This window comes from Adiantum capillus-veneris, chromosome 7 (genome assembly GCF_014529385.1).
Source record: "Adiantum capillus-veneris isolate H3 chromosome 7, ASM1452938v2, whole genome shotgun sequence".
NCBI classification, from domain to species: Eukaryota; Viridiplantae; Streptophyta; class Polypodiopsida; order Polypodiales; family Pteridaceae; genus Adiantum; species Adiantum capillus-veneris.
Genome location: NC_140937.1, coordinates 16,670,101 through 16,742,189, shown reverse-complemented (window position 1 = coordinate 16,742,189; position 72,089 = coordinate 16,670,101). Strand labels below are relative to the sequence as shown.

General features: G+C 42.9%; 3 protein-coding genes and 1 pseudogene across 4 annotated transcripts; 2 read left to right on the top strand and 2 right to left on the bottom strand.

Moving 5' to 3' along the window:
* Positions 1-50,410: 50,410 nt before the first annotated feature.
* LOC147453490 (uncharacterized) lies at positions 50,411-51,719 on the bottom strand. Its single transcript, XM_086517147.1, has 2 exons — positions 51,386-51,719; positions 50,411-51,309 (listed from the first exon to the last, which is right to left on the bottom strand). Exons 1-2 carry the CDS (start codon positions 51,717-51,719, stop codon positions 50,411-50,413), a joined length of 1,233 nt encoding a protein of 410 aa, XP_086373273.1.
* Positions 51,720-52,688: 969 nt separating this feature from the next.
* LOC147453489 (uncharacterized) lies at positions 52,689-53,606 on the bottom strand. The gene is made up of 2 exons (XM_086517145.1): positions 52,943-53,606; positions 52,689-52,852 (listed from the first exon to the last, which is right to left on the bottom strand). The coding sequence occupies exons 1-2, from the start codon at positions 53,172-53,174 to the stop codon at positions 52,812-52,814; spliced, it is 273 nt and encodes a 90-aa protein (XP_086373271.1). The 5' UTR covers positions 53,175-53,606; the 3' UTR covers positions 52,689-52,811.
* An 863-nt stretch (positions 53,607-54,469) lies between these two features.
* LOC147453488 (uncharacterized) lies at positions 54,470-55,858 on the top strand (annotated as a pseudogene). The gene is made up of 4 exons (XR_015188540.1): positions 54,470-54,694; positions 54,807-55,256; positions 55,384-55,570; positions 55,656-55,858. The product of XR_015188540.1 is annotated as an uncharacterized LOC147453488 (transcript).
* Positions 55,859-55,876: 18 nt separating this feature from the next.
* LOC147453487 (uncharacterized) lies at positions 55,877-58,762 on the top strand. The gene has a single exon (XM_086515665.1). It carries the CDS (start codon positions 55,993-55,995, stop codon positions 57,262-57,264), a length of 1,272 nt encoding a protein of 423 aa, XP_086371791.1. The 5' UTR covers positions 55,877-55,992; the 3' UTR covers positions 57,265-58,762.
* Positions 58,763-72,089: the final 13,327 nt, after the last annotated feature.

The window sequence follows — 72,089 nt, the reverse complement described above, 5'->3', positions numbered from 1 at the left end:
GTACGCTCACCTTTCAAGCTGCTACCAATATACATGCATTCTAAACCATTGTGACAAGGGCTTCTCTTGCATTGGAATAGATACCTCCACTAACAACACATTTCCCTTGGCCAATATATCGATCATGCGATATTTTTTGTAATTTATCACTGCATAACATTCTTAATAAATTAAGTAGAACAAATAGTGTTTTCAAAAGCAGATAGTACTTACTCTGAAGGAAGAATCCGTGCCCGTTAAACCTTGGAGACTCTGAAGGGGGTCATTTTGCAACCCTTCTCTCTCCCAACCCACAAAAGAGATGCATTTTTTGAAAAAAAAAACTGTTTTCCGAGATTGGCTATGACTGCTATCTCTAGTTCCTTTCACACAAAAAAGTTCTTAGTCTCTTTCACAACCAAATCATAGCTTGCCTTCTAATCATCTTCATGCATGTTGTACTCTCTACTCCCCTTCACTGTTAAATTTTGTGTTTCCAGTCGATACATTACATTTTGTGTTTCCAGTCGATACATTGCATCATATTCTTCCTGCAATACAAATCGCCAAATCAATCTGATTTCCAAGAAAAACCCCATGTGCTTACCTAATGCATGTGTATTATAAATTTACAATTACCTTCCACAGTAGTTGCGCTAGCAAAGACATAGGTAGTTTAAGCCATTTTGAATGGTTCATTGCTGTCCCACGAAGTGCCCTAGAAGCTTTCGCCCTATCTTCTTCATTGCAAGAGGTGATTGTATGGCACAACCTGTGCATCAATGCAACCCAATGACATGTGTCTATCAACCACGAATCCAAAGAAATCGGTAAGAGGATCATTACTCATGTTTTTCGTAAGGATGTTCGTCAATGCCTCTGCACCTGTCGAAGGAGAAACTTGCATCGTCATCAAAACTGACACTCCAACCACGAAACCTCTCTCTTGAGTGGTATGCAAAGTGATTTCTTCTTGGGTGATTTGAATCGTCATTTCTTCTTGGTGGTCCACGTCTTTGGATAGTTTTCTTGTTTAAAATGGCATCTTGTTTGTTAATTAGGGTACTTATGGCTTCCAAAGAAATGATGAAAGGTGAAAGTAAGAAAAAAGGTTTTAAGGTGAAGGAAGAAGGTTTAAGATAAAAGAGGGTGGGAGGAGAAGGTTTGGAAAGGTATGAGGCAATGGAAAAAAAGATCTACTTTTCAGAGATCAATAAGGCTTAAGAAAGAGTAGAAGTGTGAAGAAAAAAGAAGAAGATAGAGTAAGCTTTAATAGGCCCAAAAAAAAGGGGGGGGGGGGGGGGGGGGGGGGGGGGGGGTGGGGGGGGGGTGGGGGGGTGTCAAGGGCAATCGCGGGTGCGGACGAGGGGCAGGTGGCGGCGATAGGGGGTCAGGTGGTGGTGCAGTGGCAAGGTCAAGGACAGGAGGTCAAGGGGGGATGGGTGCGCCACGGTGGCGTGATGGCACGGGCAAGCAAGGGACGGGGTAGGGGGCATGCAAAGGGGGGCGTAGCACGCCACAGTGGGGCAGGTAGGCAGCGTCAGGGTGCGAGAGGCAGGTGCAGTCAAGGGGGAGAGGGGTAGGTGCAGGCAAGGGGTGATGTAGGGAGGCACGAGCAAGGACGCAGGCATGCGGGGTAGGGGCAGAGACATACAAGGGGCGATGAAGGGGGCGTAGGGCATGGGCACACGGGGGTGAAGCATCGCGCAATGGCGAGGGCAGTTAAGGCGTATCGTGGCACTATCGTGCCGCTTTGCGGACACCGGGTGAAAGATAAGAATCTACCTACATTTTCAAGGTTTTGGCAAACTCATGATTTAGGCCAGATTTTGTTACGATCTTAGGAGATGATTAGAATGTATATATATGTGCGTTTTGTAGACCAAACTGAACCAATTGGGTTGACATGTGATGAAGGGAAGAAGGGATAGTTTTTTGCTTAAAAATATAGAGCTTGAAGTGCTAAATGAGCAGGTCTAGACAGCTCATCAAACCGAGCTACGAAGCCCAAGATATTTGAGTTTGAAGGTGCAATGGGTTGCAGATCCTCGTTGGGCAGGGCAAATGGGAATAGGTGGTCAAAGGTGATTTGAAGTGGTAGATGCATAACTCTTGTATTGCGGAGCTCCCCTTCTCAGATCGACAATCTGAGTTCCGGATGTCATGTTATTAGCAGTCAAGGTTTTGTGGGGGGCTAGGTTTGTACCAATTTGTTCGCTTTGGGAAGTGTGCCAATAGAGGTTTTTAGAACTTGGTGTAGTTTGGAGTGGTGGTGAACAGCATATGAAGCTAGTGGGAAGAAACGGCATGCCAATCAGAGCCTGAAGCTCCCAATTATGGCTTGTCAAAGTTTGGGAAGTTACCTGAAGGAAGGTTGCAGATGGTTTTCCCAATTTTTGATCAGCTTGGTTGGAGGGCCCGACAAAGTCTGGAGCGGCAGTGGGGTTTACACTGATCGAGGTCTATGTTGAAGGTTTTTAGGTGGGTTTTACGACCCGACAATCGGCCTTGTGAGCAGTCAATGGCAGAGGCTCAAAGTGGAGGAAAAATCAGCGTTTTTAGTTTTTTTTAATGAGGCTTTAGAGCCTTTGGGAGGTCAAGTGCTTGGTGTAACTGCCACGTGCGAGCACACAAACCCACATGCGCAAAAACAAGCCGGAGTTACAGCCTATATGGCTAGGACCGTGGCCCTTATTGAGTATGCAAGCGAGAGAGAGAGAGAGGGAGCTTACTCTCAAGGTGGGCTATGGCAGAAGAGCACTGTCTCTATTGGCAGTGCTCACGGCCCTACACGGGGCGCGGTGCTGGTGTTTTGGATGGTCAAGGCGGGCAGCGCTCCTTTGCACATAGTGATGATGTGGCATGGCTAAGGGCGGTGCCCTGCGCCCGACCCCTTTTTGAATACAAAGTTAAAGCCCCCCCCCCCCCCCCCCCCCCCCCCCCCCCCCCCCCCCCCTCGCCCCTGCCCCACTAGCGACCTCACTAGTGCTAGGGGTAAGGGGTGGGTCTTGTGGCAGAGGGAGGTAACATGCAAAGGCAAAGAGAGAAAGTTCAAAGACCGGGAAAAGCTAGGGGAAGGAGACTCGGGCCCGGCAATGGCAACTCAAGCCGGTGGGCGTACAAATAAAAGGACTCAAGCCGGGAAGGGCAAAAGCTAAAGGCAAGGGATAAGGCCAGGCAAAGCAAAGAGGCAATGCCGGTAAAAGGAGAGGAGACATGTGCAGTTAAGAGAGAGAGAGAGAGAGAGAGAGAGAGAGAGAGAGAGAGAGAGATATTAGAAGCCTATCTGATGTGGCGACCATGCAAGGAAATACCAAATTTGATGTACCAAGTGTATGTAAGGCATAGAAAATTCTAAAAAAGGAGCCAAGGAGATGCACTGGTAGGAGGAGGTTAATTTTTCTTTCTTTTGGAACTTAGACCTCTATAAAAGGGACATTCTCCACTTAACAAGGGTTCGTTCTTTTTTTAGTTTCCTTTCTTTGGGAAGAGTTAATTTTCGAGCATTCTTGAGAGGGTCTTTTGGGGAACCGACGGAAGCGGTGGGAAGTTCTTTTACTGGAGAGCTTGGAGAAGGGAAGGAAAAGGCAAGAAGAGCGTCAAGAGCACAAGTAAACTGGATGGTAGGACAGCTCGGGGAAGAATTCTGAGGTGAGGGCTGCAATTCAAAAGGCATACCAAAGCGGGCATATGCAACAAGATTTTAAAAAAGCAGTCAAAAATCTTACAATGTATCTGTTGTCAGTTGTCAGCATCTCTTGAGTTTGGAAGCTTTGTTTCTTCTTCGTATCAATAAATATTGTTCTTATTTGCAGCCTTCTCTCTCAAACTCTCTTGAATCATTAGTATTATGTGTATTAAATAAACTATTAATTACATCTATCTGCACTCTGTTATCCTAGTTTGAGCGCCTGCTAAGCTCCTGTCTATAGCCAGAGGCTCGATGCTTTCCGGATCAACCCTGGAGAACTACGCTCTATGAAAATTTGGTGAACCCACGTGAAATTGACTAGGGTAGACGAAGCCTGACATGGTGACAAGCTAAGTAAAGATATGCAACCAATTATAGGGCTAACGGCTGCTGTTTTGTAGCAGCAGTATACAAATCAAGTGCAGTTTATGCACCAAAATTTTGGTACCGGTTCGAAAATTGAGAACTGGGAATTGCAACAGTCTGCAAAAGGTGAACTAGGTGAATTTCAAGAGCAAAGCAACCCATAAATTTTTCAAGAATCAAAATCGGTAATAGCAGAAAGGGAATTTAAAAAGGTAGAAAGCTGGAAGCGGGAGATGGTGAAGCAATTGGCACTGGAAATGCCAAATGCTCGTTTTTTTATCAGCAAGGGAGTTTTGATGGCTATGATCCTCACTACAACAAAAGAAGGTGTTATCAACGCATACATCAACGCTGCCCGTCGCTATGAGCGTCGTTATACGCGTCGCTGTGAAACCAGTCGCTATTAGCGAACGCGCATAGCGACGTGCATAGCGACGACCATAGCAGAAAAAAAAAATCTTGGGCAGAGGGCAGGTAGCCTGGCGTGTGCCCGGTTAAAAGATGGACATAGCCACAACCAGACTTCCTGCCCTCTGCCCAAGAAAGCGAGCAGCACCAAAATATCAACCATGCTCCCGCTCGCAGAAATTTCGACAGAGTTCCCTTTGTTTTTACATAAACTTTTCAAAAAAAACCATATCATGTATACGCCTCCTACATGCTATCCATGTAGGATCTCACATGAGATTTAAGGCCAATGAAATACAACCGTACCAACTGAAAAGCATAGCCATAACTTAAAAGCATAACCATAACGAACCATAACCATAACTTAAAAGCATAACCATAACGAACCATAACCATAACTTAAAACCATAACCGGCTATAATCACTTTGATCAAAACCATAATGCAGATAACCATAACCATAAACAAAATTAACAATAACCATAAGCATAACCAGAAAGAGAAACAATAACTGTCTATACAATGACAATGACAATAATCATAACCATAAGGGAAACAATAACTGTCTGAACACTAACTGTTTGTACAAAAAAGAGACACAGAAGCGTGTCTGTGTCTCACAAAGCATATAGCTGAAATCTGGTCCACTAATGACTAGGCGTCGCAACCTGCACATAGGACAACTCACAAAATTAGTATTGATATTACTTCACATATACTGACTTAATTAAATCAACTCACACATATTAACGTCTCACCTCAAGCGATCAGCGAGACTGTAAGGCCTCCCAGTCTACAGGCTCTCCTGAAGCTTCAAGATCATTCAGTACTTCATAGATACCTCTTCGATATCCATCTGACTCCTCCTCGCGTGATGGAGCTCGATGCATCGCAAGATTCTGCATTTATACAAAAATCAAAGTAATAAGAATACATGATTCATCGCGTTTTAAAAAACTCCATAGTTAAGATTGGATTAGAAACTCACAAACTCATAGCGAAAGGTGTCGAAGCCTCCGCTGCCAAGATGAGATGTCCCCCTAGTCATCGGTCGTACCTGTGTGGCCTCACGCTGCTGTCTGAACCGCGTGGCCGCTGTCCGCTCATCCTCCCTGATCTGTAGCCACGTCTCGTGTGGGATGCCCGAAGGCTTCGGCGAGCCGGTCCTGAAAGCCTTCCGAGCTGCATCTCGTCGATGTTTGATGGTGTCCCGTGCAACACCCTTGATCCACCGCACCGAAACAACGGAAGAACCCGGAGCAGGCTGGTACTCTCTCAGGATGGTCTCCACTATGTAAGTGACTTTTTCCTTTTCTTGCTGATCCCAAGACGTCAGAATGCTGGTCGAAAAATGCAGCTCCATGAGCTGGCGAATCCGCTGTCGCATCTCAGTCCCGAATCTATCCATGTCAACAGAACCATCTCCCCGTACAGTATAGAGCTTGGAGGCACTAGGATCGTGTGCCCCCCAAGGTGTCCGAGGTGTGCCAAGAGGTGTGTCGAGAGGTGTGCCTGGGTAAGACGGGGGTTGTCAGCGACGAGGGGTCGAAGCATCTGTGGACCCTCCTCCACAGCAACCACCACCTCCATCTAACCATCGCCGAGATCGGCGAGTGCACCTGTGCTACGGAGATGAGGACGTACATGCCTCTGTCCCACCCCTAGGTGTCGAAGCGGCCGTGATGGGAGAAGAAGGCGTCATACCCATAGGCGTCCTGAACCCCGTAGGCGTCCCCCCCCCCTCCCTAGGCGTCGGTCCCTCGGGTGTGAAGCCCGGAAGCATAGTACCCGTGCCTCTGGCTACCCAGTACTGAGAAGCCTCGGCCATCTGAGTAGGCGTCATCTGTGTAACGAAGCCCATGAATGCATCTGCACTCATGGAAGCGGGATCTGGAATCTCGTCTGCCATACTAAAGTCCTGCACAAAGAAAGTAAAATAAAGCGTCAGACTATAGTTGTTTAAATTAACTTTAAGCTTAATTTTAAATCAAAGTCTTCACACAAACACTTACAGGCCTAGGCCTCGATGAGTGAGGCATCATCGATAAGATCTTGCACCGTATCATCGTCTATCTCTAATTGCAAACATAACTCTGCCCCAACTCGTTCTGGCAGATTGTCTTCATCCATTGCATCTTCATCTACAAGTGTCAATTCTGGCTCGTCTGCATCATCCCTCGTATATCTATCAGCTTCCTCTGCCATACCTTCGTCCATCTCATCTAATGTCACAGTAGTATGGACGTCGTCTGACTGACTTTCCTCCAGGAGATCTTGCCCTTCAAATACTTGTTTATTTCTTGGAGCAACCTGAACCACAAACCACCATTGTCACTCTCGAGGGTCCGGTACAAAGACCACTTGCTCGCAATGTTCGGGGAGAGAAAATGTGTTGCTCGCATTTGTCCAAGTCTTTGTAGAATCTATTTGCACAAGTTTGTTTCCATCTCTACGTACCGTTGCATTGCGACCAGAAGTAATCACCTTGAACCACTTCACATCCAACAAAAACATCTCAAACCACCTGAAGCTTACTTTCAGGATATCTGACACCAGACCACAGTAATCCAGGTTGCTAGTGCTCTCATTCATGTCTCTAGCACTAGCCTTGCTCTTTTGCATGAAACTAACCATTACCCCACTGTCAAACGTGTTTCTTCTGCTGTCAATTTGTTGTGTTCTGAAATGCTTTGCATGCGACCACAGTGCCATGTATGTATGATACTTCCAGTCACATCCAATAGCCAGCTCTTCCTCTTCTAGAGATATGGGTTCTCCGATCTGTCGAGATGCTCTCACTGTCTTGTCCAACCATGCCACTGTAGGGAATTCAGGTAGAGGAGCGAGATAGTCTGGCAAGGGTAAGCCTCTAGTCATTCGACTTCACCTGAAATCCTGTCGCTCTAGATTGCGTCTCTCTTTCTCTTCTTCGTACCTTTCAAGCCATTTTTGCATCGGCGTTGAATTTAGTATACAGAACTTCATGATCTTTTCTCGCATGGCCAGGTTCATTTTCTTCGGCACCCCTTGCCCTTGCGGCTCCTCTCCCACCAGTCTTGCATCCTCCTCATCGCTCCACAGTCGAAGCATTTCTGGGTCAGAAATGGATAGAAATTCGGTCGTCAATACAAGAGACTCTTGCACCAGCCATCCTTCTGCCATGCTCCCCTCTGGACGCTCTTTTTGGCAAACAAAACCCTTAAGTGTTTTCATGAACCGCTCTAGAAAGAACATCCAACGGCTGTGGACTGTACCTGCCGCTACAACCTCATCTACTACATGGACGAGCAAGTGCATTTGGATAGTTAGGCAGCTCGTGGGTAGATACTTCTCAATCATGCAAACTGCCTCAATGGAGTTAGCCCTTGCGACTGCAATAGATTCCTCCCGTATCTCCTTGGAAGAGATCCACCGCACTAGCTCTGAAATCTTGTATATGCAGGTCCGCACTTCCTCCATTAAACACCCCTTGATCGCAATTGGAAGAATGAATTGCAAGAACTTATGCCAGTCGTGCGATTTCAACCCTGACAGTTGATCGTCACGGGTGAATGCTATCTTGAGACATCGCATATATCCTGTTGGCGTCCTGAACTCTGAAATCACCCTTTTCACTTGTCGCTCTTCATTTTTTAGCAATACCCATGGCGCTCTTGGAAGTTTTGTTTGACCAGCTGCATTGGTGAAAGGCCACAGCTCTGGCATCTTTCCAACCGACTGCAAATCATCTCGTGAAGCTCGATTGTCTTTCATTCCCATGATTTTCTTCCAGAGGAGCTCTCCCACATTCTTGAATATATGCATTGGATCCAGCAAATGGTTAATTAGTAGATCACCCCAGTACGGCAACGTATGGAGAATGGACAAACGTTTCATTCCTAGAACAGGTTGCCCCTCATGTTTCTCCCATCAGCAACGCCACTCTTGTACATGCATAGGACGACATTCGACGCGACCAAGCTGGCCTTCGCGCAAGTGATGGCCATCTGGAAGATAACGGTGGTGGCCTTGATAAATTGTCTTTCGAAGAGAGGTAGAATAGCGCACATCCAAAGACTGCCCGCAAATTGGACATGCATTGTATCCCGAAGTTGTTAGTCCTGCATATATCAAAGCATGAATCAGGCCAAGGCAAAGGGCTTGCGAATAGCGAGAATTTTGTAAATCAATAACCATTACCAGAAGCTTCTCCGTATCCTGGCCAATCATACATAGTCCACATAAGAAGTCCATGGATCCTTGCATGATGTTGTCCTACTGGTTCAACCGCATCTGCTATGTCGATCCCATGCCATAACTCCTGGAGCTCGTCAACTAGTGGAGCTAGATAAACATCCATGTTTTTTGCCTTCAACTTACCAGGTACAATCAAGCTTAAAATCAAATGACCCTTCTTGATAGCAAGCCACGGCGGGAGGTTGTAATTGATAAGGCACACAGGCCAAGTGCTCCATGACGAGCTTCTCAAGCCAAATGGATTGACTCCATCCATTGCCATGCCCAAACGCAAATTGTGTGGTTCACTCTTAAAATGTGGCCAGGTATCTTCAATGTGACTCCAAGCCTTCGAATCAGAGGGCACCCTAAATGTTGCATCAGTGGATCTATTCGTAGAATGCCACCGCATCAACTTTGCAATGGAACCACAACGAAACATGCTTTTTATCCTAGGAGTAATAGGGAAATGCCGCAACACTTTAGCTGGCACTGTCTCGCCAACTGCATCTTGTTTGTAGCGCATTGCTCCACACTTAGGACACGACAGACAATCTGCGAATTCATTGCGAAAAAGAATGCAATCATTTGGACATGCATGAATCTTGTTGTAGTCCAAGCCAACTAAGGTCAGAAGTTGCTTTGCGTTTGGCCTGGAGGGGGGCATTTCATTGCCAGCCGGGAGAAGTTGCTCCCGCAATAACCTGTTTAAGCCACATTAAATTAAAAATCTCTCCGAGCACATCACCGTTGCAATCGGAAAATCTCTTTTGTAAATTATGTACCTAAACAAAGCAGTGACGCTTGCATCTGACCACCCGTACACTGACTGAAGATTCAAAAATGCCAGACAAGTACGAAGTACAGATATTTTGGTGCCTTCATAGATTGGTTGACGTGCCAACTTCCTCAACATGTCTTCAGGAGATAGGCGCACGGCTTCTAGTGCTGCTTTGTTCGCGTTCTCCTCGCTTGTCTGGAAGAAGGCATCCAGCATCTCCTCCATGCCGTCGTCTTCTCTCTGTAAGCCCTTTTCTGCTTCCATCTGTGGCTCTATATTGGTCGGACCTTCACGCATAATCTTTTTTCTCTCTCTCTCTCAGATGTAGGTGCTATGTCGCGGAAATCAATGCCCGTTCCGTAGGAGTCGTATCGCAGATTCTGTACGGTTTCTCTAGCAAACTCTCCGTACTTGTGCACATGCTCATTACATATCCTACGCTTGCGCAGGATTTGATACTTGCAGAGCGTGCACGAGCATGCAATCTTTTCCTCCATGTTAGTTGATGACGTTGCCATCTACAATGATTATGAATGTTGTTTTAATATATATATATATATATATATATATATACTCCTCACAATGTAAACTACCTCGCATTCTCTAGTCTTGCCCAATCTCCGTACACCTCGGTCCAGAGGTGTACGGAGATCAGGACCACCGGGTCAAAATCTCGTCTTCATTGGTCAAATCCTATATGGGTAGACACATATGTGCACTCCCAGGTGTACATGGCAATGCATGTAGCAGGCAAAACCCCTTTGCCTCTTTTAGTTCCATAGTTTCTTCTCTGTCTACGAACCCACCTGCCTCCATTCCGAGGTAGCCTATCAGAGAAAGCTTTCCAATGCCGCACTTGATGAATCATATATTAAAGCATGACCATTTTTGTCATTTTTGTAATGTTCCGTCTGTTTGCAATTTTTTGCACAGGTTTTTCCAAGGATATTATGCCCATCCTGGTGTTTTTTTCACCACATGCACAAGCCATGGAAGTTCTCAGCCCAATGAAATTTTTCTACCTGATTGTAAACCGGACGGGGCCTCCATGTCCAAGCCAGAAGATAATGTGGAGATGGATGAGCAACTTGAGAAAGATTAAGAAGCGTTGCATGGTTCTTGCTCAAAAAAGCGATCTCGATCTCTCTTTCTCTCTCGATCTCACTATCGCTATCTCTCTTTCTCTCTCTCTCTTGATCTCGCTCTCGCTATCTCTCTTTCTCTCTCTATTTCCTTATTTTTCTATCTCTCTCTCTGTCTCGCTCTTCACTTCCCTACCTCTCTCTCTCTCTCTCTCTCTCTATATATATATATATATATATAACTCTCTTTCTCTATCTCTCTAGCTATTTCCTATCTCTCTCTCTCTCTCTCTCTCTCTCTCTCTCTCTCTCTCTCTCTCTCTCTCTCTCTCTCTCTCTCTCTACTTCCCTATCTCTCTACTGATCGAACGAGCGACTGAGCTAGGAAGATCTAGACGTCCACGACTGCGGAGGACTACACAACATCGACAGAGGCTGCATCAAAGGATCTAGCTAGGTCACTTTGGCTCGACATGCATAACGCCCGGTCAGACTACTGACCATGGAGGAGATTGATGAGATCCGCCAGCGACAGCTGCTGGATCTCCTATGATCTACCTATCCCAGCTAGCTGGTTTAGCCGTTTAGTCCATACCCAGCAGTTTAGGATTCCATAATATTTTATTTTGTCATCTTCTTACTCTGACTTTGTATCAGATCCATCACATTGTAACTTTCTTGTCTCATGTCTCATAGGTCACTTTGGCCTTTCGAAGACGTTAATAAAACATTTCATTTCATTTCTCTCTGTAATTATTTTTCTTTAATTTTAATTTCCTAAGCATACATTAATTCTCTCTCTCTCTCTCTCTCTCTCTCTCTCTCTCTCTCTCTCTCTCTCTTTCCTACACACACACACACTCTCTCTCTCTCTCTCTCTCTCTCTCTCTCTCTCTCTCTCTTTCCTACACACACACACCGCTCTCTCTCTCTCTCTCCTACACACACACACACGCTCTCTCTCTCTCTCTCTCTCTCTCTCTCTCTCTCTCTCTCTCTCTCTCTCTCTCTCTCTCTCTCTCTCTCTCTCTCTCTCTTTCCTACACACACACACACACACACCATGTAGAGAGAGAGAGAGAGAGGGGTTGGGGGGGGGGGGGGGGGGGGGGGGGGGGGGGGCATAATACCTGCACAGCAAGTGGAGGCCAAGATTTGAGCAGAGCGCAGACGAAAATGGCCCCTGCTGCTCGCAAGTTTCGCTTTTTTCCCCCAAAATTTTTTGCGTCGATATACGCGTGGGAAATAAAGCCTTTCCACGTGTATATCGACGCACATTGCGATGCGTATATCGACGCCCGCTAATTTCGTCGATATACGCGCGTCGATATCTCCATGTAGTGTTGTAGTGCCTGCAGGTTATTTGCAATGCTGTGAAGAGGAACTAGAGCTGCATGGGGTGCCAAAAGAGAATCGAATTCTAAAGTTTGATAGGTTTGTGATTCCAGATTTTATTGAGCGCGTCCAGGAGCTTTAACAACAACATCTGCATAACTGGAGCAAGTTTAAAGCTGCTATTATCTGTATACGATGGGATCCAAGCATGTATGAAGATGAAGAGGATTGTGGTAATGTGCCTATTTATGCAGAGTTTTGCAATCAGATTCATGCTAAGCTTGACACTCCAGTCTGCTATTGATGAGTGTTTGCTTGAGGATGGAAAGTTATTACAAGTTAAAGATAATGAGAAGTTGTTCGAGCAGTCTATGCAAAGCTGGGGATTGTAGATTTCATGATGGAAGTTGAAGCTGAAGACGCAGCGGGTCGAGAAAGGCATGATAAATCACAGGGTTTGACTACACAGGAGGGATAACAGGTCGTACTTGTGCATGAGCATCTACAGGGTTTGGATACACTAGATTTTGAGGGCCTGAATGCTCAAGCAAATGTGTTTGAAAATCCGCAAGGTGATGATTTAGAGGGGGTACATAAACCTTATTTATCAATCTTTGGTGATGCAGGGGACACAATGTGGCAGATTGATCCCCAATATTATGGTGCTTATTCAGAGGGGGTGCACGATCAAGTGCAATCTCTTGGTGTTGCCTATGATTGGGATCATTGTATTGATCATATGGGTCGGGCAGTGGATGCTATTTTCCATGAGCATGTTGAGCTTTGTGCTATAGAAGTTCAAAAATACTTGAATGAGGAAGAGAAGATTCAAGATCAGTTTGTAGAAGGTATGGCTAATGTTGTGCATGCCATATGTGAAAATCCTAGTTTGCTACTTGAGATGTGCAGGGTAGAGAAGTCTTCTGAAGCGGTGGACCCAGAGCTTATGTGTTTATTTGATGAAGCTTTCGAAGGATTCTCAATTATGGATCCTAAGGGGACTGAGCAATCTGATTTTGTGCATAAGCAAGTGTATCCAGATGCAGCTGATGAGGACCTTATGGAATTGCTAGATGAGGTTCTACTAGATTTTGGGTATGTCCCAAAAAGGGAATCTTTTCTTGATGATTCTTGGGAACCACATGAAGAGATTTTTTCCAGGGCACTCCCGGACTCAGATGAGCAGCACCAAAGTTTTACTTCTCAAGGGGATGAAGCTACATTACCAATGCTCTTACCCGTGATTGATGATCAACAATTGGCGGAGCAGATTGCACAATTGACTGTATATAATAATGCCTAATGCTTTATGGGATTTGATATTACCCTATAATATAGGGGAATTTCTGCTAGCTTTTGATCTAGGCGGGGAGGTTTGTATGCATGGTCCAAGCCAATTGATGGATATTCCATTTGATCCGGGTGGAGCTAGAGATGTTTGTGATCGAGAGCGGTTGACTTCTATGTCATATGATCCAGGTGGTGGTCATTATGGTTTATGGGCCAATTTATACTTATGTTCTAATATGGGGAAATTCTTATATTTTCCCTATGATCTTGGAGGAGGGCATATTCTACTAAAGCCACAGGTTGGAAATTTTTTCAAAACATGCACGCGGTGGGGTAGTAGTTAAGAGTTTACAAGTTTATGCTTCAAAGTTGAATAAAGATTGGCACATACCAAAGGATGTGTAGGTTTAGAGGGGATGGATGTCATGCGGCTTTGTGGGAATGGGGTGAAAGACAAGAATCTGCCTACATTTTCAAGGTTTTGCCAACTAATGATTTAGGCCAGATTTTGTCACGATCTCAAGAGATGATTAGAATGTATGCATATGTGGGTTTTGTAGACCAAAGTGAACCAATTGGGCTGACTTGTGATGAAGGGTTGTTTCTCTCTTAAAAATGTAGAGCTTGAAGTGTTGAATGAGCAAGTCCAGACAGCTCATCAAACCGAGCTACGGAGACCAAGATATTTGAGTTTGAAGGTGTAGTGTGTTGCAGATGCTTGCCGGGTAGGGCAGATGGGAACAGGTGGTCAAAGGTGATTTGAAGTGGGAAAATGGTTTTTCTAGTTTTCAATCATCTTGGTTGGAGGGCCCGACAAAGTCTGAGGGGTAGTGGGGTTTGCACTGATCGAGGTCTAGGTTGAAGGTTTTTAGGTGGGTTTTACGGCCCGACAATCGGCCTTGTGAGCAGTCAATGGCAGAGCCTCAAAGTGGAGGAAAAATCAGCCTTTTTAGCTAAAAGTTTTTTTTAATAAGGCCTTGGAGCCTTTGGGAGGTCAAGTGCTTGGTGTAGCTGCCATGTGGCAAGCACACAAACCCACATGCACAAAATTAAGCCGGAGTTACAGCCTATATGGCTAGGACCGTGGCCCTTATTGAGTAAGTAAGTAAGAGAGAGAGCTTACTCTAAAGGTGGGCTATGGCGGAAGAGCGATGGATCTATTGGCGTTGCTCGTGGCCCTGCAAGGGGCACGACGCTGGTGTTTTGGATGGTCAAGGCAGCGGCGGTGGCACTTGGCGGCGCCCGCTAGGCGGCGCTCCTTCACACGCAATGTTGATGTGGCATGGATAAGGGCGGTGCCCCACGCCTGACCCCTTTTTGAATACAAAGTAAAAGTCCCCCCCCCCCCCCCCCCCCCCCCACTAGCGGCCTCGCTAGTGCTAGGGGTGAGAGGTGGGTCTTGTGGTAAAGCGAGGTGACACGCGAAGGCAGAGAGATAAAGTTCAAAGGCCAGGCAAAGGTAGAGGATGGAGAGTCGGACCGGGCAATGGCAATTCAACCCGGGTGGCCAAATAAAAGGACTCAAGCCTGGACGGGAAAAAGCTAAAGGCAAGGGAAAAGGCTAGGCAAAGCAAAGAGGGCCGGTAAAAGGAGAGGAGACATGTGCACTTGAGAGAGAGAGAGAGAGAGAGAGAGGGAGAGAGATTACAAGCTTAACTAATGTGGAGACCATGCAAGGAAATACCAAATTTTGATGTACCAAGCGTATGTATGGCATAGAAAATTCTAAAAAAGGAGCCAAGGAGATGCAAGGGTAGGAGGAGGTTCATTTTACTTTTTTTTTTGGAACTTAGACCTCTATAAAAGTGGAATTTTCCACTTAACAAGAGTTGGTTCTTTCTTCGGTTTCCTTTCTTTGGGAAGAGTCAATTTTTGAGCATTCTTGAGAGGGCCTTTTGGGGGACAGACGAAAGCAGTGGGAAGTTCTTCTAGTTGGAGAAGGGAAGGAAAAGGGGAGAAGAGCGTCAAGAGCACAAGTAAACTGTATGGTGGGACAACTTGGGGAATAATTTTGAAGTGAGGGTTGCAATTCAAAAGGCATACCTAAGTGGGCGTATGCAATAGGATTGTAAAAGAGTAGTGAGAAATCTTACAATGTATCTACTATCAGTTGTCAGCATCTCTTGAAGTTTGGAAGCTTTGTTTCATCGTAACAATAAATATTGTTCTTATTTGCAGTCTTCTCTCTCAAACTCTCTTGAATCATCAGTATTATGTGTATTAAACTATTAATTATATCGATCTGCACTCTATTATCCTAGTTTGAGCGCCTGCTAAGCTCCTTTCTATAGTTAGAGGCCCACTGATTTCCCGGTCAACCCTGGAGAATTGCGCACTCTGACAATTTGGAGTGCAGTTCTCCACTATTGACCGGGAAAGCACCGGCCTCTGGCTGTAGACAAGAGCTCAGCAGGAGCTAATACTTGGATAACAGGGTGCAGATATATGTAATTAATAGTTTAATACACATAATACTGATAATTGAAGAGAGGTTGAGAGCGAAGACTACAAATAAGATCAATATTTATTAATACAATGAAGAAACAAAGCTTCCAAACTCAAGAGATGCTGACATTTGACAGTAGATACATTGTAATATTTTTGACTGCTCTTTTACAATCCTGTTGCATACGCCTGCTTTGGTATGGCTTTTAAATTGCAATCCTCGCCTCAGAATTCTTACCCAAACTATCCCACCATCCAGTTTACTTGTGCTCTTGACGCTCTTCTCGTCGTTTCCTTCCCTTCTCCAACTGCTCTCCAGTACAAGCACTTCCCAGCACTTCTGTGGATTCCCCAAAAGGCCCTCTCAAGAATGCTCGAAATTTGACTCTTCCCAAAGAAAGGAAACTAAAAAAACAACCAATCCTTGTTAAGTGTAAAATGTCCCTTTTATAGAGGTCTAAGTTCCAAAAAAAAGAAAGATTAACCTCCCCCTGCCCGTGCATCTCCTTGGCTCCTTTTTTAGAATTTTCTATGCCTTGCATACACTTGGTATTTCCTTGCATTGTTGCCACATCAGCTAATTAGCTTCTAATCTCTCTCTCTCTCTCTCTCTCTCTCTCTCTCTCTCTCTCTCTTAATTTCACATGTCTCCTCTCCTTTACCGGCCTTGCCTCTTTGATTTGACCAGCCTTATCCCTTGCCTTTAGCTTTTGCCCATCCCGGCTTGAGTCCTTTTATCTGTCCGCCCGTCTTGAGTTGCCATTGTTCGGCCCTACTCTCCTTCCTCTAGCTTTGCCTGGCCTCTGAACTTTCTCTCTCTGCCTTCGCGTGTCACCTCCCTCTGCCACAAGACCCACCCCTTACCCCTAGCACTAGCGAGGTCGCTAGTGGGGGGAGGCTTTAACTTTGTATTCAAAAAGGGGTCGCGCGCGGGGCACCGCCCTTAGCCATGCCACATCATCACTATGTACACAAGAACACCGCCCAGCAGGCGCCACCAAGTGCCACCACCACAGCCTTGACCATCCAAAACAGCAGCGCCGCGCCTCCTGCAAGGCCACGAGCATCGCCAACAGAGCCAACACTCTTCCGCCATAGCCCACCTTGAGAGTAAGCTCTCTCTCTCTCTCTCTCTCTCTCTCTCTCTCTCTCTCTCTCTCTCTCTCTCTCTCTCTCTCTCTCTCTCTCTCTCTCACTTGCATACTCAATAAGGGCCACGGTCCTAGCCATATAGTTTGTACTCCGGCTCATTTTTGTTCATGTGGGTTTGTGTGCTTGCCACGTGGTAGCTACACCAAGCAATTGACCTCCCAAAGGCTCCAAGGACTCATTAAAAAAAAACTTCTAAAAAGGCTGATTTTCCTCCACTTTGAGGCTTTTCCATTGACTGCTCACAAGGCCGATTGTCAAGTCGTAAAACCCACTTGAAAACCTTTATCCTAGACCTCAATCAGTGCAAACCCCACTGCCCGCCTGACTTTGTCGGGCCCTCCAATGAAGCTGATCAAAAATTGGAAAAACCATCTGAAACCTTCTCCTTCACGTAACTTCCAAAACTTTGACAAGCCATAATTGGGCGCTTCAGGCTCTGATTGGCATGTCGTTTCTTCCTACTAGCTTCATTTGCTAACCCCCACCGCTCCAAACTACACCAAGTTTCAAAAACCTTTGTTGGCACACTTCCCAAAGCGGACAAACTAGTACAAACCTGGCCCCCGACAAAACCTTGATTGCTAATAACTTGACATCCGGAAGTCAAATTGCCGATCTGAGAAGACCAGCAGTCTCCGTAATACAAGCGTTATGCATCTACCACTTCAAATCACCTTTGACCACCTGTTCTCATCTGCCTTTCCCGACGAGGATCTGCAACACACTGCACCTTCAAACTCAAATATCTTGAGCTCCGTAGCTCGGTTTGATGAGCCGTTTGGACCTAGTCATTCAACACATCAAGCTCTACATTGTTAAGCAGAAAACTAGCCCTTCTTCTCTTCATCACCTGTCAGCCCAATTGGTGAAGTGGGCGAGCGGGAACATGTGTGAGTGTGTACAGCAATGGAGAAGAGAGAAGAAGAGGAGACCTTGTGTTTGCAGGGGCTAAAACTCACTCTCTACATGTGAGAGAAGAAGAGGAGACCTTGTGTTTTTAGGGGCTAAAACTCACTCTCTACATGTGAGCCCCCTTATTCTATTATGTACATAATGAATAAGTATAGTGGGCGGGCACCTGGCCTAACCAGCCACATGGGGCTTTACCCCAACAACCTCCCACGTAAAGGCCAATGTGGCCATGAGAGAGAAAAGAAAACCGTACAAAACCTTTACAAGGCCATCACAAGTATGACCTCAGCCAACGCCCACTGGCTCACTCAATCTGTGTGCATCCAGCTCTAATCGTAGAGAAAGTATAGAGCGATCGACACCATACTCCTCACCAAAGCCGCACACATCCTGCAAGTATCTAACCATACACTGCAAAGTACCCCTATGCTCAAGGTCAGTCACTGCACGACTAACTGCTCCCACTGCAAATGCACCTATTGCAAATGCAATCTCGGGTCTCGAGATCAGTATCTCGTACATGAGACTCCTAAATGATGATGTAATCCTAGCAATATCTGTCAATCTAACCATCTCAATCAAATTTGTCTCAGAACTCCACTCATGGAAATCACCCTGACACCTGAACTCTGATCCCTGGAATCCATCCTCGTGTCCATCGCATGTAACATGCGCACCGAGAGCATTTGTCTGTCCTGAACCCTGTGTGGTAAGACCAATGCCTAGCTCTAACTCACACACATCAGCCTTTGGCCTAAGCATATCCATGAATGATTGAATCACGGCTGAATCCTCAACACTCAAGACATCCATATCCGTCATCGTATCCACGAATGACATGCCCTGCTACACAACTGTCTGCACAACTGGCTTGACATGTTCACAAACTGGAGCATCATGCAACCTATCTGCAAAGGAGACATGCCTTGTCTCTCTGCATGGCTGCGTACTCACGAAGACTATGCCGTCTCGTACGTGATGTACTCGCATCGCATAAATCGTGCCAACACTAGCACCTCTCGCTATGACTAGTTGTCCACGATGCAATCTAAAACTGTGCTCATCCAGCACTACCTATCATCCGCTCTCTCATAAGTGACTCACAGAGATCAAGCTCTGCGTCAAAATTGACACATGGCGTACATCTCGCAACACGTATGCACCACTCGACAACAATAGTCTGACATCTCCTGCACCAACTATGTCATGCACTGAACCATTAGCTAGACACACAAGTCCAAGCACACCACTAGTATATATGCTAAACCACTCACGACTCGGCACTCAGCTCAAGTATTCAATGCGAAGGTAATGTGTTGTCAAAAACCGACATAAGAAAGTCAAGAGTAAACATGGAAGCAAAGGCAACATCTCCGTCATGCGTAGCCACATACGCTACATCTGCTCCCACAACATCCAAAGTGATAGCATCCCTCTTGTGCTATCTCTTGCACTCTCTCATCCGCCAAAAACAACACCTACGTACATGCCCTATATGACCACAATGCCAACACACAACATCTCTATGTCTACGAGATCGTCCTTTGACTATAGGCATCTCTCTAGACGCATTTGTGCCAAAAGCATTGCACAATATTTTCCATAACTCTCTAGTTTTACATGCATCTAAACCAATGCGATAGATAGACTCACCAACGTGTAACATGATTGTCAAACGTGCAAGCTCATCCAAGTCCTCCCACTCATCGTCAGTCATAGACTCTGGCCTAGCATCCATGCCCTGTAGTGGCAACACTTGGCCCAACTGATTCAATGCATCATGCATACCTGCTTTCCAATGCTCAAAGTTCGAACGATCAAAATTTGTATGGAAAATCACAAACCCTGATAATGATGTACATGCCAAATCCATGGCGATAACCTGTGATAAGACCAAGCACAAATCGATCAGCTGACAATAGCCAAAGCTTGGCTAACTCATACACCAAGTACTGTCAAAATACAACATAAGCTGGCATAAGTTGTCTAAGAGAAGTATCAACAAATATGGCAATCAGTGTGACAAAACAAGTGAGCAAAACCGCTCAAATGATGCCAAAACACCCGCTCTAATCCAAGAGCACTACGTAAGAATCGATGAAAATAGCATCAACAATCTCCAATCTGAAGAGATTACCACATATTTGTCAAATGGCGTAATCCATTGAGCAAACACTCTCACAATGCGATGCTAAAACACTATGGAAAAGCAACCACTGAGTGCTAAATGCAATCAAAACACGATTGTAAACCATGCGCATAAACAAATAAACTCGTAAGAAAAATCCGCCAGAGTTTTGGCAGTATTTTTCTATCAAACCATAATAATCATACATGCCATAAACATGCTCAAAACCATGAGCAAATCATGCGCAAAATCCGTACTCAAGCATACATGAGCTGCCCCAAAGTCTGAACTCCCTAAACTTGGAAAGCAATTCTGTAATCCGGAACACAAAGTGCATCAACCGCACTCTATAAGCGAGGCATATACTAACATAAACTTGGATGCAAACCAACCAAAATATGGCACAAATTGATGCTCAAAACAACTGAAAATCAACCATCCGCTGAAAAGCGCACATCATGTGCATCCACATGGCAATATAAACAAGCATCAGGCATGTACCAAATGTGTAGAAAATGAGCATCGAAATCAGCTGAAAATTCATCTCACAATCATGCTAAAAATGCTTGCAAAACTCTCTGCAAATCTGTGCACCACACTTTTTGAAATCTGCTCAATCGCATAAGTCAATGCACATAACCTGTGATATTAAAGCCACTCTCGAATCTTGAGAGTCCACAAGAATGCATACATCCACAAAGTGTTCTCAAGATATGCGCATAAATGTGTTGAAAATATCAACCCACACGCTCTTCACTGAGAGAAAAAACATCAATGCGTAAAATAAGAGAATGACAATGCTCATTCCGAGCTCTCCGAATGTAGCAAATCACCACAATAGGCATACATAATCTTCAACTTTCCGAATACCCTGCAGTCTGTCAGCCATATCTTCCAAATCATTCAGAATTTGCAAAAACTTCCTTCTACAAAGTTGTAGACCACGCAAAAACAGTTGAAATCCGAGGGAATGGACCTGAAATGTGCTATTTTTGTAGGTCAAAATAGATCTGTAAAAATCTGCACCTGTGTACCCTAGACGTGCAAGCAGTGTGAGTGACGTATCTCAAAATTGGTGAAGATTTTGAGAAAACTTTCTTCTGCAAAGTTGAAGAGGACCAAAAACAGGTTAGGAGTAGAGGGAATCGGTTTGAATGAAGATGTTTTGGTAGGCCAAAACAGATCTACAAAAACGTGTTGCAGTTTTTGCTGCTTCTCTGCCTGCTTCCCCGCTGAGCTCCAATGGTGCTCCCAATCCCTGAGCTCTGATACCAGTTGAAGTGCGCGAGCGCGAACGTGTGTGAGTGTGTGAAGCAATGGAGAAGAGAGAAGAAGAGGAGATCTTGTGTTTGTAGGGGCTAAAACTCACTGTCTACATGTGAGCCCCCTCATTCTATTTGTACATAATGAATAAGTATAGTGGGCGGGCACCTGGCCTAACTGGCTACATGGGGCTTTACCCCAACAATTGGTTCACTTTGTTATACAAAACTCATATATACATACATTCTAATCATCTCTGAGATTGTGACAGAATCTGGCCTAAATCATTAGTTTGGCAAAACCTTGATAATGTAGGCAGATTCTTGTCTTTCACCCCGTGCCAGCACAAGCGGCACGACATCCACCCCCTCTAAACCTGCACATCCTCCGATATGTGCCAATCTTAATTCAACTTTGAAGCATAAACCTGTAAACTCATAACTACTATGAAAGGGCAAGGGGATTGGAACATGCTAATCTCCACCCAGCCATGCCCTATATAGGCCCTTGGCTTGCTAAATATAGGGACCCCCTTGACTGCATGTCCATCTTAGCCCTTGGCCGTGACTGATCCTACCCTTTTCCTAACATTACTCCCCCCTTGGAGAAGCGTTTTCGTCCGCGAAAACGCAAGTGATGATATCTTCATAAGAACACTAATGTTTTCTACCGTAACATCCCTCATGGATACAACGGTTCATTTGAGCGGAACCCGATTCAGTAGGAGGTTCAATGAAATCAAGAGTAACATCTTGATTTTCTACATTGTTGTCCATTTGTAACCATCTGATGGTACTGGTTCCTATTGTAGACTCCCTTTAGAACGCTCATCAGCATGGTAAATGAGTTTATCACAAAAAAGGTGTACCGAAAAGAGTACCTCTTGTCACTTTCCATGAAAGTAACTTGCTGACATAACTCATCAGCCAAGTTTAAGTCCTTGACTTCTTCTCAAATTGCATCAGTAAACAACCCCACCCTAACAAGTGTCAAGGCTGAGAACCTGATTTATACATGAAGAGATTACCGAGTTGCAACATGCATTAACTGATAGTAAGTAAACTCTAAGTAGAGCAATAAATGCTTACTGATTGAATCGCTTGGTGCTAACGTACGCATTTTGCATATCCTTCAACACCAGATGACACTTTATAATCTGTCTAGCCCCTTGGATAATTGATAGTACTGAGGTGTGCTCCCTCACACTTTGTAATCTGCCTATCCCCTTGGATAACTGACAGTACTGAGGTTTGTTTTCCCCACGGTTTACAGATAGTCTTCCCAGATGACTGGTAAATGGGGAATCACAATAGCGTATAATGTTGTTGAGGAATCAACTATGTTCGGAATAACCATTGTGGTTAAGTTGAAAAATCCACAAACACTCAAACCTAGCCATGACCTCTATTGGTGATTAGTAGACCCAAAAGTAATCTCATAGAGATAGTGCACATAGAGTACAAAATACTTCGTAAGCAACAAGGTGAGGAATATGCATGCCGTTCCAAACCAGCCTTTGCTAAACACTAGGGCCCATAGCACCTAGTGTGCATGCATTTAGCACAAAATAGATCCGAACCTGTATATCCGTGGTAATTATTGCCAATACTTATGGAAAATGTGATGCGCCTAGCACACATGAAAAGGAATGTAAATAGTTCTGAAAAGAAACTAAATACTTTCATTTGCAATCTTTTGCAAGCTTTGCTGAAACGTCTGAACCATAATAGAAGGTGAAACAGTGATCACTTCTAGGTACAAACAATGAAACTTTTTCATTTTCTATATGTATAAACAACCATCTGTAATGTTGTTTAGCAGTACTTGGACCTTAACAGTCATTCTAAGTATCCGACAATTTCTGGCCACTGAAATTGCTCCTGATACATCGTGCTAAAAAAATGGTCGAGAAAATAGATTTGACCTAGCACGTAGGGACTTTATCGTGACACATATTTGAAATAGGGGGCGCCAGTGTCAGTCCCAGAGACTCATATTTGCCACATGTGGAATATGTTTCAACTAAGGATGTCTGAAAAAAGAACATCCTTCAAGTACAAGATGTACTTGTGTGTGGAGGTAACTCTAAACACTCTGCGACAAGAGTGAGAGGGACCCTCATTCATTGCCCCACACTGGCTAAGCCAAACTCCTTGAGTTCCTAGACCATGTTGTATCCCATGTGACAACATGTGCCAAATCGAATCTTACAAGTGGATTTATAACAACATAATGTACTTTGGACACGACGGCCCAAAATACTTGTTTCGACATGCCCTTGGCATGGCCCTAGGGATTGAACTGAAAGGTCAATTACCCGTATTGTACTCCCCCCTTGTGAGAAAAACCAAGCAACATAGCACTAGAAACCCTGGGTTTTGCCTTTGCAATCCAAACCCGTTGGGTAGAATCTATGTAGTCAAACCCCTTGGTAAGAACCTTTGTAGAAACTGCTCAACTAGCAGGTAACGGTAACCAACCTAGTTAGCTGTGTACAAAATGATGAGAATCAACTTGAAAAGTTGAATTTTTTCGCTACCGTGTGGTAAATTATGGAATTCTTTCCTTGAAAGTATAACGAGAATAGATCAAACTGTGATCCTCAATGCGTATGGGGTGATTTAGCAAGCACCTGCTGGGTCGTACCCCAAAACTGTGATGCCATAGACACTCGTAGTGCTATAGAGAGAGCAAGAAATCCACACAAGTGAGATGCCTAGCTCGTATCAACAGCTATGCTGTCTCAACTGTTTACTGCCTCTAGACTCCATGGTATAGATCAACTGATGTAAGTGCAAGAGTATTAAAAACTCAACTTGAGTGTCGCACTAGAAACATATAGTGTAAAAATGACACCCTAATCCTCCGAAATGACAAGACTCTTGCTCGTCCATTAACGTCGATATATTTGATGTGTACTCCACTGGGTAGATCTGTTCGATCATAAGAACAATCACCTAAGGAATGCCAATAGTTGGGTCCTACCCAAAATCTGACAATGGCTCTTAGCCAGCCTCTGTGTGGCTCCTAGCTATTACGGCAATTAGTGTTCAATCTGTTAAGTATGGAGCCTTGATTTACCCTTGTAATTTTCTATGGTAAAAGCGCACATTTGTAAGGCCCCCATTATGAGGAGAAGACATTGTACGTGAAGGAAAATCACTCACCGGAAACCAAAATTTTCACGGCAAGAATTAGGGGCAACTTTAGAAGCCTCGGGGACGGAGGCCCCCGAGACTTTTTTCCGCCGGAATATTATGGCCGGACGGCGGCCGAAAAGTGGTCGGAAAATAACCTGTCGGTTGGCCGGTGGCTGGTAGTCAATGGCCGATGGTCGGTGGTCGGAAGTCAATGGCCGGTGGACGGTGGCCGAATTCAAAAGCGGACTTGTCTTCTCAAGGGCGGCCACACATGGGCAGATTGGAGGGTCCGATTTGGACTTATTCGCACAAGGGCGGCTACACATGGCTGTCTCTCATAAGAGAGGGCAGCCCTTTTGGCCTATAAAAGGAGGCCATTTCTACACACATTGCATAGTGTGAAGTTGATGCAACAAGGTGAGTGTGAGGTGGTGAGAATGAAGCAAGGCGGGAGCTCCATTAAGGGTATAATCCCTTTGTAAACTACTTCTTGTTTTGAAGTACTAAAGCCATTGAGTGGCTACTTTCCCGTGGACGTAGCCCACATTGGGTGAACCACGTATATCGTGTGTACTCTCTCTCTCTCTCTCTACTCATAATATCGTGTATATAAATCTGTCTCTCTCCATTAAGTAATCTACTCAATTATCTATTTAGCTACGTCTTATTTCCTAACACAGTCGATAAACCGATGAAAACTAATGTGAATGGCATCGTGGACAATTTCTAGCTGAGAGTTAGAGCACCTTGGCTCATATTGACTCCCAAACAAAACATGTATCAAAAGCTTCTTAGAAAGTTTTCATTATTCGTGAGAGAAATAATAAAAAGAGAGAGAAGAAGAACATGCTGGGCTGAGGAACTTTCCTTAAGGTTTTAGAGTGTGTACCCAAGCTATGTGCTCTTACTCATCTTATGCCTAAATTGCAGCTTATCGGATAAGCATTCCACAGTTTTTCGGTATGACTCTCGCATTGAGAGAGGTAACCGAAAAACAAAAAACTCATTGCGACCCACCTACCATGCAGGGGTTCTAATTTAGGATGACTTAGGATTAGCACTTTGCCCGTACAATAAGTCCTTGATTTAGGTTCCTGTTAGTGTTGGTGTGTGTTGATAGAAACCAACAATCATATTAAACAATCCATCCTTAGTCTGTCCTTGACAGAGTTGCGAGTGTGATAGCGGAAGCGTAATGCATGAAGTGGTAGAATTGAATCCACCTACTAGCATGACTTGCATGCAGAATTGTAAGCCCTTGCAAAGAGTGATGGCCTCAACCGTGAGAACCAAACCATAAGTTCCTTGCACAGTTTAGACTGATAGGGATTCTGTGAGGTGATATTCCCTATTTTGCCAGTTTTTTTAAACTTGTGTGCCACTACCCATGATTCCAAAGCCTTGGGTAGTACCTTGGCACAAGGGAGAAGCCTTGATTCATGTAAAAGTGTCAAAGAACTGGTCATCTTGTTGAAACCAGTTGTCTAGAGATGTCAGAAGAAAAGCTCGCTTAAATATAGAGCATAACCATCTCTGTTGTGCGAGAGAAAGCTGGCCTGAAATATCCTGTTGGCATATGAAGAAATTCCCAGTGTGCTCATAGCTTACGCCAAATGGGAAAAATCTCAACTTAAGAGTTGGAGATTGAAGCCTTGCTTCACATAAATACGTTTGTGCTGAAAGCCTATGGCGGTAGATACCATAACAAAAAGAATCGACCGTGTCGAGAAATTTCAATTGAAATTAACCAGTATTGTGTGGTAAGCATCCTCTGTCAGTGTGTAGAAACAATGACAAGGAGTCGGCCATGCCGAGCAACTTACCCTTGCATCAAGTCAAGCAACAAAATATGTCTATCTCCTTGAGAGACCCAAACACTGCAAATTTGGTATGCATTGGCATCTAATTAAACCGATGTCGAATTGTGCGTCAATTCAACGCAATATACACTCAAGCCATGCGTGAGGTTAATTAGCATTGTTCCTATGTCAACAATGTATGCCAATAACACCATAGTAGATGCATACATTCAGCAAAGACTTATCATTTTCAAAGTCAATACAAGCCGTGCTTGTCTGCAATCTTCAAAAGTTTAATGCGGCATGTCATGCATTATTCAAATTGTGCAAATGATAAGAATATTGCGAACGCATAAACCATATGCCTTGCTGTAAAAACCTTCAAGCCATGCTTGAAAATCCAATAGACTCCTTGGGCGACAATCACGGCACAAATTGGCATTTGCAAACCTGACAAAGTGCAGATGATTTCTTAACCAAATCAACAGTAAAGTGTAAAAATACAAACGAGTACCTGAAAGTTTGTCAGATTTCCAGTATGCTTGGCAGTATGCTGAAAGACCTGCAAACAAGTAGCAATTCCGCCTGAATTTTTGACTGCACTATCCCTTGGATAACCATAATTGGAAATTCCCATCCATCTCTCGACTATTGCTATCTCCTGCAACATCTTGTCCTACTTACCGTGTTGGCCACATAACCTATGCTTTCAAGCTTTCTTGAACCTAATTTGGGAACTCTTAAAGTGCCATTCTCCATTGCAAGTGCACGCAGCTCTTCACCTTGCTTGTTGACGGTTTCTTGTAATGAGACCAAGTAAGCCATGATCATTGATTTCGTTGTTGTAGATGATGTGGCTGGATTAGCATCCAAATTCCTTGGAGATTTTGCATCATTCTCCATGGCGAGTGTGGATTTTCCACCTTTGCGAGCTTTGTCCGACATTGCCTTCAAATCGGCAACAAAAACGCAAAGTTTTGATAGTTTTTTCAGTTCTCAGATGTTGTTACAGAAAATCCTTCCATTGCTAAAACAAGCTCTATCTTTACATCAATGCGTAGAGGGCTTCGTGCTCTTTGATTGAGGCTACAAATCACCTAAATCGGAGTTCAAATAAAAGAGTTATGACCAAAAGAGTGAACTGTTGTCTACTAGATCAAAAAATGGCTGTGTGTGTGTGTGTGTGTGTGTGTGAGAGAGAGAGAGAGAGAGAGAGAGAGAGAGAGAGAGAGAGAGAGAGAGAGAGAGAGAGAGATAATTTTTCTTTGTTTTGGGATGAAATTTCTCTTCTCCCCCTTGCCCTCAACCGACATCTTTGAAATTGGAAACAGCATGATATTAAGCTGAGACACATTTTTCCCGAACACTGGTCAGTGGTAACTAGCATACATTCTTGGCCCGTACAGGAGAGAGAGAGAGAGAGAGAGAGAGAGAGAGAGAGAGAGAGAGAGAGAGAGAGAGAGAGAATTTTTCTCTATTTTAAGGTAGAATTTCTCCTTTTCCCCTTGCCCTCAACAACATTTTTGAAATTGGAAACGACATGATATTAAGGATAATTTTCGGGTTTTAACACTATTTTTCTCTATTTTGGGGTGGAATCTCTCCTTTCTTCCTTGCCCTCAACCGGCATTTTTTGAAATTGGAAACAACACGATATTAAGCTGAGACACATTTTTCCTGAACACTGGTTAGTGGTAACTGCATGCATTCTTGGCCCGTACACACACACACACACACACACACACACACACATTTTCTCTATTTTGGGGCGGAATTTCTCATTTCCCCCTTGCCCTCAACTGGCATTTTTGAAATTGGAAACGACACGATATTAAGTTCACATTTTTCGTGAACACTGGTCAGTAGTAGTAACTGCATGCATTCTTGGCCCGTACAGGAGGATAGAGAGAGAGAGAGAGAGAGAGAGAGAGAGAGAGAGAGAGAGAGAGAGAGAGAGAGAGAGAGAGAGAAAATACTACCAAGTTACCAATGGGGAGAAAAGTTAGCGAACGCTACCAACTATGAGATAAAAATCAATTTTCCAAACATACAAAATTCCATTCCTTTGTTTTGTCAAGAGGAAATTTCGTAATATTAGGTTATTTTTTCAGGTTTTTACACTATATTTTTCTATTTTGAGGCGGAATTTCTCTTTTTCCCCTTGCCCTCAATTGACATTCTTTAAATTGAAAACGACACGATATTAAGCTGAGACACATTTTTCCCGAACATCTATCTATACTATAAAAGGGGGAGGGATTCCGGTCCCTCCTCGGCCACATGGCGGAATGAGCTTCATGTGGCAGTGTAGCCTGTAGTTGTGCGCTCGGAAAGAGAGAGACATGGACTACCTATGCGAAGAGAGAGAGAGAGCGAGAGAGAGAGAGAGAGAGAGAGAGAGAGAGAGAGAGAGAGAGAGAGAGAGAGAGAGAGAGAGAGAGAGTGCTTTTGACATGCTGAAAAGCCTTCACTTTTATATCTGAGAATGAAATTTGCAAGCTCACAGGTTTAAACTCACAGAACGGCTCCTTTTTCTCTCACTCACACTCTCTCTCAGTCATACCTTCGAACGGCTCTATGGTTCTACCCACCACTGAGTTAGAAGGTCCTTGCATTGATATGCAAGTTGGGTAGTGAGCCTCAGCGTTGATGATCACTTCCTATGTCTACCAGCCCTACTTCTCTAAACAACGACATCTCAACAACATCATGAGCAGTGTTCAAGAAATTTGTGAAGAATGAGGAGCTTGAGGGTAAGAGGGGCCATGCCGCCGCCGAAGGCGGCGTCGTTTTACTAGTGAACTATAATATACCCTCCTATCGAGCACACATTATACACCTACATATCTACAAGGTGCACACTCGAGAGTAATCTTGAATATCCGAGGTTAGTTTCGACCCATGACACTTTCACACACCAAAAACTGAGAAGGATACCTACCTTTCATACACCAACAACGTTGGTAGGGCACATGTCTCTCAATGCTCATGTTGTCGACTAAGTGGGTAGGGCACATGTCTCTCAATTCCCATAGCTTGCCACGTTGAAATTCAAACAAGGTGAGGACTCACGATGGCCTGTTGAAGGTAAGGGGGGAGGAAAGATTTATCAAAAGTGGGTCTTAATCAATGTTACAGTTGTATTCTTTTAATATAAAACTGTATTGTCCATAAACAAGTAAAATAAAAAGATCCATTTAATATTATAAAATTTAGATAACATTTAAAATAAGTCTGAATCATGTCATTTTTTTATTTCTTCTAGTCGGTACCCGTTACTCGCAAATGGCTTATATATTATGAAGGGGGCCCAATAATAAGGTAAATGGTACACATTGCACATCATTGAAACAAAATAAAACAAAAAGGAAGTAAAATAAAAAGACACATTAAAAATCAAAACAAAAGAATAATTTAATGCTTTGAAATAAGCATAGAAAATAATTAAACAATTTAGTGAAGTGTTTTTTTTTTTTGAAATCTTCAAATGAGAGAATCGTTTATCAATACCTCAGTGTTTGAGAAAGGTGTGTCTGAACTTAGGCTTAAGCCGATTGAAAATCGATATTAGCCGGTTGCAAAAAATGGCGAAGGAGAAAAAACCCGATAAAATATATCGGAGAACAGTTGAATATTTTGCAAATTTGAAAATTTCTACTAGTGTTTCCATTTTGTATTTGTATAAGGAGGAAACTTGCCGCTTAAACAAAAAGACCTTCTCGAAGACTGCATCATAAGATCAAAATCCTATAAATATTTTGTTTAATGTTTTGATCTCTAAAGTCATTTTCAAGCATGCAGACAAAGTAAATGCTGCCTTGGAGAATAGCTTTCTATTCCAAAGTTGAAGCTTTCTATTCACACTAGTATGTGACCCACGTGTTGTTGCGGCCAAGGGAACAATGCCTCTATTCTCATAGGGTTATCTTCTCTTCCAAGTAGAACACGGTCAATACTCTCTTCCTACACGTATAGTCTATCGCATTTATAAAAGTGATGCATGACATGACCTCTTAATAGATGCTGCAAAGCATTCTTTTGATACCAAGATTGGAAGCTTCTCATAGACATTATTTTTCATGAGGTGCTAGCCCTTGTTCAACAAACTTAGGAATGCTCTAATTCTATTGGTGTGTGTGTGTGTGTGTGTGTGTGTGTGTGTGTGTGTGTGTATAGAGAGAGAGAGATTCCTTCATTTGGTCTACCTTAATCGAGCAATGCTACCAAGCTTGATTATAGAGATTAGATAAGTTAGCATGGTGTGAAGAGATGAAATCTAAGAGAATTCAATGTAACAATAAAACTTTTTTTATAAATGGAGTGAGTTCTAGGATTGATTTCAATAATAGGAACGCAATTGGATTCAATATCTCTGCTCCCCTCTCTTACTTGCTTCTATCCTTGTACGTATGTATGGATATATGTATACATATATATATCCATATGTACACATAGTACACACACACACACACACACACACACACACACATATATATATGTATATGCTTGAAACGAAGATTGTCACATAGGTCTTGAGACATCATAATATGTTCCAATTATGTCTATATGTACACATAGTGCACGCGTGCGTGCACACACACATATATATGCTTGAAGGAAAGATTTGTCACATATGTTTTGAGTTTGTCACATTTGTCACAGAGAGGCATCTTGCTATTGTTCCAATACAATAACTATGACATTCAAAGTTTCTATGCTCCCCTCGTCTACCCACCCCCCCAAAAAAACCCTCTAGTTGAATTGACTATCCCAGGTGGACATTTAAAAAGGAGAAGCGAACTCCTTTTTCTCATTTTTTTGAAAAGAAAAATATAGATGGCTATGATTGGTCTGCCTCTCTCTCACTCTCTCTCTCTCTCTCTCTCTCTCTCTACCATCAGATAGATCTTTGAGATTTCATTGGATGTTCCTACAACATTTCAAATTCTCCTTTTATCAAGACGTGTGTGTGTATGTGTGTGTGTGAGAGAGAAAGAGAGAGAGAGAGAGAGAGAGAGAGAGAGAGAGAGAGAGAAGATGAAACAAAAATAACTTTATTCTTACCCATGTTGTGAGATATATCTTTTGGGATTATTCCGATGGCATTAAAAATTTTCTTCTTATTTATCTTCTCTCTCTCTCTCTTTATCCTCCTCCTCCTCCTCCTCCCCATAGATATTCACTTTTGTTGAAGGCTTGTCTTATAACTTTTAAAGTCACTTTAGATTGTTCCTACACGCGAGCATTTTGTTCTGTCTTCCTCTCTCCTCTTGCGTCATTTGTTGGACTTTGCATTTCAACACATTAAATACGGCACTTAACAATTGTCCTCCTCTCTCTCTCTCTCTCTCTCTCTCTCTCTCTCTCTCTCTCTCTCTCTCTTGCGTTGATTTTAGATTGGTACCCTTGCCTGCCAAAATTTAAGGAATTTATAGATTTTTAAGCATGGCCCACATGTTAACTCTTAAAAATGAAAAGAACAAAATATACAAGGATTGGTAAAAGGTCCATCAATTGGAAAATCTCTCTACTCATTTGGAGTGTTCTCTCGTTGATTTTAGATTGGCACCATGGCCCACATGTTAACTCTTAAAAATGAAAAGAACAAAATATTCAAGAATTGGTAAAAGGTCCATCAACGGGAAATCTCTCTACCCATTTGCGGTGTTAATGTGAGGGTTGGTCTTTGTCGGGCATTTAATCCATTTTCTACGGGTGAAAAACTTTAGGTAACCTTTAAAAAATACACTAATGCCAAAAAATAATATCTTGAAAATTTGAAAGTGCGTGAGCTCAACGGTAAAATCTTTCTTTCTCTCTCTCTCCCTCATAAATGTACATGTGTATGCACACATGCAATGTGATGATATCTCTCTCTCTCTCACACACACACACAAAAGCAATGTGGTGGTCTCTCTCTCTCTCTCTCTCTCTCTCTCTCTCTCGCTCTCTCTCTCTCTCTCTCTCTCTCTCTCTCTCATGGTCAATAATGTGGATAACAATCCTTGCATTTGTATGTCATGTATGTCCTCAAAGCGAGACAACCCCAAGTCGACGTTAGGCGAGCTTTTTTTTTTTTCTCAAGCTCTTTAAAGAAATACATACTTCCAAAATTTTCTAAAACATATCAATATTGGTCTTGAAAAAAGCCCCTTGAAAATATAAAACCAAATATATTTTCAAAAATTATATTTCCATTAAACAAAAAAATTACTAAAACTTTTCCTTTTTTGTTATATCTTCAAAAAATAAATTCGCATTAAGTAACAAAACCTCCATTAAAGTTATCCCCTTTTTGTTATGTGCAATCAAACTTCAACATTTATTTTATGTGGAATAGAAAGTCTCTTTACTTTACATTTGAAAAGGTTTGTCACTTATTACATTCTAAAAGGGTTTTTCTTACATTCTGAAAAGGCTAAGGCTGTCATTTCTTACAATCTTACCCTTTACTTTTGCATTTTAGATTAGTTGTTTTGTAAGGTGTGTTTTGAAATGAACCAGGGAGTGGCACGTGGACGCTCTCTCCTTCCTTGAAAATTTTAAGATGCATTATAAAGAGTATAGAAGACTTTTGAATCCCTTAGGGACACTTGTCTCTGAAAGAAGGTGATGTAAGGAAACAAAAGGGACAACAAAGTTATTTTACAAAGACCTTTGCCATGTAGCGCTCATCCAGCCAAAGAATCCAATGACCTTAGTTTTGCAACAACTTTGCACAATGAACCCTACGGCCTTCCACATGCCAACAAAACAAGATGAAAAAAAGTGATAAAATCACGAAGCCTGCCATAGAAATTTGCCTTGCTAACAGAAAATTAAAAGCGAAGATTAATCAAGAAAGAGAGGCAGGTGGTAATCCATTGAATCTAGCATAGTTGCTTTGGGAGATAGACATTTTAGAGATGAAGTAATTGCCATACACGCATGCTGAGACTCAAGATCGAGCAGGGGAAAAAACTATGTTGACCAAATGGTTGTAGGTTACAAAAATTGTGTTTGATACATATGGTGAGATGAGTTGATATACATCAAAGCAGGTGTTGGATGGTATGAATATAGATTTCCTTTGCTTTGATGGTTTGGTGGGGCGGGAAGGGAGGGGGAAGTAGGAAGGGAGGGGAGGTCTCCCCTCCAATGATCTTTGGTTTATTTATTTTGGAATCAGCATATATGTGATTGAATGATCTGACCAAAAGCAAAATCTTGTGCCACAAATGTAGTGAGGTTGTTGGCTTCTCACCCAAATATGGTCTAGCATTGAATTATAGATGGTTGTTGTATCTTTGATTTGCTGCTGATAGTTCTCTGAATGAAGTAGAGATTCCAACTGCTGGTATTGGGTGTTTGTGGTGTCGATGTCGATGTTCAAGTCCCCTAGTATGATGCTCATGTTTTTTTAATTGTTTTCTTGTATCAAGTGTTGGAGTTCTAAAAGAAGTGTCTTTATTGGTGTGTTTGGTGATTTGTATACATTCACGACATGGATATGAGTTGAAGTTTGATTTTTGAAAGAGAAAGTTGCATGGATTATTTCAAGTCCTTCTCTTGAGACAGTTTTTTGAGATATGGATTCAATGCTTGGATGGTGGAATATAGATACACCATAACCATTATAATGTTGAATATGCTCAAAGTTTGGTGTCAGGAGGTTAGTACTTTTTTTTTGTTTTGTTTCTTGAAAGCACAAGATACTGGATGACATGAAGTTTGGGTCGCCCTTGATGTGGTCAATGTGTTTGTTGATTGAAACAATGTTTAATGATGCAACAATATGGTGTGTTTGTGCAAGTGCAACCAGGGGCTCATTCAAGTACGACCACCTAGCATCTGTCCGGAGGCGTTTGATTTCTTTCAGGACTATGGGGTCATTTTTTATGTGGCTCTTGAGAATGGGACTAAGAATATGTAGATTTGCAAGGTCTTTGATACGTGATAGAGCTGTGTAGACCAAGCCATGAGATTGGATCCCAGTAGGGTCAAATGCGACTGTTGTCATTGTCAAGCCTTGGGATATATGGATTGTGCGTGCGTTCGCTGCTTGTATTGGGAGTTGTGTTCTTGAGGGTTGTTTGGAATGACTAGGTTCTTTGAGCATGTTTTGTGGAATTTGTCATGAGCCTTGATGATGTATGGTGTCTCTTGCAAGTTCTCAAAGACCGTTTGGTTGTGCTTGGACTTTAGTTTATTTGTGAAGAAAAGATGAGGTGTTGTAAAAATGTCAAAGTTGTTGTTTGCAAATGTGTCATTGATAAATGCCAAGTCTCTTTGTGTTTGCTCTGCAACACGTATCCTATTTAAGACCTCTATAAACAGTTCATTTGATTGACGCATTGGTGTTGTTAGCTCAGCGCATGTGACATGTGTGTTCCAGCTCGATGGTGTGAGGATGTCAAGTGTATTGCTTGTGTCGTTGAATATCCAACGATCGCGGGCAGGGCTTGCTTGGCAAAGATCGCCACAAAGATAACGTCTAGGCCACCGAAGGGTTCATTGTGTTTGTGATTTATAGATCGGAGTCTTGTGTCAATAATACGCAACAGCCTATTGCCTATTAAGGAAGCCTCGTCAAAGACAACTAGTTTGAGGTTTGCGTTTGCCTGGGACAGGTCATTGAGGGTGTCGTTGGAAAGAGGGACCATCTCAGTCGGCATCAATGGAAGGCGCAACATAGAGTGTATTGTTGTGCCACCAAGGTTGAATGCTGCTTTGCTTGTATATGCCATCAACAATGCTATTGGAAGCTCAATATTTCCTTCTATCGAAGGTGCATAGTGTCGAACTAGGCCTTGGACAATTGCACGCAAAGTAAAGGTTTTTCCTGTTCCGGCGCCTCCTGTTAAAAAAGGTGGATTTTGTCATTTGGGTATACTCTCTTTCGTGTCATGATATCATCGTAAAGATGTCTTTGCTCTATATTCAAACTCATGACAATTGAGTGATATTCTTCATTTGGCATTCCAAGGAATCTGGATGATGTTGGTAGTTGAGTGGTATGATGCCTTGTGGTTGGTAGGTTGAGATCAAGCGAGATCAAGCTCATAAGTGAATTGTTCTTGTTGAGTTTCTTGTGAGGAGATTGAGCATGATGTTGATGATTCTTGATTGTTGATTTCTAATTTTGTGAAAGGCTCTATGTTTTGTGTAATTATAGAAATATTAGACTCATATCTCTCCCTCCAAGTTGATGTCAAAGCATCGAACGTGCATTCATCGCTTGGGAACGGTAGAAACAAGAGACATAGTTGGTGGTAATGTCTCTCGCTGTCGATCTCCTTGTTGAAGCTTGCATATCTGATGATACGAAGCTTCTTGCACTTCTGGTGTGTCCCTTGTGCGATAGTGTAGTTGCTTGCATACTCTGCCAAATAAAGATTTCCTATGCTAGTTTATCTTTTTGTATACTTTGTTATGAGATCATCAAAGAATATGTCTGTGTCATCAGGATGAAGTGTTTGCAAGGAAGTCTTCCTCTTTAACAATAGTGTTCTTTGGGTTTGGTAGTCTGCATTGATGAAGATAAATTTTCTGGCTGTGCTATGCAATGGAAGAGATAGTGAAATGTACGTTGCTTGTTGAGCTGTGATTTCTGGAGCATTGATTAAGGCACCTCCAATTTTCTTAAGACGCTCCAATGTGGGAAGACTCTCTTTCTTGCATTTGTCAAGGATTGTGTTGCTTTCTTTGCTTGTGGTCGAATCTGTTTTTGTCATGTATGATGTGCAGTATGCAGCAGCTCCATGAGGGTTGAAAATAAACTAAATATCAAGATTGCCATCCCACAATGTGCACATTGTTTTGTTGAAATTGTTTGTGTATATATCTTTTGGTTGTCTTTTGAGCAAAAGTGTTGGTTCTGAGAGCGATACTGAGAGTGTATCAAGGTACATGTCTTCATCCATGCTTAAAGAGGATAACCAATCATCAAAACTCATTTCAGGGCAGTGTGGCACAGCTGCAAGTTGGCTTTCGAGCTGTGTCTTATTCGCAAGAAGCATGGATTTCCTTTCTTCACTTGATCGTGTTGGGTGCAAGATAGTTGTTTGCCGTGCAGGCGGTCTTGGAAATCTGAAACGGCAATGCTTCTTTCTTTTTTTGCAAGTTCTTCGATGGGAATGGATTTGTACTTTTTGTAGGTCAACACCTAATCCATCTTTGTTACTTGAGATGTATTTATCAAAAAAAGAAATCACTTCTTTGTCATCGGAAATCCCAAGCTTTGGAGAATTGTCAGTCCAAATTAATCCATGATCATGTTGGCTTCCCCTATGCTGAAATTCTGTGACAAAGAAAAAATCCATGGTTTGGCCAAGTATTTTTGAATTTCGTTTCAACTCTTTCTTGAGTGCGTTGAATCTATGGACATAGTATCGAGTTGTGGTGATAGGATCTGCACGAACCAACGCGCGGATATAGTGTGCACTAGATTGGAAATTAGATTCATTGACTTGTGGATTAAGCGTAGCAAGACATCGTGCAATGGCTTCCATCTTTGCTCTGCACATAATAGAGTGACAAAAAAGGTAGGCTGTCCTATTTATTGAATCATGGCGAAGACATTACGCTTGAGTTTGGCCTTGTAATCTGATGATGTTCGCAAAGATTCAAAGTCATGATATCCTAGTTGGGATGATAGTATTCGCTCAATGTTAGTGTTGTTCTGAACATCTTTTGCGCATAGTTGCATGCCTTGTAATTTTCCCTTGCATAGACGCACCCAAATAGAACCAAGTACCTTGCCGATGATAATCTTCATCACTTTGAAGAACAAATTTTCAATATCTAACGCAAAGCGTCTATCCTTGTTTTTGAGCTCCTATTGTGCCACCTTCAAGTAATTTTTTTTCGCAAGTTTTGCGTAGGCTCTTCTTTTTCCAAAGAACAAAGCTAGAAATGATAATTCCTCGCAATCGACATCATCGAATAAGCTCAAAGGGGAAAATCCTTCACACAGAGCGATGCTATTGTTATAGAAATGATATTTTATAATTTATTGCAGTTGGCAGGAGGAAACGACTAGACCGAGCTAGGCCTATGCGAATGGAAATATATATTGTACATTTTATTATTCAAGTACTCTTTATGAGCTTTGGCCATTTATGACCGGCCGGCTAGTTTGTACTCACATTGACCATTCAAGAAATCTATAAATGAAATACATGCAAGAGGGAAATGGTCACTCTTGCACGGGGGGAGATTGCACCCAGCGTCGTCTTGTTCTTCTCTTCTCTCCTCTCTTCTCTCTCGCCGTGCCGACGTAGCACTCCACTCTAGGAGGTGCGTCTGCACGTGTCCTATTGCTCTCTCTCACATTCTGTCTCCCTCTATTTGCGTAATGGAATTTGCCTATTCAATTTGAGAGTAGCGGAATTTAATGAGAGTACTTTCAAGAAATGATTTTGTGAGCATAGCGGGTAGACATAATTGAAGATAGCAACATAATTATAGCAATTAGTTAACTTGGCATGGACAATACTTTTGCAAGAGAGAGAATTTAGAGAACATGACAACAGTTCATCTTTTCGGACTAGCTCCTTTCGGACTTCTTATGGCTCAATAATGGTAAAGCCATAGGCAAGTCTAAAAAGACTCCATTATTAAGTCCAAAGCTCCCGAGGTGTGCACCATCCCCCACATAGTGGGCTTAACAAAACCGATATTAGATCCCAGTTCCACTTACTCTATTATAATTAACAACATCAACCATTTATAGGCTACTTAAGGACCTCTCTTCTTAAGCAAGAAAAGAGAAACCAAATGCTCTGATACCAATGTAATGGAATTTGCCTATTCAATTTGAGAGTAGCGGAATTTAATGAGAGTACTTTCAAGAAATGATTTTGTGAGCATAGCGGGTAGACATAATTGAAGATAGCAACATAATTATAGCAATTAGTTAACTTGGCATGGACAATACTTTTGCGAGAGAGAGAATTTAGAGAACATGACAACAGTTGAGGACCGGATTTATGTGGAGTCGGTCCCCCCTCCAATAGGCATTTGTATTATGATTTCTCCCATAAAGAGAGACTTGTTACAATACATTCTTTGTGTTCCTTGTGACCTAGGTGAAGCAATGAAGATGGAAAGCTTCATGCATCACCAACATAACATAAACTTGAAGAAAGCTTTAACTATCCCAAGCCTTAGTCCCAAGACCTCAAACACCTTGGAAGGTGGAGAGAGCTAGTAGGGAATGAGGGTAGGGAAGAGGAAGAAGAAACATTTCGTAGGAGAAAGAATTAGTTCCTCACTTATCATACTCTTGTTGCTAGCATACATAATAGCATAGTAATGAAGAAGAAGGAGATGGCAAGCTTAAGCATTGAAGCATGGCTCTTGGTTGGATTTGCACTCCATAGCCAAGAGTGTTGGTGTAGGCTCTCAACCTTTACTTGCTTGGAGAGGGAGCTCTTCCACTTTGCATAGCACACAATGAGAGTGCTTGTGAGTGTGTGTGGGTGAGTATACCCCCTAAGCACCCCCCTAGCTTGCTTGGGTCGACCCCCCCTTGTAGCTCATGCTTGAAGCTCATTGGACCCCTCCAGGCCTAGCCAATCACAAGCAGAAGCCATTACAAGCAACAGGGATAGCCTTGGGACAAGTGTCCCCCTTTCCCCTTTGAGAGAGAGGACTTGATAAATGCAAAAACAATTAGATAATTCAAGTAATTTATCATTGGACCCCTTTGAAGCCTAGCCAATAGGCTTCAAGCAACACATGAAGGTAACATGGGTAGGGACCTGACATGTGTCCTTGCTGCCTCTTCAAGCTGGGGCTTCCCTTGTGAGTGTGAGTGTGTGTTCTCTCTCTAATCCCTAGGAAAAGGGCTCGCCCCCCCTCTTGTAGGGATGCTTTTGACTTTAGGAGCTCAAGCACCTTAGTCATCAAGCATGACAAAGCACTTGGACTAGGGGATATTCCCACAAGCATCTCAGACAAGCATGTCAAGGCACCTCAAGCACCTTAATCAAGAGGCAAGTCAAGCACCTCAAGCATGGAGTAAGTCAAGCACCTTAAGCACCTTAATCAAGCACCTCAAGCAGGACAAACACCTCGAGCTTGGGCCGGGTTCCCACCTCAAGCTCAGCCCTAGCTTACCTAAGGTCAAAGGACTTTTACACACATTATTGGAGGTCTTCAATGAAGCTAACCCTAAGGTCTTATGCTCCATTGGTTAGCCTTGCTCTTGATAGACCATCTCCCATTTGGGCCCCTTTACTATTGGCCCCGTGTTGAGATAGATCTATAAGCACATATCTATATCTTAACACTTGTTCCCGTTTATTCTCCCACATTAAGTGATCAATTTAATATGAGAAAATCATTTGGGTTGGTTAGATATTAGATTTTATGACATTACCTCTCTCTTGAAATCATAGTCGTCCTCGACTATAAGGTAGAAGAGATAAAGGCTTAGTCATTAGTCAATCGTACTTAGCGGGTAGAGGATCCCTTTTTTACCCTACGACATCTTTCCAAGATGGATGACTATTCCATTTGGTGCTTGGGAGACATAGCTGCCGCAAGCATGTCTGCTCTTTAGTCCATTTCATTCTTCCAAAGTAGAGTGAAAAATTCTACTTGGTGTTTGAGAGACGTCGTCATCACAAACATGATTCTAAGCATGCATACTAGTTAAATTTGTGCACAATTAAAAAGAGGATTAGTCTTATAAGACAAAAACATGAGTCATTTAAACGAGAGTTGTACATTTGCTTACTCTAATGTAGCATTGTAAGCATTGACAAGGTTCATACTATCCTTAAGTTGTACTCCTTGCATCCATTTAGCATCTTCAAAAGGATAATTTTTGAACTTAATAAGATACCGTCGGATTATCTTACCATGTCGTAGTACCTTGTCTTCATGCCGAAGGACAGCTTTGGGTTGTAGCACCTCTTCTTGGTCTTCAATTTCGGGAGGGTCTTCAATAATTGGTTCAATTGGTGGCTCTCCTTTGTAGGGCTTAAGTAGGCTTACATGAAAGGCATTGTGTATAAGCCAATGGTTGGGCAACTTGAGTTGATAAGCCGTCTCATTGATAGGCTTCAAGATTTGGAAAGGACCATAGTATCTTTTTGCTAATTTAGCATAATACTTTTGATGGACCGTAGGATTTTTGCACGTCGTTTGCCTTAATCGAGCCTTAGGAAACTTGAGTAAGACCCAATCATTTTCGTTGAACATTAAGGCTCTTCTGTGCTTATCAGCAGCAGCTTTTTGCCTTTGTTGAGAGATGGCTATAGCCTCCCTAATCTTTTGAAAAGATTCTTTTAGGTCACGGCTATATTCATCGGCGACGAAGATCTTCCCATGTACTTTGAGTAGCAAGGGACTTTTAGGTCTTCCCTCTATGATCTCGAAAGGTGCTTTCCCGGTAGAAGTATGGACAGTATTATTGTAGGCATACTCTACTAGAGGTAAATACTTTTCCCATTGTGAGCATTGATCTACTTCGGTAACATAAGTCTTGAGTAGATATCGTAAGATTGGCTATCTCACTTTGGCCATCCGTTTGTGGGTGATAGGCCGAAGAGAAATTCAATCTTGTTCCTAGATTTTCAAAGAGACCTTTCCAAAAATTACTGGTCATTCTAGGATCTCTATCTGACATGATGGATGTGGGTAATCCATGGTGCTTGAAAATCTGAGATATGAAGAGAGTTGCCATTTGATGTGCCTTAATAGTCTTTTTGACAGGAATAAAATGTGCTTACTTGCTAAACCTGTCGACTATTGTCCATATTCCTGTATTCCCATGGATAGACTTGGGTAATCCAAAGATGAAATCCATGGATATACTCTCCCATGGTGAATTTGGAATAGGCAATGGCTGGAGTAATCCAGGTTGCTTCCCTCTATCATACTTGGTCTTTTGGCATACTACACATTTTGAAACATACTCTTGTATGTCCACTTTCAAGGTAGGCCAATAGAAATACGTCTCTACTCCTCGGAGAGTAGGTTGAATACCTCTATGCCCTGCATATGGAGGAGCATGGGATTCATACATAACCTTCTCACGAAGGGAATGGGTAACACATAGCCTATTGCCGTGGAGAAGATAACCATCTTGCAAGGTGAATGGTTCCTCTTTCTTCCCCAAAGCAAGGGCTGACATTATGTCTCTAAAGTCAGGGTCAATAGCATACTCATCTATCATAGAGGATAGATCATTGTGAGTAGCTATAGACACCGCATTAACTTTTTGTCGTCGTGAAAGTGCATCGGCAACTTGATTGTGCTTACCAGCTATGTGAGCAATATGGAAATTAAATTGTGAAAGAAAATTTGCCCACCTCATTTGTTTGTCGGAAAGCTTGGTTTGCGTCATGAAATACTTGAGACTTTGGTGGTCGGTTCGTAGGATAAATGGAGTCCCCAATAGGTAGTGATTCCATGTGTCTAGGGCATGTAGAACAGCTAAAAGCTTTTTCTCATAAATGCCCAAGACTCGTTCATCACTATTGAGCCTTTGGCTCTCATATGCTATGGCATGCCCTTCTTGAAGCAAAACCGCTCCAAGGCAATCACCACACGCATCACATTGGACCTCAAATGGCTTTGAGAGATCCGGAAGCACGAGGATTGGTTGGGAAGTAAGCTTCTCTTTGAGTTTTGCAAAAGCATTTTGCTCCCTAGCAGTCCATACAAACTTAACGTTCTTCTTTGTTAAGTCGTGTAGTGGTCCTGCTACTTGAGAGAATTTTGCTATGGAGCGTCTATAGTATGCACACATACCAATAAAGCTTCTTAGCTCATGTAGATTCCTTGGGTTAGGCCATGATTTTATTACCTCTAACTTTGATGGATCCATATGAATACCATCGTGAGAGATAATATGACCTAGATATTGAATCTCTTGAAGGAAGAATTCACTTTTCTTTTGGTTGAGAAAAAGTTTGTTCTCCCTCAAGGCTTGAAAAATCACTTGGAGATGTTGCTTATGTTCCTCCAAAGACTTGGAGTAGATGATGATATCATCAAAGAACACTCCAGTGAATTTACGATATAGTCTAAAAATTTTCTCCATGAGACGATTGAAAGTAGCTGGTGCATTAGTCAAGCCAAAAGGCATGACTAGATATTCATAAAGACCAAATGTTGTGCGAAATGCGGTCTTTAGGATATCTTCATCCACTATCCTTATTTGATGATAGACACTCTTAAATTCAATCCTACTGAAGTAGGTAGAGCCTTGTAGCTTATCAAACAGATCTTCTACCCGAGGCACGGGAAATCTGTTTTTGATAGTGATATGGTTTAGTGCTCGATAGTCCACACACATATGGTATGTACCATCTTTCTTTTGCACTAAAAGGACTGGAGAACAAAAGGGAGAGGAACTAGGCCTCACCATCCCTTTGTCTACCAATTCCTGTACTTGCCTCATAATCTCCTCTTGTTGAGCTTGTGAGACTCGATAAGGAGGTTTGTTAGGCGGTGAGCTTCCTAGAAGGAGCTCAATACGATGGTCATCATCCCCTCGTTTTGGAGGTAGGTCCATAGGGATATCATCGATGAACACATCTTGGAATCCTTTTAGAAAAGTAGACAAGTCTAACTCTTCTTGATTCCTATCATTTTCATTTGATGAAACATTATTAGCTTTTAGAGACTCTTTGACATAAATCATGTACGCAGAAACTGAGCTCTTCATTGATTTATCAAAAGAAAGAGGATTTAGAAGTGGAATAGTGCGACCACGCTCACTAGCATCTATATACATGTTCTTTCCCCTGTAGGTGAAGTAAATTCTCCTTTCAGGGAACTTCATGTTGGCAGCCATGCGATCAAACCATGGTGCCCCTAGGATAACATCCTAATGTTGGAGAGGAGAGATGAAGAAGTCTTCTTTGTCGACATAGCTTTGGACATGAAGCCTCAACTTCCCAATCAAGGGAGTAACGGAGGCTTGTTGTCCCTTGAAAGCTGCATCAACTGTTACTATATCTCCCATCTCAAAAGCTTGAATGCCCAGCTTGGTGGCCAACTCTATTGATATGAAGTTGAGAGTAGAGCCAGGGTCAAACAAGATGAAGGCATCATGCTCTCTTACCTTTCCCCAAGCATAGGAGAGTGATGATCCTTTGCAATGAGCATCCTCTTTTGGAGCTTCGATGGTGGAAGCCCTAGGAGTCTCATTGCAAGTATTCTTCTTGGGGCAAGAACGATAGCCATGTCCTTGCTCCCCACACTTGAAACATTTATGGTCCTTGCGAAAAGCTTCAAGCTCTTCAGGAGAGAGTTTGTTTTTACCTTTGTAAACTTCCTTCTCCTTGGACCGATTGTTGTTGTTGTTGTTGGAAGTGCCTTGGGAATTATTTTGAGCATTGGATTTCCCCTTTGCATCATTTTTATCTTTGTTTTCCATGGGCTTGACATTACGTCTAGCCCCTTGATGGAAATTGATGCCTGAAGCAACCATGGTGTGGTGGATTACTTCGGTAATAGTACCGGGCCGTTGAGAGTTGATGTATTCGGCCATCTCTTCAAGTAATCCCGCACAGAATTGCTGTCTTTGTTCGGCAAAGTCTATCTTTTGAAAGACTGTAGCTTTGAGATGTAAATCCCAAAACTTGTCTACATACTTGTTGATAGACTCATGAGAGAGAAGCTTCAAGCCGCGCCATTCGGTAAGAACTTTATCTTTAGTATCACTTGGAAAAAATTGCTTCATGATGGAAACTCGTAGAGTTTTCCATGTCTTTGGGGCTTCTCCATTGCCACGAAGGCTAGCCCACCATTGACGAGCTGATTTTTGGAAGTGCATAGCTACATGGCGTAGCTTGGAGGACTCTGTGAAGCCCTCGTCCCCAAAGGCCGCATCAAATTGCTAGATGAAGGCCAACACTTTGTCGGTAGCACCAAAGGTGCCATCGTAGGTGAGAAAAGAGATACTCTTTCCTCCCTCCTTGAACTTCTTTGGCTTTTGTGACCTTCGCCATGCAGGAAATGATTTGCGATGTCCTCCCCTCTTGTATTCTCTAGGAGAATAGCCATAACTTTCATCGGAAGAGGAGGAAGGTGAAGAAGAAGGAGAAGAGGGTGACCTCTTCCTAGCCCTATTCTTCCTTTGTTTCCTCTCTTGCCTTTCAGAGTGATGAGGAGAAGGACTATAGGTTGCTCTTTTCCTCTTGGGAGGAGTAGGCGATCGTCTAGACCGCCGTCTTCGTGGAGCCACGTCTTCAGAAGAACTTAGACTGTCATTGCTTTCTTTCTCTTTGGATTCCTCCTCTCGAATGGGAGAGAGTCTTCTTTTGGGGGTCTCTTCAAGAGGCCTCCTAAGCTCTCTCTCCTCTGGGAGAGGAAGGGAAATTCCATAAGCACGAAGTTGTTGAGTAACTTCGGCTTGCAAAACAGGGTTGCCCATAGCTTGTTGCAACCTAGTGACGAGATAATTCACAAACATGGGAGCATCATCATTAGCACCTTCATGTGCAAAATCAAAGCTATCAATGTTCATTCTACTCTCTTGATTATTGTCAGCCATGTTAACAAAATTTATGTTTATACTTAGTGTATGCTTTGGCAATACAAAACCTTAGTTGCCACTCCTCTTAGCCTTTGAAAATCGGCTCTTAAGTATCTACACCCACGGCTCAAAGTGGTTAATTATAGAGAGTAGAGGAGTAGGTCTAACATAGCAGAGTTGCCAAGGGCTAGCTCCTTTCGGACTTCTTATGGCTCAATAATGGTAAAGCCGTAGGCAAGTCTAAAAAGACTCCATTATTAAGTCCAAAGCTCCCGAGGTGTGCACCATCCCCCACATAGTGGGCTTAACAAAACCGATATTAGATCCCAGTTCCACTTACTCTATTATAATTAACAACATCAACCATTTATAGGCTACTTAAGGACCTCTCTTCTTAAGCAAGAAAAGAGAAACCAAATGCTCTGATACCAATGTAATGGAATTTGCCTATTCAATTTGAGAGTAGCGGAATTTAATGAGAGTACTTTCAAGAAATGATTTTGTGAGCATAGCGGGTAGACATAATTGAAGATAGCAACATAATTATAGCAATTAGTTAACTTGGCATGGACAATACTTTTGCGAGAGAGAGAATTTAGAGAACATGACAACAGTTGAGGACCGGATTTATGTGGAGCCGGTCCCCCCTCCAATAGGCATTTGTATTATGATTTCTCCCATAAAGAGAGACTTGTTACAATACATTCTTTGTGTTACTTGTGACTTAGGTGAAGCAATGAAGATGGAAAGCTTCATGCATCACCAACATAACATAAAATTGAAGAAAGCTTTAACTATCCCAAGCCTTAGTCCCAAGACCTCAAACACCTTGGAAGGTGGAGAGAGCTAGCAGGGAATGAGGGTAGGGAAGAGGAAGAAGAAACATTTCGTAGGAGAAAGAATTAGTTCCTCACTTATCATACTCTTGTTGCTAGCATACATAATAGCATAGTAATGAAGAAGAAGGAGATGGCAAGCTTAAGCATTGAAGCATGGCTCTTGGTTGGATTTGCACTCCATAGCCAAGAGTGTTGGTGTAGGCTCTCAACCTTTACTTGCTTGGAGAGGGAGCTCTTCCACTTTGCATAGCACACAATGAGAGTGCTTGTGAGTGTGTGTGGGTGAGTATACCCCCTAAGCACCCCCCTAGCTTGCTTGGGTCGACCCCCCCTTGTAGCTCATGCTTGAAGCTCATTGGACCCCTCCAGGCCTAGCCAATCACAAGCAGAAGCCATTACAAGCAACAGGGATAGCCTTGGGACAAGTGTCCCCCTTTCCCCTTTGAGAGAGAGGACTTGATAAATGCAAAAACAATTAGATAATTCAAGTAATTTATCATTGGACCCCTTTGAAGCCTAGCCAATAGGCTTCAAGCAACACATGAAGGTAACATGGGTAGGGACCTGACATGTGTCCTTGCTGCCTCTTTAAGCTGGGGCTTCCCTTGTGAGTGTGAGTGTGTGTTCTCTCTCTAATCCCTAGGAAAAGGGCTCGCCCCCCCTCTTGTAGGGATGCTTTTGACTTTAGGAGCTCAAGCACCTTAGTCATCAAGCATGACAAAGCACTTGGACTAGGGGGTATTCCCACAAGCATCTCAGACAAGCATGTCAAGGCACCTCAAGCACCTTAATCAAGAGGCAAGTCAAGCACCTCAAGCATGGAGTAATTCAAGCACCTTAAGCACCTTAATCAAGCACCTCAAGCAGGACAAACACCTCGAGCTTGGGCCGGGTTCCCACCTCAAGCTCAGCCCTAGCTTACCTAAGGTCAAAGGACTTTTACACACATTATTGGAGGTCTTCAATGAAGCTAACCCTAAGGTCTTATGCTCCATTGGTTAGCCTTGCTCTTGATAGACCATCTCCCATTTGGGCCCCTTTACTATTGGCCCCGTGTTGAGATAGATCTATAAGCACATATCTATATCTTAACACTTGTTCCCGTTTATTCTCCCACATTAAGTGATCAATTTAATATGAGAAAATCATTTGGGTTGGTTAGATATTAGATTTTATGACAATTTGTGTATCTCGCGATTATGCGTCTATGTGGTTGCCAGGTATGTCGATTAGTCTGTTTTATGGTTTGTAGTATGCTATTTCGGGTATTTTGCAGGGAACTCCACGCCTCCGACTGTAGCAGTGGTACCAGAGCACAGGCCACGCTCTAATAACCACAGATTTGTATGATTAAGAGCTAAGTATTTTCTCTTTTTTGTTCATAAATGTCCTTAGTTAAATCAAAATGGTAGAAATTTGTGTGGATTGCATAAGATAATTATGGCCTTGGGAATTTATCAGAGATTGTTTTATTTTGAGTGAAGACCTAAATATTGTTAATATCTCTTGGTAAATATCAATATAGCTTGTTCATGATGCAAGAGAGGTTAGATATAACTAAGATTATGAATAGTAGAAGAAGAAGTGATTGATTTTGTAGCAAACCTAGCTTTCAAGCAGTCAATCCGAGGAGCAGTAGAAGACGGGTTACGTCAATATAGGAAAATTTTCAAGAGATCTCAAAGATCTAGCCAAGGAGGCTTTGATCTTATAAGAAGCTAGAAACAAGATCTACTACACTATGGTGAATCATGAGAGAAGAGCAAAGACAAGTTTTGTTTTTAATATATGAGGAGCCCTCCCAAAAAATACTCAACGAACCTCCAACTCGAGACCTCTCCTTTGAGGATGATCCATCGCGACTGATGGCTGCGGAAAACCGTCCTAAGACAAATATACATACTACAAAAACCAAATAAAATGGCGACCCTTTGTATTGTCGTCAGACAACTGCCCAAAAAAAAATAAAAAAATTAAACATTGGAGTCTTGAACAATAGCGTCATCAGCAACCGAATCAGTGCTCGATGACACCAATTTCTGTCGTAGCATCAGTGGCAAAGTTACCAAAGTAGCAACTTGCAACGGGCATCAGACACTAGTGGCTGCTGCGACGTCAAAAAATGGCGCCCACCATGACGCTCGCTTTGCAAATCTCTCCCGCCAACCACAACTGCATATCATGCACCAGTGGTGGCCGGCAACTGGCAAACCACACCCACAAACAATCCTATGCACTCCCTCTCCTTCGTCACAACAGGCAACTACACACCCACATAAGTGGTCGTCGGTCTGTTCTGTCTGCAGTTGGACTACATCAATCTCTCTCTCCCGCAGCTCTATTGCTTTCTCTCAGTTCTCAACCCCACACCCTTCTCGCTCTGCGGCGCTGGTTAACACACTACAGTCCGATAAGCAAACTGGCACGGGCATTCTGACATGTAGCCAACCGCTGCCAAACTTCACACGCAGCCAAACTTCAATCTTGGCCACTTTTTTTATTCGTGGTCTGCATGGCGTCCCCCAGCCACACAAACCACAACCACTCTCATGCAAAAGTGGTGACACTTTCTCTCGTTCTCTCTGTCCCTGATCGCCTGTAGTCGACTGGAGTTGAACTCGGCGTTTTTTTTTTTTTAAACATTTTTTTTTGCCAACCAGTAATCGAAGCACCTCATGCTGCACAATACCTACCCATAGGGTGCACACTAGTGAGACGCACGTGTCCTATTGCTCTCTCTCACATTCTGTCTCCCTCTATTTGTGTATCTCGCGATTATGCGTCTATGTGGTTGCCAAGTATGTCGATTAGTCTGTTTTATGGTTTGTAGTATGTTATTTCGGGTATTTTGCAGGGAACTCCACGCCTCCGACTGTAGTAGCTATGGACATGTGCACTGTGATCGATGACTTGCTGTGAAGAATAGATACCATGGACAAGGGTGTCTGAATGTTCATTCACTAACTCATCAACCTCATCTTCTTCATGCAACACTACATCTGGACTCATGTGAAAACTAGAAACCCAAGCTTCATTAATGGAGGCTTTGTGCTCTATGTATAAAGGGGTGCCAATCAAATCTTTCAATGCTTGGAGCACATAAAAGGGACGTACACCACCACTAAGGTATGCATGGGCATACTCAAGTTTACGCTTAATCTCCACAAGGATTGTAGCGTGCTCATTACTAAAACGCAGCAAGATTGCTTGAATTCTTGTCAATTCTGCCATGACATTAACGACACTGCCTCGCAGCCCGAACTAACCCTCATAATTGAGTTCTCGTATTTGAGTGAAAGGAATGCGAAGTGATACAAGGCGTTTCTCAATTGCATTTAACAATGCAATGCTTTCAATACTTTCATTGAGGAGATAATGTGGATATATGCAAAAGAGCGGCTTCCTTTGAGATTTCAAGCTTTGCTTACAGGAGAAACAAACTCTTTTGTCTACAACAGAGTTAAATGTTTGCAATCCCGTCAAGGTTTGGAGAAAAGATGCTTCAAGCACACTCAAACAATGCAAACTCTTTTTGAACAAAAGACTACCACAACTTAAACATCCATATGCAGGAGTGTCTTGAATTTCCACTAAATATTTTTGTTTCCTAGATCTTTTATTAGATTGAGGCACAACATTGTCTTCATGCAACATTTTCCATATTGAGTAAACTTTCTTTTGAATTTGTTTCAAAGTGTAAGAGAAACAGACTTGTGTTCGAAATTGAGAAGCTATATGCAATGCTGTCTCATTTGGAACAGTCTTCACAACATCCACCAATCTAGCGGCAAGATCTTTAGGCCAAGAGCAACGCTTACGTTTCTTGATGGAAGCCGATTGTGGAAAAACAAACAATCCACCTTGAAAAATAAAGAGCAACAAGCCATGAAAAGAGGAAGAAGATGAAACACGAGGATTAGCATTGAAAGAATGTTGATGATTTTGTTCTTGAAACACATGAACAATATATTGAAACTCCAAGACATGGAAAACTAGACTGATCAAATTGATTGAAAGCAAAGGAGAATTTGTTCTTGTACCCATACGTTGGCAAACCAAAGATTCAAGAGTTTTATCGTCAACATTACAAGCCACACGCTCATCATTCCACAATTTCAGCCACACACTTGTGATCTCCAAGTCTTGAGAACAAAATTTTGCAACAATATGCTTGGACAAAATATTTTCTAGTGAATTGATAGAGATATCTACACCACATACAAACAACAATGCCCTTAAAACATCTTGATTACAAGGAGATGTCATCCAAAAAGTTGAGTCGATTGAACATTGTATGCCATTTATACAAAAAACAGCTTTATCGTCAAGAGATAATCCCGCCATAATGCCTAGATACAAAAGGATATTCAGCAAAATATGACCTTCCTAGAGGAGTGCAAGGCACATTAGCACATACAACATCTTCCTATTCAGATTTAAAGCTTGATACATACCCCTGTGCATCAATTGAGAAATGCCCAGCTCTCTTCATTCCCACCAAGGAAGCTTTCAAACTCACTAGATCAGTTACATACAAATGCAAAAAAAAAGAGGGTAGGCGAAGGACTTGGTCAACAATCTTCCAGTGCAAGGTGACGAAAATACCTTTACCGTCACGAGGAACCAGCTTTGCTTGAAGAGTAGGAACTTTCCAAATTTCAACAACTTTGTTACAAGCAAAACGATGAGGATTAGAGCTTTGGCGATTGACTTGGGCAGATTTTCAAACTCCACATAAATACTCCAATCCAACGTTGTTGACGTTAACAACCTCAAGAGAACCGAACACTTGAAATTAACATAAAGAAATCAATACAACGAACCTACCAAGGAGAACTCACCGTTTTTCGAATCCCATATTGGCAATCTGCTTATCACGGATATCCTTGAAAAGCAACTTCAATTGAGAGGGCAATGGCAGCAGGATAGTGTAGTCCACGACAGACAATGTGTTAGAGAATTGTTTGAAGACATTTATGTTGTGGGCCACACAATCATAAAATCCATTCTCTTTGACTTCATTGGATATGTTATAAAAGTCAGCCTTTCGAGAAGGTACAAACAAAAGCTGCAACAATAACAAACAGTCAAAACACTATTAAGAAGACTTAGAGCTGTGTATAGAAGCTTATTGTTGCTCTATCAACATCGGTAAGACCATCAGCAACAATAAGTCTAGTGCCACTACTGCCATCACTTTTCGCCATGTTCTCCACCTTGATAACAGTAAATGCTACAGTAGGCACACCATCTTCAATTGAAGAAGTCCATGATGAGACAAGATCTTTAATCTTGTGCTCAGGAAAGAGAGTTAGCACAAAGTCGAATGAAGGAGCCTTCACAATAGATGTAGTTGCATCAGCAAGACCATCATCAACAATAAGTCTAGTGCCACTACTGCCATCACTTTTCGCCATGTTCTCCACCTTGATAACAGTAAATGCTACAGTAGGCACACCATCTTCAATTGAAGAAGTCCATGATGAGACAAGATCTTTAATCTTGTGCTCAAGAAAGAGAGTTAGCACAAAGTCGAATGAAGGAGCCTTCACAATAGATGTAGTTACATCAGCATAGAGAGCAAGTTGGCAAGTGCCTCCATCACTAGGATTCTTTTTCCTCACAACAGGGCCCTCCATACATAAAAAATCACCCACCACAAATGTGTTGACAAACTGTTCAATATAATTTTCTGTCACAACAAAAGTGATAGTATGATGTGCAACCTTGTCCACAAGATCAGCCTTCAAAAATTTGCTATAATTTGCTTTTTGGATTTTATATGTGCCATACTTTGCGAGCACCTTGCCAACGAAGACAAAACGATAGTTAATAGCATCAGCAAGCTCAGATATAAGAAGCTTAGGCGTAGATTGATTCAATGCCAATTGAGATTCAAAGGAATCAACTATAGGTCGTGGCTCTTCTTTAATAGATGCTAAGCCCAACGAGCGACTCACACCGACGGAGGGAGTGGAAATCCCGGAAGAGCTAAGCGGTGTTCGCCCTACAACATGTGGCACACGATACTATTATTATCAATTACACATTGGTAAGCCACAAAAATTGGAAACAAACCTAACCTCTCACAGTGGCCATTCCTCTTGCAATACTAAGGGCCTTTTGAGCAGATTTTGGAGATTTCTTTAACTTGGCTTTGGGACTAATCTTTTTAAATGCTAAGTTTGGAGAACCCACTAAACTACTTGACGATCCAAGGTCCCCACTTTCAGACACAACTTCATGCAAGTTTTCAGTTCTAGGAGATGCGCTTAAAGTTTCAAAGTAGTCATTGCTTGAATTTGTAGTGAAAGCATCTATAATCAAGAGCAAGTTCAAAACAGTTTCCAAGATAAGCAAGACAGCAAGACTCTTAAGCACCAAAAGAGGAAACGAAATGCAGAGGTATATTACCATCCATATTCGAATCCATAGCGCCTTGGTATAGAGAGTGATGTTATGCTTTGATAATAGATGTGGCTGTAAGGTTTAAGAGACTGTACTATAGAGGAAGTATAACTCTTAACAAGAGTGATCTCAAAATAGGAGGCTTGTAAAACGTGATGGTTCTTCAAAATACCTTTAGCTTTTATATACTAACAACTCAAAGAGTGAAACTTGATGGATAATCTTGAGTGCTTCAAGAAAGATAGTTTGAAAGTTCCACTTAAAGATTGGCAGTAAATGCAGATTTTTACATTTGTTATCATCTATCATTATATAATATTGGGTTGCGACCTATACACTCCATAAAGAGAGAGAGAGAGAGAGAGAGAGAGAGAGAGAGAGAGAGGGCTGCTCTTTTAATTAACTCTACCTCGACTTTTGCAATAACAATAAAAGCTACAAATAACTCAACTATTACTAGAGAGAGGAGAGAAGAGAAGACAGGTGCATCCTAAATAAACTCAACTATTATTAGAGAGAGGAGAGAGGAGAAGAGAAGTGCAAGGCTGCAAATGAAATGAGAACTACAACTAAAGTAAATTAAGACATCTAAAGAAGAGAAACTAATATCTTAGAACTTTATAAAAATTTGAAGTAAATGATTCTAAATCTTCACATCAAAACGGATTTATTTCCATTCTTACTTTATAATATTAATAATGAACCTTGAGATAATCAAATATAATATTGAAAGTTGAATCATTTTTTACATTAAAAAAATAACCACATAGCCATAAATTTTCAATGTCAAATCCCCAAAACCTAACCACATGCTCAGCTAGTCCAAATAATCCATCAATAGGATTAAATCATGGACCAAGATTGCATCATAGAATGTGGAGCTAATCGTTTTTAATTAAGAGCACCTCGACACAATACCAATTTCTTTTTTATAGCAAACTAAAGCACAAAATCTATCAACAACATAGACAAACTTCGAGAAATAAATAACTTCGGAAACATTGCACATTTCAAACTTAATCGACACCATAAAAGTTACATCTATAGTTTTCAAATTATTTAGCCCGTAACATACAGTGCTTGACCTCCACATACAATCAGCTACCCAAGCCATCCAATCCCGTCAATGGCTCCGTACCACCCTGCAAAAAAAAAAGAAAATTGTTAAACAAAACAGCCAACCAAAATCAAAGCAACAAATCAAATAAAAAAAGGTTCTCTTTACAATATACCGAAAATTAACACAAATGCCATCGACGAGCCACATGTGACACCGAACCGCCATAGATCGGCAGGCGAGACGACACAGCAGAGCAGCGCAACACACCGCAGTAAAGCTGCACAATAGAACGCCCCGATCCACCACAGATCGACGGAGAAGACGACAATGCAGCACGACAACACCGGAAACAGCAGCAGCAGAACAGATCGGCGTCCTAACAGAGCAGCAGAACCCCGATGCATAGAGTAGCACAACACACAACAGAACAGCCCGATCCACCACAGACCGACGGAGAGGACGGCAATGCAACACGATTAAACCGGAAACAGCAGCAGCACCACAGATCGACATCCAAGGTCCGTCATAAATCGGCGAAGGCGACGTCCTAATAGAGCAGCAGAACCGAAATGCACAGAACAACACGACACCACATCTTCAAGGACCACTTTAGATCGGCGAAGGGGACGAGAAAACAAAGCAGCACAACCCGGAGATACAGAGCAACACAGCACCAAGGCACGACCCCAATCCACCATAGACCAACGAACCAAGAACACGAGGCACCCGCAGAGAAGCACAACAGAGCACAAGCGCGACCCAAATCCGCCATAGATCAGCGAGCAGGACGGCAAACCACATCAACGCAAGACCGCGGAGAGGCAGGGCACTGAATCACGCCCAACAGCACCATAGACCAGCGAGAGGAACCACGCTACATAAACCCCATGCAAGAAGCAGGATAGCAGAGCACAAGCACGGGCCAGAACCACCACATGCCGGCGAGTAGGGCGACATGCCGCCATGGCGTCATGCACGAAGCAGAACAGTACTACGGGAGCGAAGCAAGACAGCAGAGCAAGAGCGCGGTCCAGAACCACCACAAACCGGCGAACAGGACGACAAAGAGGAGCAACACAAGAGCGCGCAGAGGCACCCCATGCATAATGCGCACGCACGACCAAGAATCGCCATAGGCCGGCACCCTTGAGCCTTGCCTACCCTACTAAGGCTTCATGAGCCCTAACCCTAAGGAGACCTCTCTCCATGGAGCTCAAGGAGGCTCCACTCCAAAAGAGGGAAGAAATGAAATGCATGCACTCATTATAAACCCCTCCCACCAACCCCACTTTAAGCCTTCCAACTTGCAGCTTGCACCCAACGGTCACCACTCAAAAGAAACGGAATCCAATGCACCTATCCTCTCAAGAGCCACTCAAAACTATATAGGTTATTTTTTATTTTTCACACTTATTTATAAAACACATGTGACATTTTTCCCTGAGAAAAAAGGCAAACCACCACTATGGCCATAGCTATTTGGACAGGCAAAAAAAAAAGCTGGTTTTGACTCTTGAGGATGAGGAAAAAGAAAAAGGCCATCTAGGCAATTAGTGTAAAATTAGAAAAATGGCTTTGAAGGGCTCAGGAGGCTTCAAAAAATGAAGAGGGGCTTTGTAAATTGTAAATTTGTAGGGCCTTCAAAAAACGAGAGAAGGACCATGACCATGAAAGTAGAGACGTTAGGAACTTGGTAGATTTCTTGAGAGCCGAGGCGTGCTTGACACACCGGGTTGAGTCGAGCTGGCCCCTATAAATTGAGCAAAGCTGCTTCCAAAGGAATCAGAAGAAGAAGAAGAAGAAGAAGAAGAAGGGCTCTGTTCATTCGTTTGAAAGGAGGAGCTGCCCGGTAATCTGCAGTTATGGAGGATGCCATTCGTAATCATGTGCATGTGGTGGCCGTGGAAAGCAAGGCAGAGGGCAGGTAAACGTCATGAAACATGATTCTACTTTGATGTACAATGTTGGTCAAATTGAGACCACACACACGCGCACGCACACACTCTACTCTCGTTTAATTTTCTTTCTGTCTATAGAGAAGGAGACCAAGCTAAGACAGAAGAGGCGCTGAAGGTGAAGGATGTGAAGGATCCTCACTGGAGATGGCCTACTCATCAGAAGTGGTACTCTTGTATGGAGGGGGTGTGGACGGCCAAAGATACAACCAGTTCAGATGAGGGCGAAAACCTACAAGATGGCCTCCAATGTCCCTTCGAGGTGAACACAACCCGAATGAGGACCTTACTGAGGTTCATGTCAAGCTCCGCTCGCCGTATCTCATCGCCATGCTTCTCAAATACTTGCCAGAAGTGGCAAAGTCCCTCTACTCTTGTGCTGAGCACATAAGCACACCCGGTGGCTGGGCAGTCACCCACACACCCTCTACAGGGGCGTCGGCTGATGTGGCCACTCCTTTTTGTGTGACGGTTGCTGCTCCAGCGACCAGAAAAATCATGCCTGTGATTTCGCAGCCAGCCAGCCAGCAGGTTTCGTCCTCTTGCTCAACACAAAGCTGCCGACTGTGTTTATGTGCTCGGCTTCTTGGGTGGCCGGAGGCAAATGTGCGAGTGACTGTGCTTATGTGCTCAAGCTTGTACGCTAAACACCTGCCAGACCAATTTTCTTGAGCGACCTTATGTGCTCAAGCTATCTGACGAGCCCAATATTGATGCCAAGGACCTCTTTGGCATTCGGAACTCTCTCCAAGATGAACTAAAGGTAACTCAGGATCCATCCAGCAAAGCTCGTCCACAAGGTGATGGAAGCAACAGTGTCTGTAAAGATGAAGTGGCTATGCTAGGTTTACATCTCTCTGATCTCCTCTTGCTTTCTGGGACGCTTGCAGACGATTTCTTATTGACCCCATTCCATATTTTTTTTTGCAGGTAGCAATGAGTGCGCTGCGGAAGGCAAGTATGAAGTTGCCCAACATGGCAGCAATGTTGCTAATGGTGTTGTTGATGGCGAAGATGAAGCACTTGCTAACATCCACTTAAGCACCTGCTTCGTTTTCTAGATGCCCAATTTAAGGATGCCTTTGCCAAATATGCTTGGATGAAGCAGGAGGGCCTTGTCTCGTACAACATGCTGTGGGCCTTCCTTATTCCGGGCATTTAAGTGCGTCGTATCTGCAACATCTCTGGCCAGACGTGCCAGGCTGTCATATGCGGAAAGGGGAACTACGATCATAAGACATGGGCACCAGATAAAAATGGGTTCAAGATGAAGCTCAAGGTCACAGACTTCAATGGAGAGAGCTTCCGCTACTGCACCATGAAGTATAAGATTCCAGAGTTTGATGGTGAAGTGCCCTTCACATCTTTACCTGTTTGTCCATGGTCTTTCTTTTCAAGCCAAGAGCAGCATGACCTGACAGACCGTCTTCAAGAGCGCGGACAGCTCTTCTACGATTATGCTGTGAAGGAGCCTTTCCGTTTCATGCATTTCAGGGGATCCCTGGGCTTTTACGAAAGCGATTTCATGAGAAGGGTGAATGCAGATGGGCGGGTGATGGTAGATCTGCTAAGCTTGGCAAGGGCAAATCCCGATTGGCCGTTGCAAAATGCACAACCACCCTCAGAGCTGCTGAGAGACGTTTCGGAGAAGGAGGTTGAAACAACAAAGAAGAGAAAGCAGCCCACTGAAGATCAGCTTCTGAGTGCACCTGCCATTGTGCATGGGTTCTCCTTTAGCATTAAGAAATGGGGCTGTTTTGATGTGGGGGGGCTCAGGGAGATAACCTTTGAGGATCAAGCTTATGACGAGCTGGTCATGAAGAGTGCAAAGCAGAAAGAGATGCTTAAAGCCATTGTGACAACTCATCTGGCACTGAAAGGGGAGAAGAGCGCCCGGAGTGTGGATGTTGTAGCACAGAAAGGCGAGGGATGTGTGGTGCTTTGTTATGGGCCACCTGGCACCGGTAAGACCTTGACAGCGGAATCGCTGGCGGAGACACTGCCTCCGGGCGATTTGGAGAAGAGCTTGAGCCAAGTGCTTAGCAGAGCGTTGAGGTGGCGTGCTATTGTCCTCCTAGATGAGGCAGATGGTTATTTGGAGCGACGGGCATTCAATGTGGACGTGAGGCGCAATCTGATGACGGGTGTCTTCCTCCAATTGTTAGAATACTATGCTGGCGTTCTCTTCTTGACCACCAATCGAGTGGGTGCATTTGATGAGGCATTTTTGTCTCACATCTCGCTTTGCGTCCGATATCCCCCCCTGGATGATGAGCAGCGAGGCTCGGTCTGGAGATCTCTACTGGCAAGAGCTGGCATAGCCTTCAGTGAGGACAATCTCAATTGCCTTCTACAATGCGGGCAACCTCTCAATGGACGCGAGATTCGCAATATTATTTCTCTTGCTCATAACTGGGCTCATAGTCGTGCACAGCCCCTCAGCATTGATGATGTGCATGATGCGCTCCAACTTGTGACCGCAGGCTGCAAAGAGCTTCTCAAAGACCTTAATGAATCTTCCACAGTACTTGCACCTTGAGCACCAGTACATTAATGGTAATTCTGATGATAGTAGAGCCAGTTATGTAATGCAATTATGGCATTCTGGTCATATATAGCAGGTCAAATGTAATGCAATTATGGCATTCTGGTCATATATAGCAGGTCAAATGTAATCCAGCATTTTACCATAACCTCCATCCACATACTTTGTGTCCAAATATGCGTCCATAATCATCTCTGTGGCTAATCAACATATGTACATACAGTTAAGTACCTCGATGAAGCTACAGCCTACGAGTCATGTACTTTGATGTGCTACTTGAGCAGGCTACTCTTTCGTCTCAGGATTCAAACCTTTTGGAAGAGCAAATTGCAAAAGACTTGCTTGTGAAGGGCTGAAATCTGCAAATCTTCTATCTGCTGAATTTTGACTCTATGTCGACGACGATGTCGATGGCGACGATGCGACAACGGTGCGCTGGAAATGCAGATGCTGAAATTTGCGTTTTCCGGGCTAAAACTGTAAACCTTGCGGAAACTGACCGTGCGGCGAGGAACTGTTGCGGGAAGGTGAGATCTTCGAGGTTCGGGACTTGATTTGCGGCGTCTAAGGGCTGAAAACTTAAAACGCTGATATGGTTCTTGATGTTCCGTCGCGGTGAATCTGCAAAACGTTGGGACTCATCTGCAAACCAAAAACATTAGGGTTGAAAACTGATTTGTTGTCGTCGGATATCCTTCAAATGCAAAATGCTAGGTTGATCTGTGGTTCTGTTGTCGCCGGGAATCTGCAAATGCAAAAACGTTGGCTGATTTGGGGTCTTGATGCAAAACGCTAGCCTCTCTGCTGTGTAGCAAAAACGCTAGGCCTTGCTGGGGTTTCCTACTGAGAAGGTCCCTGTTGAGCAAGGTGCTCTTGTTGCCTCTTCTGCCAATTAGTGCTAGTATAGGTTTGCTTATATTACAAACTTACTCAATTTGGCATAACTACTTTCCAACAAAAGTCACTTAAAAATAATAAGTGAAAAATGTCAAAAATAGGGAAAATAGGCTAAATGCACTCGAAAAATTTCCTGAAGGATTCTGATGGGAATGCTTATGATCATGCTGTGTGCAACTAGAGGATATGCATCTACACTAAGTGACTGGGTATGCACGGTCTGCAAACATACTCACAAAGTGTCAGATCACTTCCTATTCTAGACTGACTACACTGAACTGAACCCTGATCATGCTGTAGCTTGTCCACGGATACATAGGGTTGGATGTGTCACGTGACATCCCCTTTTTTTCAAAGTGAGGTACTGACACCAAACTGTATGGCGTCAAGGGAGATCGCCAATAACATCCGGAATCCTGCAAGGGACTCTTCGCCGGCCCACTCTAACATGTGGGTCGTGCGGTACTTGAACTTTATAAAGGTTTACAATGCTTGCTTCTTTGGGCCGCGACGAAAGTGACACAAAGTCTTTTGTGGCTCTTTCGATGCTTCAACTTCATGTAGAGTCATACTTCTTCCTTTTTCAAGAATCTCCATGGGGCTGAGAATTCCTGAAACCACTTTCAACACAAAAACATGAACATACCTATTCTATGTAAAGTGAGTGGAAAAAATCTTGTCTTCCTCAAAGAATGTGCATGCGATGTCGATGAACCAAGAGACGGAGTGCAAAACCATTCATCGCACACACACAAACAATGAGATCGAATCTTTTTCTTCTAATTTAAATTAATCAATTGTGGCAATTCACAACAGAAATGCCCATGCTTGGTGCTCATACTTTCTTGTGCTCTTTCTACGAATGTGTCATGCCAAGGAAGAGACATGGAATGTGACTTCCTTGAATGCATACTTTTCAGCTTTTCATGAATAATCCGCATACATCCGTGCTTATTCATGAGTGAAACGTGCTCAACGCGCAATATGTCATGCGTAAGAAAAGGGATCATATAAAGATGCTGACTAAAATACAGGAAACGATCACAAATAAAACACTCGAACAATGCGTGCCGACTAATCATGTGAACACATAGTACTTCCTTTGAGGGTTCCTTGGACCTATGCTCAAGAGCCAAGATCGGTTCTTTCTGAGGGGGTTCTTTGGACCTAAGCTCGAGAGCCAAGATCGGTCCGTCGTGTTTGATCGAATCTCCCTGTGGGGGTTCTGTGGACCTCAACTCGAGAGCCTAGATCGATTCTGTGTGATTCCTCGAATCTGCAATGATGTTAGCTTCACTAGAGAAAGTATCAACTACCACATCATCCTTGTGAACAATCACATCATCTTCATGGAAATCATCATGCTTGTGAGAAATCACATCTTGATCAGCATGCTTGTCATTCAAATCATCATGCAAATCCTGTGTGTCATGCTTTAGAGAAGAAGAGACTGAGAGAGTATCCTTTTCCCGAATCTCTTGCATCTGTGTCTGCACTTGAGAAAAGAATAGGACCAATGCGGCTTTCCTTTCGTTGTGCTCACGCTCCATTTCGGCTCTTCTTGCTTTGGCCTCCAAGCGTGCTTGCTCGCGCTCACGCTCTATGGCTGCCCTTCTTTCTTCGCGTTCACGTGCTATGGCTGCCATTCTTTCTTCTCGTTCCAACTTCCTTTCCATAAACAATTGCTCCAACTCCTCCATAGGAGTTAGTGCAATCCTTGGCGTAGATGGGGAAGGGGGAGGGTCGGAAAAACCTCCTGGTGCGGAAAATTCTTCTTCGCCTTCTGCTTCGAGTGATGACCATCCACTGAAGTCGTGGGTTCTTGTGGTCTTGGGTTCTTAAGTTCACGAGGAACTTGGGTTCTTGGTGGTCTTGAGTTCTTGAGGTTCTTCTTTCGCTTGCAATCTGTGTTAGAGAAGGATCTTCTCTTTACCCGAGTTCTGCTCTTTTCCGCGGGCGTACCCCTTGGCGGCCTTGCGCTCACACCAAGGTTGCTTTTTCCCACCTCACGTCCATTGGCCGGCCGCTAAGTGCACGGTCCGCTCTCAATGAGTGAAAAGAGACACAAGGGGAGGCTGGACAAGGCCTTCTTTCTTGGGTTTCCTGTCACTCTTCAAAAAAACGATTAGGGATCGACACGCCCAAGAGGACTAGGGTTACGTGCGACCGCAGCAAGCAAAAAAAATTATGTGGTTCTTTCCTTGAGTGATACAGAACACTGCCAAAGCTCTGATACCAATGTAAGGTGCAGCGGAATGAATGTTTGAGCTTTGCTCAAGATAAGTGCTCCGAACTGTGCTCAAAGGTTCCTTTTACTTACGAAAGGGAGAGCCTTCCGTTCCTTTAGTGAGAGAGTGCAAGGGACACAAACAAAGTGAATGGACACTGTGAATGGAAGTGCATGAAACTGAGAGATAGAGAGGGAAGAGAATACGACACCAGAGACGTTGTAAAACCCTCCTCCGAAGGCCCCACTCTCTATGGCGAGAGCGGTCTACTTATGATTGCACAAATCTCTGCCATGCTTGGACTTGCTGACGAAGTCGACAACGATGAGGACGACGACGAGATGGGCTGAAATCTGAAAATGCTAAGGGATGAAATCTGCAAATCTTCTATTTGCTGAATTCTGACTCTGTGTCGGTGACGATGTCGATGGCGACGATGAGACGACGACGCGCTAAAAACGCAAATGCTGAAATCTGCGTTTTTCGGGTTGAAACTGTAAACCTTGCGGAAACTGACCGTGCGACGAGGAACTACTGCGGTAAGGTGAGATCTGCGAGGTTCGGGACTTGATCTGTGGTGTCTAAGGGCTAAAAACAGAAAACACTGATGGTTCTTGATGTTCTGTCGTGGTGAATCTGCAAAATACCGAGGCTGATCTGCAAACCAAAAACGCTAGGGTTGAAAACTGATCTGCTGTCGTCGGATGTCCTGCAAATGCAAAACGCTAGGCTGATCTGTGGTTCTGTTGTTGCCGGGAATCTGCAAATGCAAAAACGCTGGCTGATCTGGGCTCTTGATGCAAAACGCTAGCCTCTCGCTGTGTAGCAAAAATGCTAGGCCTTGCTGGGGATTCCTGCTGAGAAGGTGCCTATTGAGCAAGGTGCTCCCGCTGCCTCTTCTACCAATTAGTGCTAGTCTAGGTTTGCTTATAACAAACTTACTCAATTTGCCCTACCTACTTTCCAACAAAAGTCACTTAAAAATAATAAGTGAAAAATATCAAAAATAGGAAAAATAGGCTAAATGCACTGGAAAATTCCCCTGAAGGATTCTGATGGGAAAGCTTATGATCATGCTGTGTGCAAGCAGAGGATATGCATCTACACTAAGTGACTGGGCATGCACGGTCTGCAAACAAACTCATAAAAGTGCCGGATCACTTCCTATTCTAGACTGACTAGACTGAATTGAACCCTGATCATGTTGTAGCTTGTCCACGGACACATAGGGTTGAATGTGTCACGTGACAATTACCTCGATGAAGCTACAGCACAGGAGTCATGTACTTTGATGTGCTACTTGAGCAAGCTACTCTTTCGCCTCAGGATTCAAACCTTTCTGAAGAGCAAATTGCAAAAGACTTGCTTGTGAATTTTTTTGTTTTGTTTCTTTGTGGTCTAAAATCAAGAAAATTGTAAAATGTTTTCTTTTTGTCTTTAGTAGTATGAGCATTCCCGCTCGTGATGATGCAAAGCACGAACATTCCTTTTTTTGATGATATAAAGCACATCTGTGAGCGCTATTTTAGTCACTTGGCCACATTCGAACCCATAGCCCGAGTCACACGCCATCTTAGTCACTTGACCACATTCGAACCCACGATCCGAGTAACCAACCTTTGGAATTGCGGTATGTCCTATACCTTAAGAGTGCCCCATTCTCTCAGACACGTTGACTTGCTGTGACTCTCCCTCGCAACTTCATACCCTTCTCTCAACGAGATATGGTGTTAAGCCGATTTTAGTCTTGCACGTGGGTTCAACACATCTTTTAGAATGGCCTTTGTTAATGTTGATAAACATAACCTTCAAGTTTTAGACAATGGGTTTGGCTTTGGACAAGGAGCCCTAGTGTCTAATTTGTGCATGCACACTCACTTGCTCTGAGGCTAATCTTAGATGTCATCTATGAGAGCTAGTCTATAGCCACTCATAGCTCTTGAATTACACACACTTACTTCTTTACTTTGTGTAGTCACTGTACTTACTTGGGTTTGATAATAGATAACTCATTAACACATGGTCTCATGTATCAAATATCAACAATTTCTTTGGAGAATTAGATCCACGAGTTGCTTTTCTTTTTCTTTGGCCATGAATATGCCACATATATACTCCTCTCTACCTCTTCTAAGCCCTCTTAGCATTTTTTTGGTGCTTTCTCACCCTCCTCTCTCATTGCTTGCATCCACCCACACGCACACATGTCGCAAGAACCTATGGAAGTACAACCTAGTTATCTTGCATGGCATACTTGCTCGTCCCCCAAAGCCCATACGAACACTCATATACTCACCCACATCACAACATTAGTCATGGTAGGTACATCCTCGGGGAGTCCATTATGTAAAAAATTGCATATAGCATGTACAAACAAGAGGTATTTAAATAATCTCTTACCTGTATATTTTCAAGTATTATATGTATCTTTATGTATGCATTTTTGTAAAAAAAATATCTCTTATTTATAAAAAAATTCACTTTTTCAATTAAAAAACCCTTAATGTAAGTACATTTTTGTATAAATGTACTTAATTATAAATCCCTTATTTTGTTTGCACATGCTATCTTTCATATTTCCTAGTGGACATCCCAGGGGTACATCATTAATTCTCTCTTTCAATCTCTCTTTGTCTCGCACGAACCCTAAACCTAAGCCTCAGCCCCAACCCCTGCGAGTTTCCCTTGGGTGAGGGCAGCCCTGTGGGGGGCGTTAATGCCCAAGCTCTGCCCATGCCCAAGACCTAGTCGTTAACAACGTCGCGTTTTTTATCTGCTGTGATATACTCGTCAACAACGACCTACTCGCTTGCGCGTTTTTCTTCTGCGACACCCGTCAACAAGGTGTTTACTTGTGGCGACTGCTCAACTGATGTGGCGTCTACTTCTCAACTTCTCTGGTTAACTCCTCACCTTCTGCGACTACCACCACCCCAAAGCCTTCTCAGCCCGTCGAACTGAATCCCCACCCTTTGGCCCGTCGAACCAAATCCCCACTCTCTGCTCGTCGATGCCAGTGTTTGGCTTCGTGCCTCCAAAAAATTTAAATCAACATAAGCCCTCGATCCCACACACCACTGCGTGTCCAACAGAAATTCCCGACTCGTCCTTTGGCACCCCTACTGCACGTAAGAGATTTCTTGCTGTGGTAGTGGCACCAAGGAAGGACCCTGCGGCCCGCCAAGAAGCACGAATCACAGCCCTTGAGACTCATATTCAAGAGCTCGTCGGGGAGAATAAAAGACTTAAAGAACGTCTACGCAAGCTTGAAGATGCGAAGGAAGTAGAGAGCCAAGCTCTGCTTGAAAAAGCACACGCAGTCGAAGCCTCACTTACCGAAACTGTCATGGTAGTGCAGAAAGAATCACATGAAGCAACACATAAGAAGATTGACACCAAGATACAAGCAGCCCTACAAGAATGTCGGTTACAAGAATCTCTTGGCCTCAAGGTCAGGATTGGGGGGCTACACTCACTGTGGTGTACCACGGAGGACACCCTCGAGGAAGCAATCATCAAGCTCAATGACATTCTTCAACTTGTCTACATCAAGTCCGAAATTGTTGCTTGGATCAATGATACACATAGACATGTGCCATCCGAGCATTGCATACTCACTTTCAAGGACAAAGTTGAGCGTCTGAACCTGCTATGTCAATCTCGACTTCTCAAGGGAAAAAAGCTTTGGATTGCTGAAGAATTAACCATGAATCAACTCAAGAGTAAAGCGAGCGAGCTCAAGAAGATACATGAAGCACGTAAGCAAGACAAATGGCACTCTACCGAGGTGGCAAAACGATCATCTAAGAGTTTTGAAACCCCAAATCATCCCTCCCCTTAGCCAACCCTCCTTAGGTTTTTGTTTTCTCTTTTTCTCTACTCTACCCTCTTGATGTATCAGCCTGCACTGAGAACGAATTGTTGTAATGTGTTTTTGGTCCCATGGGTCATATATGACCTCGGTGGATGATAATTCAATCTATCTATCTTTGAGCTAGTAAATACTCCCCTTTCTTTTGGGTCGCGTTAGTTGGACTTTTGTGCATGGAATGCTTCTGGTGTATAGTCTCTCTCTCTCTCACTAATAATCTCTTTCTCTCTCACTCGTAAGAACCTTCTAGGTGTTTCATTTACTGCGCCCATTTGCATGATACGTCTGTGTGGATTGCCTGAGCCGCCCCCCAACACACACACTCCCAAATACACACACACATCGCTCGACTAACTCTACATTGAGGCGGAGTTTGGATCGCGTTTCACTTCCCATCCTTCAATTCTCTGCCTTGCGCAGATTGGCCTTCAATCTGCCCCTAACAGATGCGTACTTGATGGCTTTCACTTTCTTTCAAATCGATTCATGCACAAAATTTGCTACTTGAGTTGGTTCATTCTGACGTTTCGGGTCCTGCAAGTACACCATCACTTGATGGCTCATTGTACTATGTAACATTCATAGACGATGTGACCAGGAAAACATGGGTTTATGTAATGAAGAATAAATCCGATGTGTTTTCCATATTTCAAAGGTAGAAAGCCTTTGTGGAGAATGAAGCAGGTACTAAGGTTAAATGCCTCAGATCCGACAATGGCGACGAATATTGTAGCTAAGCTTTTGTGCTAGCAATGGAATTTGGAGGCAAAGGGCAACCCCAAAGACATCCCCCATATATACTCCTCTCTACCTCTTCTTAACCCTCCTAGCATTTTTTTGGTGCTTTCTCACCCTCCTCTCTCATTGCTTGCATCCACCCACACGCACACATGTCGTGGGAACCTCTGGAAGTACAACCTAGTTATCTTGCATGGCATACTTGCTCGTCTCCCAAAGTTCATATGAACACCCATATACTCACGCACATCACAACATTAATCATGGTAGGTACATCCCCGAGGAGTCCACTATGTAAAAATTACATATAGCGCGTGCAAATAAAAGGTATTTAAATGTATCCTTATGTATGTATTTTTATAAAAAAATACTTTTTATTTATGAAAATTTTCACTTTTTCAATTAAAAAATCTTTTATGTAAATACATTTTTCCATGAATGTACTTAATTATTAATCCCTTATTTTGTTTGGACATGCTGTCTTTCATATTTCTTAGTGGACGTCCCAGAGGTACATCATTGATTCTCTCTTTCAGTCTCTCTCTGAACTAGTACTCTCTTTGAACTAGTAAACCTCCCCTTTCTTTTGGGCCGCGTTAGTTGGACTATTGTGCTTGGACCACTGTGCATCGAACGCTTGTGGTGTACGCTTGTGGTGTATAGTCTTTCTCTCTCACTAATAAGATCCAAAATAGTGTGCATCGAACGCTTCTGGTGTATAGTCTTTCTCTCTCACTCGTAAGAACCTTTTAGGTGTATCATTTGCTGCGCCCATTTGCATGATAAGTCTATGAGGATTGCCTGAGCCTGAGGTTTGTCTCTGTATGAGGATATGACTAGGTCTCTGTAACATTCATAGACTATGTGACCCGAAACGATGTAAAATTTGCTACTTGAGTTGGTTCATTCTGACGTTTCGGGTCCTGCAAGTACACCATCACTTGATGGCTCATTGTACGATGTAACATTCATAGACGATGTAACATTCATAGAGGATATGACTAGGTCTAGCGTTGAATTATATGCATAGTTGAATAATCTTATGGCATTGAGGCTGGATAGAGTGCAAAGGAAAAACAAATCTTTGTATGTGGAATGTTTGTCACTGCATGAATTGCCTACAATCTCATGCGAGGGTCTTATGGGAGATAGCATTACTGAATTTTTTGAAAAAAATGAGTAGTTACAAAGGAAATGCTCCTAAAATTCTTTAACAAATAAACTTGCATCCATAGAGTAGCTTAAAAATGGTTATTAACCTAAGAAAAAACCTGAATATCATAGTAAAGGCTGTAGACATGGGCACATCGTGTAGGTGTTGGATGACGATAAGCTGATAAAATGTTGGTTTTCTGGCTATGGCCATAGTGAAGGACTGTCGTCATGCTAAGGACTTTCTTTACTCTTGTTTGAAAATAGGATCACAAAAGAAAAGAACACGTTTCTATGTTATGGTGTGATTGCATAGAGATGTGGTGTTCTGGACTTGGAAAAAAAGGACATACTTTTTTTGACTATGGCTTAGAAAACAAGAACACTTTTCTATGTTTTCGTTATTCTACACACACCAAGCAAATCTGTTCATTTCTTTGCGTGGTTGTTTGATGCCTAGTGTAATTGTAAACTTGTAATTGGGTTAGCTTTGAGCCCTTACAACCTCATGTAAGGATCTCATAAGAGATGGCTACGATTATTTTTTGAAAATATTAGCCTCATACTTGAACCAAATTCGATGAACTATTTCACAGAAACTCTTTTTGATGAAGGTAAGTATACATTGGTGAATTCAAGACGGTAAACACGTTTTTGATGTTGTGAGTGCCTTTGAATTGGGAGAGGAGCTGGACGATTTGGAGAAGAGCTTGAGCCAAGTGCTTAGCACATCATTGTGCCCTTGGATGAGGCATATGGTGTTTGGAGTGCCAGGCATTCAATGTGGACGTGAAGCGCATCTGATGACTGGTGTCTTTCTCCAATTGTTAGAATACTATGCTGGTGTTCTCTTCTGGACCACCAGCCGAGTGGGTGCATTTGATGAGGCATTTTTTTGTCTCGCATCTTGCTCTGCGTCCGATATGCTTGACTGGAGCAAATTTTTTTGTCCCTCATCGTTTTGTTTACTTTAAAGTTTAGAGTGTCCTTGCACTATGTAGGTAGTGATGTTTTTTTCTTTTGGTACTAGGAGCATTCCCGCTTGTGATGATACAAAGCACAAGCATGCCTTTTTGTAATGATATAAAACACGTCTATGAGCGCCATCTTAGTCACTTGATCACATTCAAACTCATCACCCAAGTCACGGTGGAAGAATGCTCAAGCAACCAACCTTTGGAAATTGCAAATTTGTTTTCTCTCCTCCGATTGGTGCTTCAAGTCCTAATAGAATTGAGGTACATCGTATAGCTTAAGTGACGAGAGCGTTTGTTGGTGCTTGCTACCAAATGTGGGGCATCAAGTTTAATACAAAAGAGTTCTTCTTTAATTAAATAGAATAGACCTATTTGTTAGAACTTAGAAAAGCGCAGGGCTGAGAGAGAGAGAGAGAGAGCAGAATGTACCCAGCTATACTTGCGTCTTGAAGGCATGCGGCTTTCTGCACTCACCTGCACTTGCACCCAGAAGGCATGCTGCAAAGAAAGGAAGAGAGGACCCCAATACAACGTGTGTTCGTTTGTGTGTGTGTGTGTGTGTGTGTGACATGTGTGTGTGTGTGTGTGTTTGTGTGTGTGTGTGTGTGTGTGAGAGAGAGAGAGAGAGAGAGAGAGAGAGAGAGAGAGAGAGAGAGAAAGAGAGATTTTATTATCATCCTTGGAGGTCAAATATGACCTATGGGACCAAAGTTACATGTGATGTAGTATGTGTGCGGCTGATGAGTGATTCTCGATGCTCCAAAATTGTGGTGATAAGAGTTGCAATGGAGATCCCACACTGTGGCTGGGCGAAGAAAGTGTGTAGGTCTAAGTCATGGTGGCTACAAATGTGAGAGAGGCAAGTTCGGATGTGACTAAAAGTTGACCACTCTAGTAGTGTGTGGTACTCAGACTCTCGAAGTTGCAATGAGCATAATGTGTATAATTGATTTGATTCTTCTCCATTGCCCCAACGCCTTGTCTCTCGAACTTGCAGTGAGCATAATGTGCATAATTGATTTGACTCTTCTCCATTGCCCCAACACCCTGTCTCCCATTGAATGGAGTGGGAGCTAAGCCGAATGGCTACGATAGTGTGTATCACTGACAAGGGGATATACTCAAGCATGTAAGGGTGAGTTCCGTTTCCTCTTTCAACGAAGAATATGGTTTTGTAGTTGGGGACAATATGGGTGGTGTAATGCATGAAGCGTGACCCACCGGATTCCTCCCAAGCCGTAATACATTGGCGTTGTAGAAAAGCTTCATTCATGTGGGAGTCGATTGAGGCATCATGTAGCAAGTGTAATGTATCCCATCTCCCACGCCACTTCTCAAACAATTTTGGAAATTCTCAAACTCTTTCCATGTAGAATTTGAAATGCTCCCGCCCCACACTTCAACTTCGTAAAGAAGAACCGGTGTCACTAATGTGTCAAAAAGATACTTCTTGAGAACCCAATAGTTGATGTTTCCCGCATTGCACATGTTCTCAAATGCATAGTACGCTCTCTTTCCTGCTTCCAAATGACGCATAGCATATTTATGCCACTTGTGATTGGCCGGAACCTCAAGGTCAAGGAACTTAAAGCTATAACAACTTCAAGTATCTCATTGTTGTACACAATGCATGACTGATAGATCAACTGGAACAAATGGTTATTTGTTCCAATTGATCAATGCATAGACCAAAGAGAGATGTTGACAATAAACATCTCTATTTAACTTCAATAGTGCTTGTAATTTTTTTTTGAAATTTCTCTTTTCATGCGCAATTGACACATTATCTTCTCATATATTTGAGAAACCGCAAGCATAAACTCACTTGACACTTGGAGTTCTTTCATCCTTCTCCACAAATTTTTATGTGGAATCATATCAAAGGCTTTCTTAAAGTCCACAAAGCAACAATACAATCGCTTGCGTTTCAGTCGACTTCCTCCATGAGAATACGAAGAGTGACAAGATGATCAATGATGCTATGGCGTCGATGGAAGCTCGCTTGCCATTCTCTTCAGTCCAATCACTCAATTTTATCTCCATTATGCACCCAAACAAATTTTCCATAAGAGATCCAATCATTATGGTTCGGCACAGACTTGACATTTTAGCCCGCAATTAATTCTTCTAGGTTTTTTTGGGTTATCCCCTTTAAACCCATCTTTTCCATGGTATGTTGCAAATTCCTCCATACATATGGTCTTATCTTAAGCAGCTATCCAATGTGATTGTGCATTGGATAGGAGTCGACATAATTGAATGAAATTCACCACATCCAATGTTTGTTGTGGTCTTAGGAGCTCTATTATGTTCAAATGAGACTATGTGAATGAAAATTTTGCTAAAATCACCTCTCTTGTAGGAAATATTTCTTTGGAGTGCCAAAGAAAAAATTCTCCAAAGTTTGGACTTTTTACAATTTTTACTTCACAGTCTGATTTTCCCCAATGCTTAAAGCTTATCCATGCTCTGGTTTCAATGTTTGGTCAAAAGTAACTTTGCTTTCCCAAATTTCTCACAAAGGGCAATTTTTACCAAGTTTGAGCCCAACCAGGTTTTCTAGTGGTTCAAAATGCACCAAAGTTAATAAGGATGGTCAAAACAAGTTGGTCTAACACACTGCAAGTTCAATTTTTCAAGTTCAATTCCAAAAAGGTCATGTTTATCTTTGACGCTCCAAAGATAACTTTGATAAATTTTGGTGTTTTTTTAGAGAAATTCATATCAGATGCAATCTGACTGTTTTTTTACTTACCGTACTTCTACATAACATAAAAAAGAGTGCAATAAGTGGAAAAAAATTAACTTCCAGTACCAAATCTCTAATTCTACCTAAGTCCTATCCTTCCCGACTTACTAGTCTCAAGGACCCTTCACCCAATCCTTCCAGCTAATCTAATGCTACTAAGGTCCTCATCGAGTATCCCTACTCTCAAGCACCTCACAACAATGATAAAGTCAAAAAGTTTTTTACTCTAGTTCAACCTAAAGGAAGTAATGGATTTTTCAATGAATGCTTTGGGTTTTTCTCTAGTTTAAGTTGCCTTGTCCCCAACAATGGTGCCAAAATGTCGGCCGGCTACATAGTCTCACCATATGGATGCTAGCAAAGTGAGAACCATAGACATTAAATATCAATCCGTGGGATGTAGCTGATTTGACTAGTGCATGCAGGCTATAAGAGATCGCCAATCTCTTGGAAAACCCAAGTCTAGTGTGCTCTCACCTAGATCGATCTCAGGTGTTTGTCAAACACCAAATGCTAATCTTCTTATCGCAAACCTAATACGACAATTTTGTATAGCTTTAGTGCTCCAAATGCAACAAAACTTGCTACCTAGAATGTGCAGAGTATCCTCATCCACCTCCTGTGTTCAAAATCCATTTCAGACACTTGGAAAAAATCGCACCGAAGATAAACATCTTATTTTGGGTAGGTCAGTTTTGGCATTCGAAGCACTCTATAGCTGCCTTAGGATGTGCTCTATCTACTTCTATGGTCAAAAACCAATTTTGATATGTGTATGGAGCATAAGGAATGAAAACAACTCGTAGACAAATACTACTAAAAACACAACTTCATCACGAAAGACTTATATAGAAAGGAAGATCTTTCACCTGCAAGTGCGTTGGTATGCTCAGAACTGCAATGCAACTTCACACAAGGGAGACACGAAGATATGAAATAGGAGAGAGTTCACCGAATTGTACTGCAATGTGTATGCTCACTTTCATTATCCCAAAAACTTAGGTCCAAAGTTACAAAATTGACTTTTATACCGTAGCCAAGGTATGAAAAATGAAACCCTAACTAAATGGCTACGTACAAAAGGTTAGAAACTAAAAATAATTACAACTCTAAAAGCTCTTGGCCCCTTTTACACTTTTGGCAATTAAATGTGACACAACTAGTTTGGACTTTGAGGGAATTCAAATGAATAAATGGGGTTTTAATACAATAAGTGACTGACGGGATAAAAAGATGGTAGTGATTATTGGAATTAGGGTTGCAGAGAAACACACACAGCTTGGAGAAGACGAAGGAAGCTCAAGGCACACAATAGAGAGTGTGTTACTTAGTGTGCAATGGAAAGATAGATAGCCCTAGAGTGATGGGTGTATATACAATGCACGGGGAAAAAACCTCCTAAATAGGGAAAAAATGCCCCGGCGGTCCTAGTGTGTTCACACACATCACTACCACATGTATATGGTAACAAATCCCCCATGGAGTGATGCGGTGAACGAGAGCTGGCACATGAGTAAAGAGAAGTGCCATGCCTTGAGGACAGGATCAGTCCACAAAGGGGAGTAAGCCCAAAGCTTTGCGGAAAGCTTCAAGCTTCTCACGAGACAATGCCTTTGTGAAAAGATTTGCAAGGTTGTCCTGTGTTGGCACATAAGCCAAGTTGATCTCTCCTGCTGAGAGCCTCTCCCTGACATAGTGGTAATGCACCTCAATGTGCTTTGTGCGAGCATGAAAAACTGGGTTCCTCGCAACTGCCAATGCTCTCTGACTGTCAGTGTAGATAGTGTTGGCAGTGTCCTGTCCAACACCCAAATCAGCCATAAGGCGTCTGAGCCATACACACTCAACCATAGCTGTGAAGACTGCCCTGTACTCAGCCTCACAACTCGAAGTGGCCACAGTAGGTTGCTTCTTGCTCAACCATGATATACATGAACTGCCAAGCATGAAACAAAAACCACTTGTGGACACTCGCGTGTCAAAACAACCAGCCCAATCTGAGTCCGAAAAAGCATGTAAGTCTGGCGGCAATGATCCCCCCTTGGGATAAAACAAGCCAAGATGTAAAGTTCCACTAAGGTAGCGGAAAATCCTCTTGACAGCCTGCCAATGCTTAGACCCTGGGCTATGCATAAATCTGCTGACCTGTGAGACTGCAAACTGAATATCCGGCCTCGTGTTGCATACATACATGAGGCAGCCAACAG

Excerpts from the sequence above, each read along its gene's own strand:
- LOC147453489 (XM_086517145.1), bottom strand. The coding sequence starts at position 53,174 with ATGCATCGGGGTTCTGCTGCTCTGTTAGGACGCCGATCTGTTCTGCTG. Across the intron at positions 52,853-52,942 it reads GGCATTTGTGTTAATTTTCG|GGTGGTACGGAGCCATTGAC; the intron begins GTATATTGTAAA and ends TTTTTTTTGCAG.
- LOC147453490 (XM_086517147.1), bottom strand. The coding sequence starts at position 51,719 with ATGGTAATATACCTCTGCATTTCGTTTCCTCTTTTGGTGCTTAAGAGT. Across the intron at positions 51,310-51,385 it reads AGGAATGGCCACTGTGAGAG|GGCGAACACCGCTTAGCTCT; the intron begins GTTAGGTTTGTT and ends CACATGTTGTAG.
- LOC147453487 (XM_086515665.1), top strand. The coding sequence starts at position 55,993 with ATGAAGCTCAAGGTCACAGACTTCAATGGAGAGAGCTTCCGCTACTGC.